Source organism: Netta rufina (assembly GCF_964035555.1).
Source record: "Netta rufina genome assembly, chromosome: 12".
NCBI lineage: Eukaryota > Metazoa > Chordata > Aves > Anseriformes > Anatidae > Netta > Netta rufina.
The window spans coordinates 13,220,199-13,292,287 of NC_140135.1; the positions used below are offsets into that span (position 1 = coordinate 13,220,199).

General features: G+C 36.3%; 1 protein-coding gene across 1 annotated transcript; it reads right to left on the bottom strand.

Annotated features, from left to right (window-relative positions):
* Positions 1-2,878: 2,878 nt before the first annotated feature.
* On the bottom strand, positions 2,879-38,899 carry KLHL13 (kelch like family member 13; the record flags this gene model as incomplete). Its single annotated transcript, XM_084293941.1, is given in 9 exon segments — positions 2,879-5,685; positions 6,988-7,101; positions 14,248-15,043; positions 19,917-20,113; positions 20,336-20,468; positions 23,253-23,394; positions 38,236-38,338; positions 38,341-38,348; positions 38,820-38,899. Coding segments are annotated over 9 exon segments (2,061 nt in total). The 3' UTR covers positions 2,879-5,197.
* Between the last annotated feature and the right edge of the window lie 33,190 nt (positions 38,900-72,089).

Here is a 72,089-nt window from a genome sequence, read left to right on the forward strand (position 1 = left end):
AGCAATGAAATGAAAATAGAAAGCTTTTTACTTTTTTTTTTTTTTTTTAAGAGATGTTTAACAAGGGAAGAAAGACAAAGCTATTAATGTAACAAAGGCCAAGTATTTTGGAACAATAACTGGGAACACATTAACGTGGACTGGTTTTAAGTTTTTCCTTAACTCATTGACACTGTTCTGAGAGTTAGCATTTAAAGTCTGAAGTGTTCCTACAGTTTTTTGTTACCGTGTTGTGCAGACAGCTGAGTGTAAATAAGCTTGCTCTCCACTGAGGTCTGGAAAGAATGATGAAGTTCTGAACCTCCTGCCTAAAATTTTTATATGGGCATCAAAGAGAGAAAGGGCAGAAGCAATGGCCAAGAAAGTTCTTTGTTTTTACCTGAAATCAACCAACAGTATGGAAGGTGGGATAGGTTCTTTTACGCTTACCAAGAAATCACAGATCCCAGCTAGTGCAGAATGCTGCAGTTAAGGGAGAACACCCACTGCTCACATAACGATATAGCCCAGTCAAGAGTGCAAGCAGGTATGAACAAGTGAGGTCTGGTTCATCTAAGCCAACTTAAAATTGGCTTAAATTAAATTTTAATTTAAATTTAAATTTTAATTCCAGACAGCCTGAGAGAGTTCATTGTCCAAAATAAACACCTGAACTATGCCAACTCAAAAAAAAAAAATAGCTTTTCTCTGCCTACAATTAGAGTTTTACTCCTCAAACTAGCTTTGTGTGTTTTTAGTCCCCAACATTTTAATCCGAGATTTTTTCACATTGCAAACTGAATACTTCAAAATGGAGAAGAAACAGAGCCCTGAATAGAAAACTTTTTAACGAGTATGTGGATAGTCTGATGGCATGTAGCTTGTAAGGAATGGAACCTCTCACTCCTGCTCCAAGTTCACAGAACCGTTACTCATTTAATGAATAAAGTGAAAAACACAAACAGCAGCAATTGAATACTCCCAAAAGATGAAGAAAAAACATTTAGGATCATAAATAATACACACAGGAAGAGGAAATCCCCATTCCATATTATCCCTTCTGGAATGTCAACCATTCAGGGGTCCTGCTTAGCACTACTCCCAGGTTATCTGGGCTTTCATCTACAAACTGCTTGGTCACTAAGCAACTCTGGAAAACTCCTGCCTATCCTACCATTATTTGAATTCCTGACAAAAACTTGCCATGTTGTTTTAATAGGTAAGACGTATTGTGGAACAAATCCCATTGTGTTTTACCCTGAATAGGCAAATAGCAAGCCCACCAGAGTTGGACAGCAAATGATAGAGCCTACAGGCTGAGAAAAGTTCGGAGTTTAACACCAGAACCTAGGAACCAACGCCAGTCAGTGAAGTCATTCCAGTCCCCTCGTTTGTTTTCAGAACTGTGATCACCTTTTCTCAGCTGTCAAAGATCCTGCAACAGTAATGGGACCAAAGACCTTCATTATTAAGCAAAGTATACATAACTCTGCTTTTTAAGACTTCTCTGACCTTATCTGCGTGCAAAGGAATAAACATTCACATTTTGGCTTACCTAAAATGCACACATAAAAATCTGAAAACTTACATATACCATGCAAGTAACACCTACACAGAGCATGGAAATCATAAAGTGCTATGTAAGAAAGCCTTACTCTTCAGATCTCTGGGTATCTATTACTACACACAGGCTAAAATGCCACAAGGTGCATGCAATTAGAAAATGGGAGAGGCATTCTCCTTCAACAAGTATGCACCTTTTTACTAGGTTAAACCTGCTTATATAACTGATTCCCAAGTACATACAAGCTAAATTATGATTACATTTATTGAAAAATACTACATGCCAGCAGACTATTTCTTGTGATGTGGTCCTTACACCAAGGGAGAAAAGCTACAGCTTTATCAATTCTGGTTAGGAGCAAGAGATGCCAGCTACAAAACAAAAATTAAAGAAAAATGGCAGTCAGCAGTCAGACACCAATGCAAAGATGCAGTAATTATCAGCTGGAAATTAAGTAGTAGTAACAGTTAGAATAGAGTGAACTTTGCAAAGAAACTGCTCTGTAAGATTTCCTTGGGTTTTCCATTTTCTCTTGCTATCACTTGTCTTATTTCAATACATTACACGTGGGAAATGTTGTCTTGAATGTCTTGAGTTGTTCAAAGTACTGTGTTTTATTGCAAGAATATCAACCAGATCTTTTGATGAGCTGTGGATGGAAGAGAGCACTTCTGGCATTTGCTGCTAATTGGGAACCAAAAAAAAGTCCAAATGAATTCCAAGATTGTAATGAGATTGTAATGTGGATCTGACATAATGAAGACAGGGTAGACAGCTCCAGTGGTTCTCCCCGCCAGCACATTGAGGTAGTTTTATTCACATTCACATCAAATAGCTACTAATTGCTTTTTACCCAGATGCTTTTTTAATTTAGATACTGTAACTACAAAATAGGAGTATTCAAGATCCATGAGAAAAGAAGGGGCTGTTTATTATCTGGGCACTGCTGGCACTAGATGCTACAGTGGGCTTACTCTTCATAAAAGCAGCTTTACTGAATTTGGAGACAACATATGCTACAGCTATATGCACACCTGCAGTTCCGGACTCAGAAACAAAGGGTTTGTTATGGTATGGTTAAGAAAGATGTAAGAGGCAAAGTAATTTCATACTGCATTACAGAAGAAAACAGTTTGCAGTCTCTGGCAAATCTTTGATGTTTGCTTTTCACACCTGGTGAGTATGTTAACTAATGTCATTTTGAACCCTTTAATCCAGAGGGAGATATAAAAACATTCAAAGATTAAAGATTTTATTGAAGCACTACATTTAATCTATGCTGTGTCCAACACTGATGACAAAATGATGTGCAAAAAAAAAAATCCTCCGCTTTAAGTAGAATAGATAATGCATCACTAAAAAAAAATAAAAATAAACCTCTACTTTGCGGCAATGTACCAGCTCCTGGGTTATTCTCAAGGTTCAGACAAAACTTTGATGTCCTGACCTCTAGCCACCTCTTAATGGAGAGAAACCACCCAAAGCCTCTTCATAATGGAGAATATCAGTGAAGATACACAATTCTAAGGAGTGCATCTCCTCATCCCCAGCATACAGACAGCATGCTGTACGTTATCCAAGAGGAATCGCAACTACTTAAATTACTTTACTGTTTAATAAAATAGAATAAGTTGGAATAAGTATTTTAGAGGATTTAAAGTCAAGCAGTCTCTAAAATCCTGTATCTGACTTGGAAAAAATTCAGTAGCATGTAACACATACTTATATGACTTGCATACCTAAGTGACAGAGCAACATTTTCCTATCTAGCACTTTGCACATCTGAAGCATTCTTAAGGTGACAAGTCTGTTCATCTTGACTGGCTATTCTCCAGGAACATCCGTCCACTGATGTAACACTTCCACCTGCAACGGTTTTGCACAGCTACACAGAATTAAGATTTTTTTTTTTTCTGAAGAGAAGGAATTGCTTTCAATTTTAACCAAAGTAATTATTAAACCTAGAGCTTATGCATACATTTTGGTAGTGATCATAACTGGTAAACTAGATAAAGAATAAATATCAGGATTTTCAAAACTGACACCGTAACAATACTGCTGCTTGATTCATCAAGCAGGGACAAAATACAAACAGCATGCTCCCAATAAGTCTATTAAGCTTTATGTGGTTATTGGTAATAGGTAGCACAATAAAATAAGCTGATTTAAACAATTTTCCTCTATAACCATGTTTGTTAGGAAAAACACTTGTAACATGATGGGAAGTTTAGGACAGTCACGATGGTATTAGCCTTACATAAGCACACAGAGCTACAGTTTGTCAGCAGTGCACTATATTTTGTAGCAGATAAAAGATTTCTGTAAAATTTGCACTGCTGCATACAAAGACAGTAGCTCTCCATGAAAAGAATTAAGACAGTTTTTTGTGTTTTGTTTTTCTCTAGTCCTTAACAATAAAATGGACACATCAGACCAAAATAGTTTCTTAAAAGTAGGTCAACATACCCATTCACGATCGTTTCTGCAGTGGTTTCCTAGCAAATTAATCTACCCACACAGATATACGTAATGCGTATCCTGGATACAGTGAGGCAGAGAAAGAAAACCAAATACATTAATGAGGTAGCTTAGACTGAATAACTGCAGTTAAAAGTTTTATTGAACAAAAGAACGTAAAATGTGGTAGTCCAAGTTCACTGAGCAAAAGCAGCTCTCCTGCTGAAGCTGCACTTTGTGCTAAATAACCTTATTAACTGAGACTATACAGAGGACACATTATGCAAGTTATCTCAACAGCAAAGGAGAAAAAGATTAAATTTAAACTGATGGAAAATTTAGGTCAAATTCAGTGGCTTAAGTTAATGTTTCTAGCCCTTATCTAACTATATTCAGTACAGGTGTACAACAGAATATACAACTGCACTGAATTCCCATTTGATATAGTGTGTGCTCCCATGTTGGTGGAAGCCAATTCCTGAAAAGACATGAATTAAAAATACCCAAATATTTTAAATTTTGTGTTTGAAGCATCACTCAACTGACTCAGGAAAAACACTCATGTTATTAAAAAACTCTCAGCCTCTACAAGGTCCAATTCCTGTATAGTACTAATATTTTAAAATTAATTATTTCTCCCCTCTGCCTAAGAAACTTCGTATGCTCTGAACAAACCCACGTCAGGTTGGTAAACAGATATGTCAAAAATACTCTGTGAAAAGAGGGAGGTAGCTCAGGCCCCTTGGCAACCTTCTGTTATAACTAACATTGATGTAGTCTACCTCCCTTTGTAATCTGCAGTTAAAAAATGAAAGAAAATGGATTTTAATTATGAAATTTAGTGAAAGAATGAGTTCAATACAAAGTCTTCAAATGTGACTCACTGGACTTCCAAATTAAGTTGTAAGGTACCTCACACCCAATACACAACATTAATAACGTACCTAATTCATACATTTTACAGACAATATCTTCCCATTTGTTAAACATTTGGCTCGTGTGAGTACATGTTTTTTGTTAACCACTTGACAAACATTCTAGGCCAGACAAACAGCACAAATAATGTCAAAGTCTTTTTTTCCAGTAATTGTACCAAATGCTGTAGGCTAAGCCTAACAGAAACTACTGAAGAAAAATAATAGACTCCGTGATGCAGTGCAAAGGTGTTACTACAACATCGTAAGTCAAGGGATGTTTCTAAGGTGCTGAAAGAGGAGATTCTCTAGACGGTGACCCTGTATTGTCCTCTGGTGGGAAAACAGTAAGAGTGCAGGCTCGAATGCCACCAAGTGATTCTGGAAGGTCAAATACTTTATGCCACTCATCTTTTTCTGGATCATATTTCTGAACTATTTCCACCATACACCGGTTATTCCAAGAATATCCTCCAACAACATAGATTTTATTTTCAAAGACAGCAACCCCAACATCACTTTGCCCACGTAACATGGCAGCAATTGGTGTCCACTGGTCTAGAGTTGGTGAATAATATTCACAGCTTAGAACATCATCATAATCACTTGTTCCTCTAAAGTGATTTCCACCAATAACATAAAGCTTGTCTCCTACAGTACACATGCAATGCAGACCTCTGACGGTTGTCATCGGAGCTTTCTGAGTCCATTTGTCTGTGTCAGGGTCAAAACACATAAGTTCCTTTTGGAAAGTGTCATGTGTAATTCCACCTAAAGAAAAAAGACACATTAGAATAGTCCTTACACTAGTAGCCAATAAACAGCAAAAGCATACACTCCAGTGAATGAACTGTCTTCCCTAGAAGTTCTTCACGTTGCCTTAGATTAGTATCTGATACTTACTCCATTTCAAATTACATTTTTAATATACCTTGTTCTTTTAAATATGAAAAGAGAAAGGAGACGTGCTTCATTATACAACATATGTAACAGTGCTTAATTATATAAAATGCTACTGGCAGATTAAAAGAACAAAAAATTGTTACCCATGCTTCATTTTGCAAAACGTTGTTGTTTGCTTTTTTTTTTTTTTTTTTTTTTAAAAAAAACAAAACACATTTGTTTGGTTTGCTGGTTATTTCATCACGAAAACAGGAATCCATTTCTTTCAATTTTTGATTCAATGTTACTACATTTTAAGTGGTCCTTACCACAGAGCTTTCTGAAGAAAAACTTAATGATAAAGAAACTAATGACAAAGAAACAACAAAGGATTGATCTTTACATTTACTTTCCTTAAAACTGCAGTAGAACATACACAGGGTTATATTCTCCTTTCACCTTCTCCACAATCACTGAAAGGACAACACCTGTGGATGACAGCAGATGCTAACCTAAAAGTAAGTATTTAGAACAATGAGCTGAAATCATAGGTGTGGGGTCTCATCTTTTCCATCACTGATAGAAAAATAAAGTTTGAATAGAGCTAGTAGAGATCACTGAGAGACTGAATCTTTAGAAAATGAGCAGATACCAGTCTTTCAGAAAACCTACTTCCCCAGCTTAGGTAAAAAACAGAATGAAGCTATAACCTGAGTGATGCTTAAGACTATGAATACTATAGTGAAAGGCTAATGAAAATAGTCATCATTTGTAAACTGTGGTTAACATTACAACTCATCCCTTTGTCCTATCTGCCTTCGCAAAGGCAGATGCCTTTCTTCAAAGGATTAAAATATCCAGTGCTTTCAAAAATGCATCAACAAGGATGTGTTTAATGGCTACTGCCACATTAGTGTATGTGCTGTTGCTACCAAAAATGTATTCTGACAGCTAAAGTGAATAACCGCTTTGCAATTAAAAGCTGTTATTCATTATATAATGCATAACCTAATAAATATATATTTTTCAGACTCCTCAGTATATATGGTATTTGACTGGCTCCATGTGAAGTTGTGTCACTACTTAAATCACAGCAAACATATCGTGACCAGAGACTAATTCTTATCGTCTCCCATGAAATAGAAAAAGTTAGGCAATTATTTGATAGAAATGGCATGATTAATTATTTACCTGAAATATACATTAAACCTCCATACACAGTTCCAGCATGACCATAGTGGGGTTCATTCATTTTTGCAACATAGCTCCATTCGTTCATTCTGGGATTATAGCATTCCACAGTGGCTGTTTAAAACAAATGAGAATATAGAAAAGTTGAATCTAGCACAAGAATTTGGCTTTCAGTGTAGTAGTAGTGGCATTAATATATTCGTAAACAGAGAAAGTATCAATGGGAAACATTGTTTAGCTGAGAAAGTGTCAAAGGAATTACTGAATATTATGTATAGAAGCAATACAGAAAAAGCCTCAAGCTTTGTCCCAGAGGAACAAAAAGGAATAAAAAAAAATCTTGCTTTCTTGCCTTCCACTCATCTAATTCCCATTCTTACTTGACACGTAATCTGGCCAACTCCTGAACCCTACCAGAGGTACAGCCATGGGACACCAGAGAAAATGGTGATTAAGATGGATGCATTCAGCTTTTCTACCCCTTCTTTTTGTACAACTGACTCTGATGCCTGCTGTAGAGAGACACAGGATAAACTTGAAACCTGTCTCAAAGAGACTCAATAGATCTGGCAGACAGAACTTTCCAGACCCATTTATTCAGTAACATTCCACTCACACAGAAAATCAGGATTGATGTTCTTAACATTTCCACGTTGAAATGGTATTATGCCCTCAAAAGAGGGAAGCAACTCTTGACTAAAAATCTGTTGTCTTAGCAATGTTTTGTTAAGTATGTGTACAGCAACATACAGCACAACATATGCAGACCACTAATTCAAAGTTTACAACAGCCAGGCTTTAAAAAATACAAGATGAAACACCTGAAACACAACTGAAGCTGTGACAGGGGACAGTCAGGCTGGATATTTTCCTGGTCAGGAAAAGGTTCTTCACCAAGAGGGTGGTTGGATACTGAAATAGGCACCCCAGGGCAGTGGTCACGGCACCAAGCCTGCTGGAGTTCAGGATGCATTTGGAAAATGCTCTGCTCTCAGACATGGGGTTTGTTTCTTGGGTGATCCTATTTGGAGCCAGGAGTTGTATTCCACGATGCTTGTGGGTCCTCACAGACTTGGGATTATTTTATGATTCTATGAATTCAGAAAGAAGAGGCACCTGTGTTGACACACAACTCTATTTGTGCAATATTCTTTGTGAATTGGAACATTAGAATGATCAAGAGATTTATCAAATCAGAAATTGTGAAGGGTAAAAATAATTGTGAAGTTAAAAAGAAACCCAGAACCCAGGCATCCTTGCAGAAGACATAGTTTCAAAGGAGGAATCTTCTCCTGGAAGTGGGATGGAAAAGATGCAGAGTTCCAGCAAAATGTCTACACAATAAGCACAGAAAAATACTGAATAATGGATCTGAGCAAGCTATAGAGACTGACGGCTTGAATAGTAGAATATGACCAGAGGGATAAGAGATCCTGAAAAAATATAGTGACCTTATGATGCACAAAGCAATTACCAATAATTGCGTTATCTTAGACATTAAATCTCATTTTAAATAATTAAGAATCAGATTCTAATGCATGTTATATAATGCTTAATCTCTGAAGAGAGATATTTATGGACTATGCATGCAAAATGTAATCTGTCTTTGAAACTGGCATTTTACTTGCTCTAGAACAAGCTTTTATTCAATCAAGTGTAGAAAATTTGAGCCAGCTTTAAGGAATGGTGATTTACAGCCTAGGATTTCACATCAACAGATAAAAAAAAAAAACAGAATCTTGACATTTTAAAGGCAGAAATGAGTTACAATGGGTTCAGCATAATATAAGGTTTAAAAAAAGACGTTGCACAAGAAAACTGCTAAATTGTTACAGCACACTGGATTTTTTCACCTTGCCCCCCCCCCAAAAACAGGAGCCGAAATATAAATTTATACGATGGGGGAAAAAAAAAAAAAAAAAAAAGATTTAAAGCAACTGGAGTAAAATGTCTCTATACACTACTGCTGACATGATAAAATTGATTTAAAAGACCTCCCCAGAATGGGGAAGTTTCCATGTTTCCTCTAAGAGATCACTCCATCACTGAGCACTTTTCCTAAAATCTAGCCCTTTTATTATTGCAATGTCCTAACTCAGACATTTGAAATGAGTCTCAGGCTGCATTTTGCATTACACATACAGATAAAAGTCTGCACAAGGAAAGGTAAGAAAAAGCATTCAAGCTTTCTTCTACAAACAGAAGTTAAAACATAAAAATCAAGCCTGACTTTAAAATCCCAAATCTCTCCTAAAATGCTTGGAATTTTTCCCATTTGACATCCTTCAGAATTTTTATATCCATCCCGGATATACATGTATACTGTCATAATGCCAGTGAATGCAGAAGACAGAACCTTGACCAATTAAGACACGTATACACTGAAATATGATTCCGCAAATTACACATGCATTTCGATCTGAGTTGTGTTTCTGAGATCTGGGATCCTGGCACCACATGCAGTATTTGTGCAATCCTCAGATGTATCTATGTTCTTTCTTGTGTAAATGTATTCACCCATTCCAGTATTATTTCCTAAAATTGAGAGGTCCTTTCTACTCTGCTCTATTTAGCAATCAGAAAAACAAAGATGTGCAGAAATTTCAAGAACAGAGAAAAACAGATCTGACGTGCAAGTAATTATAGCTGTCCCAGTTCTACCCTGACAGCAGACCCTTCCAACCTGCTGTTAGCTGCCATGGCACACCAAAATCGTTCTGTTTGCTTTCACAAAAACAAAAGCACCCTCTTTCCCACGCTACTTACATTCTGTACTGAGGTGAGGAACTTCGATTTCAAATACAGTATAAAGACAGGAAGAGCAGAGTATGTACAAAAATCACAAAGCCATCAATAACCACAAAACTGCAATGTAACATGACATTCAACACTAGACGACTGCTGATCTTGCTCTGCACTATGGACTCCGTTTGAGAGAATCCTTAGCCAAAATATCACTTTAGCAAGAGAAGGTAATACATGAAGAATTTGGTATATACTACTTTACTGACATCACTGTATCATCATGTTGTAAAGACATCAGTTGTTTGAGAAAAGATGCAACTGTGTCCCAAGATCCCTCATTTCTGCTGACGCTTCAAAAATTCTCTTGAACATCACCAATACAGATAAAGAACTGCTTGACAGTATTTCAGATAAACCATACAAACTCAAATCTTGTGTCTAGTGTGCTCTAAAATAAAGCTAATTACTTCTGAGCTGAAAAAACCCTACTGTTCTTTTTGGGTTATGTACATAGTTGTTTCCCTGCTAGGTCATTCCATTTCTCTCCTTTAACAAGATCTCCCAGTACACTGGAAGAAGAAAACATTTAAAATTCCAGTTATTACTTAAAGGTGCCCATTATTTTAACAGACATCAGAACGTTTTGTATATCATGCTTAGACTGAGTACAGTTGACAAAGCACTCAAAAGAACTATTTTATCGAACCCAACTGTATATTTCATATAGGATGAGAGATTAATCCATTTCTCAAAAGCATGAATTATTCCAATCAATCAGTTTTTACCTATGTTTTAACAGGGGAACTTCTGTTTGTTACCAATAATAAAGGAAAGACAGGCCACATTTTAATAGAATTAAGCCATCTCAAAAGGACACAAAGCTTTGGCAGTCCCAAGGGATGCTCAGCCTGCACTCACTTTATAGTGCCATCTGTGATGTTATTTGAGGAATATATAGATATTTCCCATTTCTCTGTCAGTAGCTTGTATTGTGTCTTGAGGTTTATTACAGCAGTACTTAGCAACTGTGTGTGATGTCCAGAAACTTAGGATCTTCATTTTATTATATTTTCTACAACACAACATGCTTCTAAAGAACTCAAAGCTTACTTGGTTAAATTAAGCAAAGCCCCAAGTAATTTTGCCCCTAGCATAGTGAGGAGTCACTTCAGCTTATATAAAGGGGTCCTTTAGCTCACACTTCGATATTCACAGTACTACACAGGCAATAGAGAGCCCAACAGGGTAGTAATGTAAATTTTTCTTCTTACCCAACATCTAAAATATGAATGAGAAGTAGTTGCTTTTTTTTTTTTCTTTTAAACATAATCAAAGAATTGCTTGATTTGAGAGTTAAACATCATCAGCATAGAGGCCTTGGGCCGTGATCTACTGGGTGGCATCCCTGCCCATAACAGGGGATTTGGAACCAGATGATCTTTAAAGTTTTCTAACTCAAGCCATTTTTATGATTCTATGACAGAGGCCACCTGATAACTAAATGCCTCTCCAGTTGTTGGACCAGGAGTCAAGAGAGCACATAGCTGTTCTTCCCTAAGCTATGAGTCATCTGCTTTTACTGCGGCTGTGAAGGTGGTACCAATGACAGCCCAACATACTCTGAAGTGCTTAGGAAAATCCCACATAGAAAATCTCAAGTAAGGAGTAAAATGAAGTATAACAAGTAAAAACAACAGCAGAGCCTGAAACATCAGTACCTAACTGCATAAGTTTCCTAATAAATAATGAAAGGCATGGCTTCTGCCAGCATCAGGCACCATAACTAAGCTCCTTGAGAAATAATAAAAATTTACTTTTTTAAGATGGGAAAACAGTATCCTGTGCTCTGCGCAACTAGAAATTGTCTATGACACTGCTTCTTGAATATCTCTGTGAACCACATGTGTTTTTGCCTTTGTCTCCTTTTCCAATAAGTCTTTTTATGAACACCTGGTTTCTCCAAGCTAGTCTTGGAGTGATGTTCTCTCTGCCTTCTAGTAATACCTTTGGCAGGTGCCTGCTGTGACATTTTAAAAAAAAAGAACAAACCAGAATTACGCTAAAACATCCTAGGACTGGTGCATACTTTGAAGTCTGAATTATAATTCCAGAATTCAGTATATTTCAGATACATTTCCCATACTTTGTTGCAGGTACCACATACTGTCAGTTTACTCGTCCTTACCAATGAACCGAATTTTTCTTGAAGTGTCATGCATTGTTAAACAGTAGCAGTTTATTACTGTGAAAGCACATACTGAGTTTAAAAAGCGATATTTATAGAGTTCTCAGAAGATTAAACATTTTAAAACTGTTTTGGAAATACTTGATAAAGAACCTCAAAAAATATTTTTTATTCCAGTACTTCTCCAGGAGGAAAAAAATAAAAGTCATTTTACTAACTTTAATCCTTTGACCCTTTTCCGTAAGAGCTGATCTTATGTGAAGCTGAATTCAGGTTTTTGTAATTTTTCCCTCTCTTACAACAGATTGAAATTAGTTTGAACTCAAGGGCAAGTTCTTTAATACCTGTCCAACACACCTGACCTTCTCTGGTATGAAAAGCTTGGAGTTTTCCTCATCTAAAGAAAGTGGGAAGTTAAAGCTGGATTTCATCTTTCAGCTGTCAAGGTTTATGAAAGAAACATGAAAATGAAAAGTGACTTGCCTCACAATTAAGAAGAAAAGAAACAAGACCCAAATCAAAGCATGAGACAGCTATAACAGTTAACATTCATCGAGTGCTTTTCCCATAGAGTGATCCAATGAGGTTTTCCAGGCCTGTGTGGAAATCGCTGCAGCATTTTAATGATATCTTTACAGAAGAATCTTAGGTGATAAATTTTGTATTTTAATTAAAGTTGCAGAATGATATTGCTTGATCTAATAAAAACACTGCACTTAAAGCCTGTTTTATATGCAGGTTGCACTGGCTTGGTAACAACTTACCAACTTTTTCACTGGCATTCTTACAACCGTATTCTACTTAATTGGTACAATATTGGTACAATACAGAAGGTTAATCTGATCATCTGCTATTAATTCACATCAGCAGAAAATAGCTCAACAAAGGTCAGGTTTTCTGACACTCAAGATAACAATAAATACATATTAGTTTCAACTTTTTAGAATTATTTTCAGGTATACAAAGTCACATGCAAGAAAACCTATGAAAATCTCTGTATACACATCAGAAATTGGCTAAAGAAAACGAATTTTTGCAAAACTGTTTCCAATGTTTTCTGAAACCAGAAACATTTTTAAGGTCTAATTTCATCAGAGAGATCAGATTTTAAACTGTAAACAAAACTAGCCCAGCTCTGTCTAGTACTAGCAGAATACAGCATATTTCTTAAGAAATTTTGCAATACGATCATTAAAGTGTTTATCTGAAAAGCAGAGATGCATTAATTAAAAAATTAAGCTGTTGCCGCACAAATTAGGTTTATTATTGTTTCAAGTAAACGTTTCTCAGTATTCTGTATCACTGTACTTGTAAAAAGCAAATCGTTGCAACAAGAGAAACCACCACAAAGAAGTGATGAGACACAGCTGAGTATTGGGATGAAAGCAGCAAAGAAAATAACGAAATGTTACATCTGTACTAGATATTTTAGCATGCTAAAATGCTACACACAATCACATTTCAATTTCAAAGCACTTAGACAAATTTACAGTTGATTTGGGTGCAAACACTATCAACTTTGGAAAACATGGACCAACATGGACCATCCTCTTTCTTAAATTAAAAGATACCATGTCTATCTTCTTTGTTTCCAACCACCTTTATTTTTCTGATTGTGTGGGGGTAGCGGTGGAGGCAGAGGTAAATAAAATGAATAATTATTTGGCAAGGAGAGGAGGGGGGAAAAAAAAAAGAGGCATCAAGTCGTTTATATTAATGGTACATTACCTCGTAAGATCATAGGCAAAATACAGTATTTTTAGTAGTTAAAAATCACAGAATGTCAAACATCTAAATCTCATTAGCTCACCTTTAAAAAAAAAAGGTAACTAAAATTTAAAACTGACTGTTCCAGAAAGTTTGGATCTTACAAAATGCAAACTTCCTGTAATAGTCTTTCATTTAAAAGGCTCTCTCTCTCCTACGAGAGGAAAGAGTAGTTTTGGTTTCCCAGCTTAATTACGTATTTGTTACATCATGACTGTATATATATATATACACACACACATACATGTACACAGTTACACATGCAGACACACTGATGACAAAGTTGAAGAGACTGGATATTTTGCATTGGTATGTATTTTGCATAAGATATGTATTATTTGCATAAGATATGTATTTTAATTTATTTTTTTTTTGTGGAAGCCCTTCTAAAATGAGTTGCTAATGGTATCCAGACAAATTTCTCTAAGCAGTTTTGGGATTTCCAGAAAGAAGCTGAATGGCAACAAATTCAATTTGTTTTCTCTCCACCCATTCAAAGGGCAGCACAGCATTTCAAGGTCTAAAAAGAAAGGCAAGAAGTCATACTTAAGACAAATGCTTACCTAGCTCGCCCGCTGCGTTTCGACCACCAACTGCATACAAATGTCCTTTGAGGGCACTTAGGTGGAAGAAGGTACGCTTCTCATTTAAAGATGCGACTTGCATCCACTTGTTATAGCGAGGATCAAATCTGAAGACCGTGTCAACTGCTGTCTTTCCTTTTGTGTCATAATTGCTCTGTCCACCAACTACATAAAGAAAGTTCCCAATCACAGCAATGCCATGCTGGTACCTTGGTGCATCCATGGGAGCTAGTGATTTCCATTCATGGGCCTTTTCATCATACATCCGTAATTCTTTGCTCACAACCAGTTGCTGCCTCAGCACTCCCCCCAACGTTACCAAGTGAGTACTGTCTGATCGAATGGCAGTTCTTTCTGACTGCATAACTGGTTGCATGTATGGCATCATTTGGTAATTGCTGGCTTCCAAAAGCAAGTTTACACAGGTGTTGTCAGTTCTCATGAAGTCCACTGTTTGAACATAGTTAATAAGATCCTGGGGTGTCATCAAGGGAAATCTGATGTTCTTCATTAGCTTTGCAGCATACTCCATCCGAGGCTCCTCATACCGCAGCCAGCGACAAGCCGCCTTGAAGAGTTCAAGTTCAGTGCAGTGCTTAAGGCTATTACTTGAAAGCACAAAGGCAAGACGTTCAAAGGGGAGTTTCACAAATTCACCAGTACTTAATAATGCAGGAAAGTTCTTCAGGATGAAATTATTAACATATTTATCCACTTCTGTGAGATTGTATGTGTTGGCAATTCGCCCAACCTCAACACAGTTCTCCAATGAAACCTGTTAAGTAAATGGAAAGAGGGATCAAAACACTTTCTTAATTTGGTTTCTAAATGATAATGTAGAATTTAATGAATACTATAGAATCAGCAACATTTTCAACACTTGACATGCTCAAGGTGGTTTATATATGAGCAAATAAATATTCAATGTGATGTATATATTCATGACCACAAGGGGAGAGCCAAGGTATTCCTTATTTTGAACAAAGAAATGAGACAAGTAACAAGCAGATGGCATATATTATGTCAGATACATTATACAATGATGATACATAGCCAATATAAAGCACTCTGACTTTGAAATATTCTGCAAATGTCTTCGTAAGAAAGAAACATTGAAAATACAGTTAAAGGAAAGGCGATTAGCTCAAAGTTACATAAAATGATGAAAAAGTAGGGCTTTCCATTAGACATTTCCAACATTATTAAAGCTTTTATTATTATAACCTGTTTTCCAAAGGAAGGTAGGACCTGGTTATCTTTGTAGGTCCCTTCCAACCTGGGCTGTTCTATGATTCTATAATGCTGTCAAAGAGAATGACACAGCTACCTCTCCAATTCTACCTATTTTGGACAACTTATTCCTTAGAAATGAATAAAATTGCATTTATGCATCTTTGGTAAATTAAGATGGTACTCTTACAGAATATGTTCAAAATTACATACCTAGCATAGTCAAAAATAACAAAGCTAGCAATTTAAGATAATGAACATATTAGGATTTCCCTTAAAAATACACAGCACGAGATAATCTTTATTAGCATGGATCATACCAATTCAATACTTGAATGACCGTATGTTGGTAACCATACCTTTTACAGTGCTGCTGCATCTACCCTTATAACATTTTAGACTCCTTACATTTCTAGGGCCATTCAGCATCCAAGGCCAGGGGAGAAAGACAGATGGGAGGGACGGGACATAACTTAAGTGGGACTTCAGTGAACCCAGTCACTTCACTTCTGCAGGCTCTATGGTACATATGCACAGCAAGTCAATTTTCAGACTCATGTTGAGAATTGCAGCTTTTTTGCATTCAATATTCTGGCTCAAGCTTCATTTGCACATGCTTTAAAGTCTCCTTACAGATCGAGCCAACAGCATGTCAGTCCTACTCAATGCTAGCAATTTCCACAACTTTTTTTTGTGATTCTCCTATTTTTAATGCCAAAAAAAAAAAATTTAAGCTGCCACATCTTTGAATTATTTTCATGTGTGCATGTATATGTATATATAAATACACACATGTAAGAGTGAGAACTATGACCTGACTGCAGCCTAAGAATACAGAAACATTCAGTTTTCTGGCCATGACAGAGTACTGTATAACTTCAGTGTGATCACATTGCCCTTTAATAATGGGCAATTCCAAAAGTTAGTAAGTATAGGAATAGCAGATTTTTTTTATTCACTAGAAACTGATCTCATTATTCCTAGAATTAAGATCTGCAGTCAACAAAACCTTCATTCACAAGTCTTGAATCACCTTCTTAAAAATCAAAGGATCTGGATCTGATTCTTTATCTTGTCTATAAGAAATGCAGACTGACAGGATCTTTATTATAAAATATCTACACCACACATACACAGAAATTATTTTTATATTAGAAAACAGACCACATTGTTTACACTAAAATATACTCATATCATCTAGCAATGCTTATAAAACATTCTCTGATGCTCAAGAAACATTTTGATCCCTCTTCCACCTGTTTTTAAGAGACGGTATCAAACTTATTTCTGTGTATTTCCTTTTAGGCTTTGTAACTTATATTAAGTGAATATTAGAAGTAACAGTACTGTAAATTAAGGAAGTGAAACTGTACATTCCTCTGAAATTTCTATCAAGCTGAATAATAAAGGAATGAAAAGATAAAGGAATGAAAAATCACCTGTTAGCAAACAGATGACATATTATAATGCAACTTTTAACAGGGGCAAAAGAAGTTATGGTATTTAAAAACTTACTTTTGAATACATCTACTGGTATCCAATTATAGAGATGCAGCATTTTCTCCATGTCAAGATAAGTAGAAATGTATTATTGCATATAGAAAAGGCATGCTTGAAATCAAAAGATCAAGCAAAAAAGGTACAGATTACATACCATTGGTACTTGGATTCGGGTTGCAATGAACTATTTACATATATTGTGGAATGCATGCCAATTGTCAGGTGCCCAGCACAAAAGGCTATTCTAAGCTTCTCCCAGTGCTTGCATCCAGTTGATGTATTAGCATAATTAAGTTATACTGTACAGCTATCCAATTGAATATATTCCTAGAATGTCTGCACTTGAGTAATGTGTCAAATTTCTCAGCGTTAGTGACAGATGAACATCACATTGACAGTTTCCAGTGCCCTCCAACTTCTCACAGAATTTCCCTATAACGCTTTAATTAACCTAATGGAATTGCATTGTACTCTGATTATTTTATTATTATTACTATCATTACAATCACATGTACTACCCATTAGGCTCACAAAATCATGCCCTTTTTGGCTTACTAACAAGTCTACCACTCGCTTCAAAACAGGATACCATATTAAATATTTTCTTAAAGTTTACTTCCCTCACCAGAAGTGCTGTTATCAATATCACTGTGGTCTAAGACAATGCATCATGCTGAATTATGTTGCCAAAAAATGTTGTCAGAAATATACACTAGAGATTCTGAAGTCCTGAACCAAAAAAAACCCACCCTTCAACAGAAGGGAATGCTATAGTCCCTTCCACTTAAATATTCAAAATTAGACAGGGTTAAGTTACTAGAATGGTATTTAAACTATTTTTGTTACAGCAAATTAACAAATTATTCTCCAATACATTTGAGTTATGTTATGGTACTTATGAGAGGTGTAGAAACTGTTCTGTAAGGAAGTCAGTCAATCAGGAGCTCATCAACAAACAGAAGGAACTGCTACTTCTGGAAATCCTACTGAAGTGAATGGGAGGAATGGAAATATCAGACAAATATATAACTTTATACAACAAATCCAGTAGCTAGTCATATTGCATATTTGCATATTCATGCAAAACAGCTAAAAGCCATCGGGACAAACACCTAAGCAACATCCTAAGAAGTTACAAATTTTAGATAAGACTTATTTAACTTGAGCATTGACTACTGTGCAGAGCTGCTGCTCATTCACATTACTCATTGCGATTACTTATTACAAAGCAGAAGTAAAAATTCCAGAAAATAAGAAGCTTTTCAAAGTGCTGAACACAACTATATTACTACAGCCAGAAAAAAAAATGCAAGAGTACTTCCCCCTTAAAAAGCAGTTGAATTAATTCTTTGAAATTTTGAAACAATCACTTCAAGCTCTGTTAAAAACTTAGTTGACTATAGAATACTACAAAACTGGATGCAGAGCAAAATCACAGTAAGTACAAACACCCTGGAGAATAACTCGTGATCTTGCACAGAACATCAATATTCAGGCATCTAACTTTTTGTTTCAATGACTGTCAGGCTATGGAGCATTTAACGTGGCATTTCAAAGAGTTTAAGATTAAACAAACTTACATTCCCCTGAAATAACTATTTGTTTTGTGAGCTTCCATATACAGAAGTCCAGAAATAAGCATAGGCATTTGACCAGTTCAGAAAACTGAGTTGATCAAACTCCTACTTTAGAAAATGTGGATTTCTATAGCAACTGGGAGCACCAGCCCCAGAGTTAGATCCCACTCTACCACAAAACTGAAACCATCTTGCTCCCATTCTCAATTAACCAAGACAGACTTCCAAATACTGAGACCTCAACATTTGAGGATTCTCTAGTTTAATACTCTATTAATACTCTATTTTAATACAGAGAAAACTGCAGAAGTGTTCTAACATTCAACTTGAATGGAGCTTCTCTAAACCACAGACTCACAACAAAAGAAGACATGAGTACTCAAAGAGAAAGGGAAGGAAGAGGAAAAAAAAAAAAAAAAAAGGTTATCAAAGCATTTCCCACAGACAGGGCTCACGACCTGAGATTTTAATCTCAATAATAAAAATTAGCAGTGCAACACTAAACTGTAAATAGACTGCATAGCAAGTACAGTATACTAGTTTGCAGGGCAAACTTTTTATTTGTTCTAACTGCGTACAATCATACGTGCTACAAGCTCCATAAATATTCTTCTTTTAAACAAAGAGTAATAGTGACTGAGGAAAGCTACTCTGGGGGCTGTTCTCCACATATAAAAATGCTTCATTTAGCCACTGTGAAAAGACATTTCCCAGTAAGCATTCAAAGCCATACTTTGTTCTAGCAAAATATGGAAATCAACAACATTCTCATAGCTACCGTTCCAATATAACAATGTTTCTGTATCTTTTTTTTTTTTTTTTTTTTTTTAAGTATACTATGTCCTCTAAAGAAATTACTAAAAGGGCTGACACCAAGTTCACTGGTTTACAACGATGATGATGTAAAGATCTCTGTGATAGTCACAATTATGAGCACTCTACAAAACACAGAGGTTGACTGTTAATACATTTCTTGGAAACAGCAGACAGATCTACTTTTTTTTTCCACTTAAACTCTGCAAGTCCCATTCTTACGGCAGGATATAGAATGTGAGGGCATGAGCTAAGATACTGAGTAATGAATCAGATCTATAATCACTATGCCATCACTGCAACACACTTGAGGATTAGAAGAATTTTAATGTGGTATAATATTGATATCAAACTTATACTAAACATAATGGTCAGAAGAAAAAACTTCAAAATTAAAATTCTGTGAATCCAAAATACAAACAATGTCAAGACAGACTTAATTTTGACTTCTGTATTGTTTATGTTTTTGTGATTAGAACAATGACAAGTCTTTATTATTGTAAATGTGGAACAAGAATTAAGTCTTACCCCAGAGATAAGAAACACTTTACAGAAGTCCAAAACAGGTAAAATCTGCAAAAAGCTAGCAGCTTCCAGAGTGTCTTGAAGATTGTCCATGTTAAGGGAAAGTTTTGCAGTATAAATGAAATCAATGATCTTCTTTAGGCCTATTTTGTTCACACCATGAAGCTTAATGCACATTAAGTCCTGTTCTTTCATTCCTCCTGAGAAAGACGCATAGGTAAGTTTATATAATCATTTTGATTGGATTGAAATAATTTCATAAATTTGTACAAAACTAAAAAACAATTTTAAAGTTTAATTCACACGTAAGACTCTTATAGCTCACAATCTTGGACTTATTCTCCCACAACTCTGAACATGTGTTTGCGTGGCCACATGACAATTTAGAGATAGCTATATGCATTACTAACAAAAAACACCACCTGTGAACATAGCCTTGAAGTAATCACTTGCAGAAGCCATCATTGCTCTGTGAACAGGAAACACTTCATCACCATCTCCTGGAACAAGCGTCACATCACAAAGCAAACCTTCCACTCGCAGTTGGTCAAAACCCTGCAGGGAAAGCATAATGCAAAGCATCCATTTGATTTGAGAGCAGTGTAGAAATCTGTTTCATCTTCCTCATCTACATACTTATTTACTTACATAAGTACTGTAGCTCGAAGAAGTCAAAAGGCATTAGTTGTCTCTTACAATCATAACTAATATATTCAATGATAGTTATCCATTGGAAAACTTAAGCAGAACAATTATTTTCTATAAATGAAAAAGGAATACGAAGTACCCTGTGCCTTAGAAAGTAGCTTTACTCAACAAATAAATGTATTATCAGGAAGGAGTTTGTTTTGAAAGCCTGAACTCCAGCAACTGTTTAAAGATAGGCACTGCTGGTTTTTTTTTGTCCTACCCGTTCTGGACACAAATGCATTCTAGATACATTTCTGTTCTATGCTAGTCAATGATACCCAAATCAAGAATTTGCAAAATACTGGGGCATGAAAGGAAAAATGCCACCTGGTTCAATGGCTATCAAATTTATTACCAAAGCCTATGCGGCAATATTATAAAATAAGCTGATTTTCTCTGAATTATTCATGATGTCTAACTTTAATTTAAAAAAAAGGAAGCAATCTGAAGCTACAACTCAAATAAGATTTACCTCAAAATGTATTGACTGGGTACACTGGAAAATGCGTAGAATACTTGCTTTCTTTGTGCGCTACAGAACAGAAGCTCAAACAAAATTTCCTTCAACCATGCATGTCATCTGACATTTTTTCAGTACGAACAGAAACATAAATATTGCCTTTATAGATTTAACATGTGCAAAAGTCATGGCATCAGCTCCCGTAATTTAAAATTTAACATATATAGCCTTTAAGATGTTTTAAGATTACAAAGGTATGTAACAACATTAATATTTGTATGACAAAAAAGAACAGTGCAAATGAGGAAATGAGTGATTAGCTCCAATAGATACCAGAAGCTAAACACAGCATGTGATATTTATCGCCAACCTTTCATACCAGTGAAAGAGCGTAACTCATGACAGAATTCCGCTGAACTGCCACAAATCTTAAGTAAATAGGCTGTAATTATTATACCAAACTTGCATGACAAAGAACTTCTACAAAACCTAAAGGGACATGGAGAACATTTACAATTTAACTTGTTCCAAAATTTACAGACATGGGGGACGTATGCACAGATGTCCAAGCTTCAGAAACTAAACCAGAACAATCACTAGCTTCTCTGAATAAAACAAAACCAAAACAAACAAAAACTCACAACTCATTACTGTCCCAAAAGTTAGGCAATCTGTTTAAATTGGCAGCAAATTGAAAATTAAAAGAGTGTTCTCCAAGGAATTATGCCATACAGAAAAATCTGCACTCCTGAGAAGACTGCACTGGAAAGTAGCAAGAATTATGTAAGCTGTAGGCTCAACTCTGTATGCTGTGTAAAAGTACCAGCAAAAATGAATAGATAAGGAGACTTTACATTTAAACTCTTAAAGCTTCCAAGTGGGCAACGTTTTTATTCATTAGAAAGATATTCTACCATTGAGATGGTCTCCTCCGTTCCTAGACAGATTGTGACAACACAGACTCAAAAGTAGACTATGTCTAGGGAACCACATTTTTTAAAATTGCAGCTTAAGATAATCATACACACACACACAATCTTCCAACCAGAATGTTCCTTCATATAGAAGTTAGCCTGGTTTCAATAACATGCACACATTTCAGACAAGCAGAACCATAAATCAACAGAACATCCAATGTTAGGAAAAAAGTTTCATAGAATTTGGTTAATACCATTTTGTATATATGAATATATTTTTGTTCGATTTCAGAGCAAAACCAATTACATGAAGCTGGTTTTCTTCCCTTTTGTAAGATCAATAGCACCTTCACCACGTTTGATTTTTAACTTTTTTTTTTTTGTTAATATAGAACTTCTGAAGATTTTCTGAAGATTTAACTTGATTGAATAGACCAGTAAAACTGTTAGATTTATTGGCAGAAAGTATTTTGTCCCTTGAGAGAAAAAGATATTCATTTGTGACTAATACAAATTAATAAATTCACAGGCTATCTGCCACATAACACCAAATCTCCAATATATACGAACTGCAAGAACATGAAATGCATTGATTTAATAGCAGTTAATATCTCGTTTGCCTAGCTCAATGTCAGTCTGCTTAACAAGCCTGTTTGTGGCATATACCTATAAAGACTAAGAAAACAGAGTAGAATGCAATTCAGCAGAGAAAAGAAGTTTCCCAGCAGTAACTTGTGTGCAGGCTCCTTTTCTGCTATGCAGAAGTTGCAGGTGCCAGCCTTCCCAAGTGCATTCCCAGGACACTGTTAGACACAGCACAAGGCATCACACCAAACCTGGCAGGGCTTTGTCATCTTAAGGTCATGAAAAAGGAAGAACTCTCCTCGTTACACCTTTAAGGCTGTTTTCACACAGAAGATAGCACAAGTGTTTGTCTTACCATTATATGATTATATTCATATACTGATTATATTCAGCTGAGTTTCTTTGATACCACTGTTACCTGGTAGTTTAAGCCGTATTACCTCTTAGAAGCAAAAAGACTCCCCTTCTTACCCCCCAAAAGCTATTGCTAAAATGTGAACCTTTAACTGTTAGGAAAAGGAGTTACAGGCCATGCTTGCTTGTGGGCATTGCCAGCACAGCACACAAACATTTTTGAGACTCAGGAATGACAAGTATGGTAATTTTTTTCTTTTTAAGTACAGGCATTCTTTACTGTATCCAAAATTCTCAGTACATATCAATATTGACACAAAAGTATTCAATTACCTGTAATACTACAGAACTGTGAGTATTGCTGGTGAAAAATCTTGTGGTCCCTGTCTTCGAAGACTGTAGATGGGCAGACACGCCCATATCGCTGCTACCAAGAGACACTTTCATATGAGGATCCTCCTCTTCCACCAGAGATCTAAGAAGATGAGAACAAAGAAACTTTACGACCAAGCCCATTTCCATTAAGTGCTCTTGTATAATAAAACCACAGTCTTCTGGGGATGAAGAGTGACAGCATAGAGGCTATAGGTCAAGAAAACTAGTAGGCAACAGAATCAACCCTTCTTGGTCCCATTCAACTAAGCTAAGAAGGTAAAGTGTTACACTGTCTAAACCGTGAAAATTCACAAACTTAATTTGCAGCTAATAAATCCAGGCCCCTCCCCCCAGATTAAGATACTTTCACATTATTTTATCGCTAAGTATGCTTCTAGTATTTCAGGATACTTGGAGGGGTCTCATCAAGTTCTCAAAATCAACTATTGCATTAGATCACCAAGGAACGCTAAAAGATTGAAACATTAAATGCAATTTTAAAGTTCAGTGATTTCATTGTTATGGCTTGCATTATCTTGCTCACACAGGATATAATAGCAAATATAACTAGTAGAGTCTCAAACAGTAACTATAAGCTACTTTTAGAAATAAAATTAGAATAATTCTTTTAGGACATGATATCCAGAATTTTGCTACTGCCAGCAACCACTTCATAATTTTAAGATTTGTTAGTGTGAAGTCAGTACATGTGTTTTTGATTCCAAGCAATTACTGTCTAAATCCAGGTAGAAAGGGCTAATTTTAGGAATAACTGTTAAAGAATTATAGCACTATTATTATCCTACCACTTTAATCTTGAGATGTAAATTAGATTTACATGAAGAGATATGCATATGAGATTCTAACTACCCTAGCCTGCAATTATTATAAAATGTAAATAAATTTCATCTCCAGAAATATTACTAGTTCCTGTAATTTCTGTGATCTAATGTACTACCTATTAGCATGAATACTGGTATAATGCATATATCCACAAAATTAATTAGCAAACATAAGCCATTAATCCATAGATAATGATATTAGTTATTAATCTCAAAATATAACCATGGCAATTTGAAATAAATGCTGCAAATATCAGATACAGACTTTTCCAAATTTTAAACATGCAGGTAAAAACATCAGCCTCCAAGCCAGTTTCAGAAATTAATTTAAGTAACAAGAACACAAATTATTTTTTCTTTTTCACTATTTTGACTGAGATCACTATAAGGATAACATGGGAATGCACAGTTGAAAAATAGTTTTTTCTTCAAAAACTGCTTGATTTCTTTTTCAGAAAAGATTTTTTTCCCCCTCCTTTTAGTGCATTACCTATATAGAGCAGTTTCTGAAACTTCTGAATTATTCTGATTGCACTGATGTGCTTTGTTCAAACCCATGGTTACATAAGGTCAGCTATGAAAACATTCAAAACAAATTCACCATTCAACAGTGCACATTGGTTTCAAACAGTGAGATTTTATGCACACAGACATAACAAATTGTAGGAACAAGGGTACATCTAAATAGCTTTGACTTCTAATGTAGCAATCCAACACTCAGACATCTGAGAAAATTAATCAATGTGGATATACTGCAGCATGCAAGAATTTAGTCATTTTTGAAACTGAACTCTCTCATAAAACAAATCATGATTTTTATACTACAAGGTAGATTTCAACCCTGTGTGCTTTTCAAATTCTTTGCTGTACAGTAAATGCATACAACAATGTAACGCCGCAGCAAAGCAGTTGCTATCTGATGACCTACAATATTTTTGTTCACTTTGTTCTACGCTTTTTTTCCTTTCTTTTTTTTAGTTTGAATACAATCACATCAAGGAAAGAGTCTAACAATTTCCAAGGACATCTTGTCTTTAAATTTTACATATCTTTCAAAGAGAAGAAATATACGATAATGTTGGGAGACTTATGAGTGTGGGTGGAAAGGAACTGCAGATTCAACTTCCAGAAAGACCTTCCAGAAGTGTCAGATTAGATAGCTACTACATGAAGGGGCTTTTTAAAGATTTCTTCTAAACTCAGAAGAAAACAGAAGATGTACACATCAGTTAAGATCATTACGGAAAAAACACATGTAAAATATTTGCTTGCCTGTTTCGAACAGGCTTTTCTTCTGACACAGGCTTCTTCCAACAACTAAGAATACTTGATAAGGTTTGCAAACAAGGCAAAGACCTTGGCCATGATTCATTTATCCAACAAGGCAGTAACAATGGAAGCATTTTGCTGGATAGGCCACTACAGAGCATCAACATTTCTGTTGATGTTACATGGCTCCCTTCCAGCAGCTTCAACAACCTAGAAGTAACACAGCACCGCTATCTGTGCATGTACCTCTTCACCCAGAATGTGCCAACACTAGGCTGCTAATACAAGATGCAGCGAAGTACTGGAAAAAAAAATGAAAAAATCAGCATGCACCTGAAGTTCTAGGAGGAAGACGCTAGTAAATCCTAGAAAGAGCATGCAGTGTGCACTTCTACACACTGCCGAATAAAACGTGGCCTATTTGATAGTTCTGTAGTAGTGGATCTGGCACTAACATCTTGAAGTGTTTGCTAATTTTTAGTACAAGATTTATTTTACATGTGTCAGTGAAGGTAAATTACATTGAATTTTCGCACCTTTATCCTAAGAGGACCTCCGTAGCATGTGAAGCCTTGTTCCTAGTACACACCCAATAGAGAGGATACAATATATTTTAAAATAATTGCAATACTTAAAACTATATATTTCACATGACAGAGGTGTGGCTGTAAGCAGTTATTTCCCCTGCCTAATTTTCAGAACTTAACGGGTCTAATATCTATATCCTTCAATAAGCGCAGCAGCTCACAACTCAATGCTATTCTGCATAAGAGATTTTCACAATTTCCCTTCTATAATTGCTATTCTATAGGTACAAGAATTTGCGCACGCTAATTGGACATTAAAAAACCGAACTCCTACACTATAAAAATCAAACAATATAAACATTACAGTTCTATTCTCAAATATTAGTGTGGCTGCAATCGACTCTATGTGAATACATATAATACATATAAAGACAACCAGATTGTATTATTCTTACAATGGCTTTTGCTCTATGCTAAATAATGATAAGGCCTACATCATGTTTGATCACCTACTCCTTGCATCACCTGACAAAGTGTACAACTGAATAGAAGAACATGCTGTCATAAAGATTTACTGTTGTATAAAGATTTACTGTTTTACTGAAATTAACTATCTACTCTAGCTGTATGCTGCTCAACATTTTTTTGATTTTGGCTTTTTTCCTCTGTGCAAGGTTACTAAAACTACAGAATAAATCTATGAATAATTTTTATTTTTTTTTTAAAAAACTTTCTCTCAATCCTATCCAAATAAAAACAAGGGGTGTTGTTGTTTTGTTTTTGCTGTGTTGTTTTTTTGTGCTTGTTGTAGTTGTTGTTTGGTTGTTCTCTCCCCCCCCTTTTTTTTTTTTTTTTTTTTATGTTTAAGTACACACCATTTTTATCTACAGTTTCTCTAACAGTTTAGGAATGCCCAGCGCTCCCCAGAAAGTGACATTTGGAAGCTTGCTTTGGTAAAAGTTACAATTTAAGTCAGCAATTATTCTGGCAACAATGCACTTATCCCCTGAATCCTAGTCTTGTGACATTCACTGAGAAAAAGAGCACTCCTAGAGTGACCAGAAATTATGTGTTTGTTATTGGCATTGTACCAGTTTTAACATTTATCTTGACATAAGAACAGAAATCCATTTTTGTAAGACCAAGTAAAAATGCAACAGCTCTTGAATACAATTTTGATACCAATGCACAAAGAAACAAAGACAAGTACCATATCATATCGGATTTATTTAAAGTTGCCTTGCAACAAAATTTCAAATTATTCAGAACACAACTTCTATTTTGTGGCCTGTAAAGTGGACCTTCAGAAATAACTCCACCATTCATACCCAGAACAAATGGATAACATGTTTTATATCTAACTGAATTCCCAAAAAAGCCTGGTAAGTACATCTGCCACATTTGGATGCTGTTACCAAAGGTATTCTTTATATTCGTTAACATAGGTTTCCCATGCGCTATAATTAATTAGATAATAATGAATGTAAATGTATTGATTGGTACTTTATTGTAAGTACAGTATATCATGATAAAGCATACTACCAAATGATAAAGCTAATTCACTTTCTAATTAATTCTATTGTTCTGATCAATAGAAGTCATTAAAGAAGTGCGGCAGTAGTGTTTTTAATCAGGGTTAAAAAAAAAAAAAGTTGGAGGACACAGCTATGACTGCAATATATATTGATAATTCACAAGTGGCTCTAAATGTGGATATTAACACCACTTTCAAAGTATACAATTGCTCTGGATGGGCTTTTCCATTTTAAGTAATAAGACCAAGGCAACACTGCAATTTAAAATAGAATGAATATTAACATTGCAGTAGCAAAGCAGAGGAGCTTCCTGACTTTCTGCAACCTCTCAAAAGTACTCTGCAGTTCAGGGAAAGCCACAGGAGGTTAATTAGTTGCTATCACAGAATAAGCTGTCATTCAGAAGTTTCTTTCTAACCTCATGCTTATTCTTTGAGGTACAGAATATTTTTTTCCTAGCTAGTGTAACCAAGTGTGCTTTCTCATGACTCAAAGTTAATCCCCCAAGTAATTCCAATGATACTTTTGTAGCAGTGATACTTTTGTAGCAATGAAACTTTTGTAGCAATGAAATATGCATAATAGTATGCATTATATGGATATTGATTATATATCCTAATTTCATAGCTCCTGTCAGTACGAAGGAAGATAGTTTTGCTTTTTATCATAAAAAAAAAAGTAACAAGTTTTGTTTGTCTAGATAGTTGTCCACTAGATTATGTTTCATTTATTCTCTCTGATGGTGTTATTTTTAAGTTTGTTTATCTACTAAAACACATCTCAACACCCTCCTTGACAGTTTGTGCAATTAGCAATTATTTTAGAACTAGAAAGAGGACTAAGACAAATGCTGGGCTATGAGAAGAGTACAGCAACAGTTCAAGAGTCTTACCAAACAAGAATCTGCACTGCCTTTTTTATAGTGCAGAGGAAAAGCATACTGCAGTATCACAGCTAATCACCATATCAGTGGGGAAAGTTCAAAACGGAAAAACCCAGTAGTGCTCTTTCAAGTTTATCTCATTTGAAAGATACACATTCGGTGGCTTTTAAATACTAGTGAGACAGGTATATAATTCATAAAATCTTGTTACAGCATATGACAAAACAGCGGGGCAACAACAAAAAGTTAACTTATATTAACAAAAATAAGCCTGTAAGGTGAAAATCGTATTAATGGCTCTTTATGAGTTTTTGTTTGTTTGTTTCACTGATAGCACCTGCACATTGAGAAGTGGCCTGAATACGGTGCATAGACCGAAGAGGTTAGTATTTCAGGAGAATACTAAATACGCAATTCAAAAATAGACTAATCAAAATATTTACATAGATCTGTTACAGCTCCCAATTCTCTATATAATCTCTCATGATTGTTTGCAGTGAATCACTGCGAACTGCGTGAACTGACCTCTAAAGAAGAAACAGAAGTATGTATACAGCAGAAGAGCCAGCAACCTAGTGACCAGGACAGGACATGAGAGCCTGTAGCCAGACCCAGAATTTGAACTTCACTCACTCACCCCTTAACTGAAGGCTTGCTGACAGACGCAGCTTTCTGCATCTCCAGCGTAATCACAATTTGTACCTTCCTTCAAAATATGCTTCAAGTACTGGAAATTTCCAGCAAATACTGACAAATATTTCTGAACAGGCTTGAGTTACAGGATGATTCAGAGGCTACAGGCAAATTGCTTTCTAAAGCACTTCACAAATATTAACCTGTTAAAACAGTTCATAATCATCCAAGTGACTTACAAGAAGCAGAAATCTGTGGAAGTTATGACAAGTTTTACTTTTGACTTCAATATTCCCATAGAGTTGCCACTTGTTATAGTGCTTAGAAACAGGAATAAAATAAAACTATTGTTTTGTGAAATTTTCTTAAGAAGAAATCAAACTCATTCTGATGTGACAGAAACAAGGCAGGCAACTATGAACGTTATTGGGATTTTTTTCACTTACATCTGCAAATCACCAATTTGTTTGGAACAGGCCAAGTATAGCGCACAGTCTTTGAGAACAAAATATGAAGATAAGCCTACAGCTACAGGTATCTTATAGTGCAAATTCACAGTCTTGACATAACTTAGTAAAAGTTTACCAAACCAGTATTGGCCAGGGTGCTTTCTTAATACGGTGAAACTCAGTAGCTTGTTTTTGAAAGGATTATAACCTCATTTTCTCTGACAAATTACAATCCAATGAACCATGACTTCAAGCATTGCGGTCACTGGTAAATGGCATCTTCAAAAATCACACTTGGCATGTGCCAGTACTCTGGTATTTATCAGCAAACAGAATTCCATTTCAATTTTATATTAAGACATTCCTATCACAATATAGATCTTTACTATCCAATTGTCTACCACAAATATCGCATATTACGGGCTATCCTATCCTGCCTGCATCTGTGCATGTATTTTGCTAATGAACCTATGAGAATCTCAACGAAATACAATGAAACTTTCATTTATTATTAGACTTATAGTAATTACTTACTTTGTGTGCATAGTCTGCCAAAAAACAGTTTAAGTATTGCCTATCTTACTATCTTTCCATCATGAACAGATGTTCCAGCTTCCTAAGTAATGAATTTAGGAATTCCCCAGCAAATTACTTGGCCACCTAGTAACTCAATAAGCATAACTGATATGGCAGCATTAAAAAAAAAGTTCATCATGTTTCTATTAAGAAATTCAAATAACATAACATAGGTGAACAAATTACACAATCACAGTATTTCACATTTCTTCTGTTCTATATCTTCTACTAACACAATTTCAGGAAATCCTTTATATCAGCAAATACATTACGTTTTTGCACTTGTCCCCTCCTAAAATAACACCACATTTTTACTGTTTTTTTTTGTTTTTGTTTTTTTTTTTTTTTTGTTTTGTTTTGTTTTTTTAAAAAACAGGAGTTCCTAACTTCATCCCTTCATGGTATCAGTAACCAGTTTTATCATTTGTTAATGGTTTCTTATTACAAAAACAATCACAACATTTTGTATTAGAAACACAAGCTTACATTTAGCAATACATGCACAACTTCAGCCAGAACAGAAAACAAAGACAAATGGTATTTTTGGTTTGGTTGTTCTTTTTCCTGACTGGTTGACAGACCAAAAAGTGTTCACCTCTGTTGCTGTTTTGGGGGCACATAAGGATTGACATAGGGCAATTGGTGTCATATTCTGTATCTTTTGCTGCTGCTAAACATCTGAAACTTGGACGAACACAGGAACAGCACTGGAAGGGGCACTATCTAAATGATCTGTCATACATAAAAGCATTATGAGCAGGAATCATTTTTTTATTATTATTATTTTATTTTTAACTGACTGTAAGTCCCATGCTATCAGCTTCCAATGTCATTGTTTAAAAGCCATATTTTTAATAGATGAACTAGAGGCTGGTAATACAACACTTTGGCCTTACCAGGTTACTGCAATTTCTTAGAATTCCATTTTAATGCTGTTCATCTGAAAGGGACCACCAAAATCAGAAGTTTGCAAGCCTTTACCTCAAATGAATTAACACTGCATCGTCACTACTGCAGTTGCCATTTTCAAAATAGTTAAGTCAGCTAGTTCAGAGTAGTACTCACCTGGGGTGTTTATATTTGAATATCTCAGTTTTTACACTTGACCTGGTTTATAGATTAGAAGGGCAGTAACAGCAGAAGATGAAAACATTTGTTTGGTACCACAACATTGAACTCTAGACCTCCACTCCAGAAGAAAAGTTATTGAAATAAAGCTTACTGTTAAATTAAAAAAACTGATGTTCCAGTTTGTCATTTGTCCACATTTCCTTTAAACTAAGGCTGTTCTTTAAGCATTACAAAATGAGGACAGAAAGCCAGTCTTTATGTAGCAAGTTGTACATTACTTTCACATTGCTCTAGCCATGAGCAGCAGCAGCAGAAAAGGTATAAGGTTTTCCACAGGGCAGTAAGCAAAGGTAGGTGAGTTGCCAAGTTCAATTTCTGTTTGGACACAGTTACGGCATAAGATATTCATTGCAGTGATCAGCCTCTGATCTTGACCCCGCTTCATATCAAGAAAAAATGGATTAAACCTGCAATGATCATTGCTCCTTGTTGCTGCAGCCCTCTTCTACACATTAACACTGCACAAAGAACAAAAGCTGTGGGGGTAACTGCCTGAGAAAACAAGCTGCAACAGGAACTGTAGGAAATGCATATGCAGAAGAAGTCAAGCCTACGACAAGGGGAACAGTTAATCAGTCCTACAGAAAGAGAAAGACAAGTAAAGCGTTACATTTTTAGAAAAAGGAAATTCTGACTAGGAGATGTGCACTATCTACTATTTATAGTACCATTTCAGCATTTTCACCACAGCTTTAAACCGTGTCTAAGGCAGAAATTAAGTACTGAAGCAAAGCAGTCTGCACAGCTTTGCAAGTGCAATCACCATAGGTATCTAAGCTAATAGGGGAACTATAACACATGCAAACCAACTGGAATGGATCAGACAACCTCATTGTCATCAGTCAGGCTCAAGGGAACCTATTTGAGCTATTCCAGAAATAAAGTTTTGGAGAGTAGTACATAAAGTAAAGCCATTCCCAACTTTTTTTTCTTTTCTTTTTTTTCTTAAGAAAAAAAAGCCAGTACCATTTGAACTTCAACACTTGATTATCACCTTTGGCAAAAGAGTTTCTGCCCAAGCATACAAGCCAATAACAAAAACAGAAATAAATGAAATTCTGGAAACACTCAGGTGATTAAAGCAGCAATTACTGTTCCCAAATGCCAATGAACCTTGGTGGAAAGCGGGACACAGAACTAAGGATATTCCTAACACCACTTGAATGTTTTTATATTACTTGATATAAGCACACTTTGTGACCAAAGCCAGCAGAAAAGGACTGAGCAACATCAACTGTTTAGGTATGACTTCCCAAGACACGTACATGGAAAATATTCTCCTTAAAATTCTTTCTTAAACAACTAAACTATCAGAAGTCTCAAGCTGTTTGCTGCATAATTACAGCCCACTAGTTAAATCAAATATGTTTTCCACAGAAACAAAGCAATATTTGGCTCAGTCATTGCTATAAAGCTTTTGTTCCTAACTGTATTTAGTCTCTCTGGGAGCCTCAGTATCACATCCACATTTATCTGTTTGACAAAGGGTTTACATTCATTTAGCCATTTATAGCTTAAATTTGCAGACTCAGATTGTTTAATGATGCTAAATTAGAAATGGTTCTCTAATGACATTTTGCCAAAGTGGGTGTTAGTGTATTGCTTCCTACCATTAAAAACAAAAAGAAAAGCATATGCACATGCTTTATAGCTTTTCTGAAGAAGCAGAACTAATTTATTTCCTTGAAGTCTGAAACTGTAGAATACAAGTCACTCAGAGGCTTCACATTTTAGGCTTTACTGACTCTGCACATCCTATCCTCTGACCTTCATGTTGGTCTTAGATGTTCAAAAAGCAGGTCCTAATTTTATTTAGACAGCCTAACACTTCCTGTGCACTACAGAACACAAAAACATTTTGCATGCACTAGGAGCTTACAGTTCTACCTAATGGCTTTAAGTTTAGTTTTCATATATACACAAAAATCATTAAATTAGCAGAACAGTTCCTCAGAATGAAAACAAAATTAATGGGCTAAAATCCATATATGCTTATGGTGGTACCCATACTTTCAAGACTTGGTGATAGAGTATATATTCCACTGTATCCCTGCAACAACTCCTCTCCCTGCTTGATCTTTCTGTCCCAAAACAGTAACGTGTAACACTGTAAAAGCCAGCAAATATAAAGTGATTGCACAACAAGGGTTTTCTACAATAAATTATGGCAAAAAAATGGCCAACTGGCAGATGTGGCATTCTGGTAGAATAGGCTGAGCAATACACTCAACATATTTCAATAAAAGTACTTTAGTATGTCACAGCATAAAGTCAATATTGCAACACTATGCTGTGTGAGGACAAGGTGATTCTGAGAACCTATAAGCCATAGGTAGAATCACCTATGAAGGTCTGTCTAGAAAAATCAGTAGCACTGGGAAAGTTCATGACAAGTTTCTTTTGTTTTGGCAGTTTATTACCACAATGAAATTTCACATTTCAAACTTAGAATAACCTATTGAAATACCTATTATTAAAAAAGGAAAAAAAAATAAGACAAGCAGGCATAAATGAGATGTTTGTGTACAAAATGTCTTCAATTTACAAAACAAGCCATTTCAATTTCCTACCTGTCCTATTCAGCTGCTGGCATGCATTGACAAATTATTTAAAAAAAAAAAAACAAAAAACTGTGGTGACTATACATTGACTTTCAACATGTTGAAATTTGAAATATCCAGGAAGTAACTGTTTAGAACAGAAAACTTGCCAAAGACAGGTAAGTTTTTGTTTTGGTGTGAATGGTCTGTCTAATGCTCAAGAGCCCAACAAATGCATTTACTAAAAATGAGCAATGAAGACAGTAGACACACGGGGTGGTCGTATAAAAGAAAACTGCCCAATACAGATGGTCTATGATGAATTATGTATACACACCTTTCCCTGCTTATAATCGTATAGCATAAATTCAAAGAGCTCATTGTAGAGCAAATTAAAGACTTGAAAAAACACAGAAGCATTAACCTACATAAGCAACTAAAACCAACACTGATTACTCCAGAGTATTACAAATTTATTCTACTTTTCTGCACAGTAACTGATTTCTATTACTGCACAGCATCTCCGATTGGACATATTACAAAACAGATCACTCAAGATAGATATATTGTGTTGCAAACCCTTTGATAGCTATGTATTTGGAACAATGCATTTATTTGTCCCACAATTAGTCACTTATGAAAATAAATTCAAAAGATAATTTCCATTTTAAAATATCAAAACATTATTAAATGTAAAAGGATAGCAGTCATTAAGTTTACAGACATGATACTACGCTTGTATTTTTTCATTGTACTTATTTTTAAACACTTTTTTTACTGAAAACATGTTCACACGAAATAGGATTAGAGGCTCTCCTCATCATTGTTTCTACTACTGATTTTTTTTTTTACTGTTTTGTACTGTTGAAATATTACTATTGATTTATTTGTAGATGTGTGCCACAATAGTTTAATCTCCAGACTTTCCACAAACATTTCTTCCATTCATGTCAATGCAAGATATGCGCAGCTTTGAAAAACAATAATAAACGATATTGCTACTGTGAATAAAAAAGAATTCTCCATTAAATTCCTTATATATAAGTTGATATTAGTTGATGGCATTGTGAACAATCAATAATTAGTGTTTTCTATTACACCTTGAAACTGCTCTGCTGTACATAACCAAATTGAGCTACTGCTCACACTCGAAGTAGAGCTTCGATTATTAACTTGTACTTACATCAATCTGTGCGGGCTGTTTGTTTTTAAAATGAGGTTATCAATGAATACCTGCAATTCTAAGAAATCACACATTTCCAATTTGTAATTATTCACTTCATCCTCCACTCCAATTCACTTGCTGAAACTGCTCACCTGCACCCACTAACAAAGTCACCTAGGTCTGTCCCCATGTAGTCAACACAACCTCATCTATGAATATAATGACACCAGTGGAGCTTGCATTTGCTGTACGAGCTTTTGCACTAATTTCAACAAAAGGAATTTATGTCCTAAAAACTCCATGAAAGACAATGTAAAATGGCTTGATGAAAGCACACATCTGCACATTCGTAACTTGTGCACTAAGTCAGACTGCATTATACCTATACATATTGGTCACATGCCAGTACTCCAATTATAATATCTCTTTTTATCTATGAAATGTCATCAGATCTCTTGATTGACTTGAGGGAAAGCTCAAGCTATTTTGGACCAGCAACACCAGAAGTCAGAGGAAGTCTGCATTTCTCTGCAGAGGGACACTTCATGCTCCATATAATGTGAGGGCTTTCTGGAAGTGTCCCTGAAACTGCAGCTGTACCTGTAACTGTGGGAAACGGTATCACCAGTCTAGAGGCAGTGATTCATTGCTTCTCCTTTCCATTGCCAAGAAAGCAGTACCAGACCCAGCGAAAATGACAGACTTCCCAGTAACAGCCATGTACTTGCCTACAAATCCATTAGCTCAACTTCATCGTGTCCCTTATTTTATATACTACCTGGATACAAGTTTCCTGCAGCAGAGGACTCTCTCACGTAAGCTCTTTATACTCATTCTGCACCTTTGGAACCACCGCAAACTTTTAAAGCAGAAACAGCAGTTAAACTGATTCAACTGCACAGCTCACCGGCCAATTAACCATTTTACAGTGGTACTTTGTACATAGATGCCTGCTTCATCCCAGCAGCCAACCATGCTCATAACCACGAGTCTTGGCATTCCAGTAAAGGGAAACTAAGGCAGAGTTCAGGTATCAGGTACACAAACCAAATAAAACGCTAATAAAATCTGTGTGACCTTACCTTCAGTTTAAGATAAGTTACTTATAAATCATAAGTAGGATGAATCTTTTAACATTACGGTCACCTTATGGAAAAATTGGAATTTCATTGCAAGTCCAAAAAAACATACCTTTAAGATCTTCCTACTCTATGTTACAAATTGGACGACAACCCTAAGAGATTAAGGCATCAAGTATTACAGGGATTAAGACTTTAATTATACATTTGTATACTCTATATCCAAATTATCAAGTATAAAAGTGCTCATTTGTAAATTCAGTAGTTCTATTTGTTTTACATCAATAGGTGTTCCATTTTACGTGTCACTCTTAAGTCTTTTGCTTGATACATAAGCCTTTTGCCAGCAAGCAGAATATTAATTGTGAAAGACAACTTACAAATGCAAATGTGAAAAATGTATCAGGTAAAGCATTTAGCAAATTTAGCATAATCTCCACAAAAAAGATTAAATATTCTATCACGTATTTTACTGGTCAACCTAAATTACAAGGCTGTTTTTATCAGTTGATATATAGTCATTATGAAATAGATGCCATTTTATAATGTTTCTCATTTTTTGTTAAAGAGTGTGAGAATAATTTTGTTAGATTTAAGAGTCCTGCTAACATCAGGACTGTGTGCCACTGAATACATGTCTCCATAAACATTGGGACACACTGAATCATTATAAGATGATGATTAAGGCTGCTAATCACATATTTCTCATGCTCCAGATAAGCTCAGCATCATATAGTTAAGCATGATCACTAAACCTGCTCACATACTTTCAACACATTGAGATAATCGGCTATATGATCCCTATCATAAAAGCTGAAGCATACGGAGCTAGATTAAATATTTAAAGGTGACAAACAAAAGAAATTTTCAGCAGCACATTAGGCTATTTCTGATTTTGCTTGCATTTAGCAAATACTGTAGTTTAAAAAACAAAAACATAGACAACACTAAAGATATTATTTCCACAAAATACGTTCAAAAGCCTCACCACTCTTGTAATATGACTAAATACAAAGTATTAAAAAAAACTCATAGTAAGTAACAATTTACTGGAAATAGCTTATTTTCTGATAGCCTTAAGCATATTTGATGATGCATCCAATGAGAGAAAAAGCTTAAGCTCTTCCTTGAAAATTAATCTTAAAACAGGAGCATACACGGCACAGGTTCTATACAATCAGGTTTGCTCCTTAAACCTTAGACTTTCTGAGAACAATAGTGACCAGGCATAGATTGTGCTTCTTGTATTGCTTTGTCTCCACTGTTTATCAATACAATTCTCAGCATCAACCAAAAAAAGACATTTAAAGGACCTGAAAATACCTATTTTTATTGCTTGTTTTATATAGCATGTTCAACAACAGTTGAAGCAAAAGCCTACCTGCAAAAAAAATAATAATAAACTTTAAAAGGACTAATACTGTAGCTATTAAGCTGGAATACTATTGGAAAGTAACAGCAATAATTTTTCAGATACAGAAGTCATCTACACAATCACTTGTGCATTTAAAAGCAACTCTCTCTCATTTTGAAAGAGCTGCTTCTTTAAAGGCAGAAGCAATTTAGTACCCTATGTTTAGTTTTATTTCACAGAAGGAAAAAAGCCACCTGTATATGCTAACACAGAACTCCAGCAACAGAAGGTGAACAAAAGCTCCACCACTATTTGGCAAGACAAAGGCATACTGTTTTCATGTGTATTAAAATACTCACTTATGTAAAACTACATTACATGGACAAACTGAGTAACTACGTAAGTATTCAGATAGGAATGATTTATATGCATCTGTTAAGCTTTCAATTTAACTCTTAAAAAATCACAAAGACATTCGATTTATATTAATGCTAAGACTTTCAAGGATAAATCAAGACAAAAGCAAGATGATTTCTTTTATATAAGAACCAACACAAACAAAAGTGCACTACAATAGAGCAGGTGATTCCACATTCAATTTCCAAGTGTAATAATCAAGAGGAGGAAATGTTAGCATATATACTACAAATAAAGCCTGCCTCAAACTTCCCAATTCAAGATCAGCTCTACAAATTAACATCAACATGAACTTTTCAAATGAATATTTACAATATTATGAATATGGCTTAATCTGCACAATTTCTCTACATTTCAACAAAGAGGGAAAGACTCGACACAACATCCATCATGAAACATCCAGGATAAAATCTAAGGGTCTACATATAAAACGAGGTAAGATTCTGGGTGCCAATGTCATTTAATATATAACAGGGTATTTTGCCACAGGGTAGTCTCACGAAAGAAATCCCACCTTATTATCCTCATTTCTCTCACTTACATGTATGCTGGAGAAAGTGGCGATGACCTGGATGTTTTAAGCACAGGAACTGGGAATTTCCAGATAGCAGGAGAGCTCGTTTTCCATTTCAATGGCATGTTGTCACCACGGTACTACAATAACAGTAAACAGCGTTTCCATAACAGACTACCAACTAGGACTTCCATTCCACACACTACTGACACAGCAGTGGCTGCTGCTAAGAACAAGGAAATGATTCTGCCAATGCCCTTAAACCGATGCTTCCAATCTGTAAAACAGGGCTGCAAGGCATCTCCTTTTAAATCCTGCTGTCCCCTAAAGCAATATGATGATTCTATCGTTCTAACTCAACAATAGTGCCACCTCGTTAGGGAAGCGCTGACTGCAGTATATGTTTAAAAAAAAAAAGACTGCACTGTGCACACCAGCACAATGCAGCTTTATTTAATAAAAGCAGCTAATTTTTAAAGAACTATTTCTGATGCTATTGTTCTACCTTAACAGGGACACTGCAGCACTGTACTATATTCTCTTCCTATTAGCCTCGTTTCTGACCAATGAAAGCAGAAAAATGGGTTTCATATAAAAATGAAACAACATACCTACTCAGAATACACTTGTCATCCTCTGAACATTCTTCTTTTGAGCTGCAACAATACAAATGGGATATAAATCTCAGCATAGCCTTAGGCCACGGCTAATAGAGATCAGTGACTAAATTCAGCAGCCTGTTTTCCTCCTGTGCAAGCTCTGACCAAACAATACAAGAATGCCATTATGGAAAAAGCCCATTGCAAAAATCAGTCCTTCTAATCCATAGCTAGGAAGACAAAATAAAGCATAAATCGCTGCAGGTTTCTGCATGCTCTTCTAATAGCTTCTTGTTCAGGATGCTCTCATTTTCCTATTCTCATTTCCAAGGAGGATGAGCAAAATCTCATGCATTTTACAACATGCTATGGGAACACAAACATCACTCTGTCTTCTGCAGTAGAGAAGCAGAGAGTAGCATGCTGTTAATAGCAGTCCTTGTAGGGACGCTATCAACAATCTAATCCCCCACAGCCCCCCCACCCCAGCAGCTCACAAATTGCCTGAAGAACTGACGAAGCAGACGGTCACGCAGGTGTCCATCAGGGACCACTCTGCAACTCTGCGCTCAGTTTGGTGACCTCTCAAGGCTAATGACAGAGGGGAGTTTTAGAAGGCAAGAGATTAAAAATGGAATGGAGGATTTAATAGCACATTGTACATAAACGGATCAGGTTTCTAGGAAAAATATGAAAGCTTCAACTATATTAACTCCCTCGTATTAAAAAAAAAATCACATTGCCACTGTAGACAGAATCAATACCGTTCAAGATATTTATTCTGAAATCTGTAGAATAAGTCTTTGTATATCATGACATTTTTTCTGTTCATCAGGACAGCTTAATCCTATCACAAAAAAGCCAACACCCTGTTACACTACTTGGCAATAAAGAATGGAACAAAGAGCAGGGTTTTTATATTTATTTTAAAGCATTTTAAGAATATTTAGTAACACAGTGATAGATTTTTCATACGTAAACCCTACATTAAGTTTATTTTGGGGATGAAATCACTGTGCAATAATTGCTGCTTCTGATCATTATTATTGAAGATGTTTCCCCAAAATAGTTTTGTGCATTTAAAGCTGTTACCATAACCACAGGCAACGAACTAAAATAATCCAGGAAGATCATAACCCAGGACTAATTCAAAACTAGGTCTCCCAGGTCTTTACAGAAGTTCTTAATTACATATTAACAGCATTAATACTAGCAAAAATTTCAGTGAAACCGTTACTCAAAGAATGACGAACAGGCATTTGCTGTATAGGACAAGTATGTATATGCTATAAATATTAAGTAACACTAGCCCTGCAAAGAGCAAGTATGCATTTTTATCATTCAGGAATCTACTTTTGGTAGAATTTATGTATTTACATGCCAACAGCCATGCTTGTCTGCATGCATTATAAATAATGTGTGCAGTCTCATACACATACGTAATACCAGACTACTAGATCATGCTTTCTTTGCATTGAAGGTCTAAAAATTAACTGGAAAGACGTTAAATAGCAGGTCTTACAACCACACGAAAAAATCTCAATTTTGAATTCATAAAATTTTGCTTTTGCATTTACCACCACACATAAACTATCTTATACCTAATCATTATAACAATTAAAATATTATAATTATAAATAATTATAACTGTCTTATAACGAAGGAAATGCTGTTACTCCCCTTCTTCATACTGAGTGGACAGCCAGTACCACCAACTACTAAACATTTTTAAAAGTCTGCATCTGCCTGCTCTACCAAGTCCAAGGATTTGACTGCATATTTTAATTATATATTAGTAATGCTGCTGTTATAAGAAAATGCCAAGGACAATCAATACATCACCTTTGCAAAAGTAACTCTTCAAATAACATCTGTACCTGTCATTTATTGGGTAAACCGCCAGCTTAAGCGATATAGTCATTCCCACACATTGACTGGCATTTAAATCAACCAATGGACATCCAGAAAGCCACTACTTCTCCATTCTGACACCAACAAGATTATTTGGGATACAAGGCAATGTTAGTGCTCAAATACCTACTCTCTTTTGTGTACTTCTGGTCCTGTTAAGTTTTCCATTTAGTTTACAAGCAATTTAATTAAAACCTCTAAATGAAAACCAGTAACAGTAAACTGAACATTTCTAAAACTGTATGAACCCAAGTACCACCCAACTTAATCATCTCCTACCATTCAGCATGCTACTTATCAAACAGTCAATGTAAAAAAAAAAATTCAGATTTAAAAGTACCTATCAGTGCTAGGTACTCTAAAAATAGGCAAATGCTTTTCACTTACAAAGGAACCACAGGAGAAACGAGTCACCTATCCGCAAATAAGTAGAAAATACAAACAAACCACCTTCTTCCTGATGGTCACAAAACAGGTAGACATTCCCTGGGAAAAGATTACCTGAATAGGAAGTAACTGACAAGGTATCAAGTACTTCTGCAGAAAAATCCTCCATAAAGTAACTAAACAGGTGGCATAAAAAGAACAAAAACCAAAGGCAAGATCCCAAGCTGACAGTTCACAGACCTGAGCTGTTAAGAAGGCCAGAAACTATTGACTGAGGCTGTATAGCAATGCAGCTCTGAACCCACAAAAAGAACGTACATACACAGTGCTCAACAGAGCAAGACATTCCTTATCCCTTATCCTACACCCTCTGCCCTAAATCCTTCATTATTGAACAAGAAGCACGATTTGTCCCCAGATGAGAGGAGCAGACTGGGAGCACCATATCCATAACCGTATGAACAAGCCACACACAGAAGCACTCGCAAGTATGCTAATCACAGGTTAACAGCATCTTCTGCAAAGCTTTCCCAGACCTTCAAGGTAGGAATGTAGTTAAAAATGTTTCCCTGGTGATTCTCTTCCTTTTTCTTGCAATATCCTCCTCTTTCCTTTGTGCAACTTTAACACGAGGCTCCTATCACATTGTTTCACGCATACACCTTTGCTGCCTTTTACAAAAAAGCACTTCATTACAAAATACAATTTCTCCTCTTACAGCACAGCAATGCTTACGTTTCTGGGGCATGTGCATTTCTAATAAAACTTTGAATCACCTCTAAATTTCCCATAAGACTTCCCTTTGTGTTTTTTCAGAGAAGAAAATGTCACAGACAGAAAGATACATCTGAACACAGCAGCAACGTAAGAATACACTAGTCAGAAAATATTTATTCTTAGCCTTGGAACGCCACCTGAATATGAGAACTAAGCAGGGTCAGTTAGCTTCTAGACATGCCACTGGATTTTCATCACTTTCAAGATTAACTTATTTTTCAGTCTTTAAACTGTAAAAAGAAGAGCCAAAAATCAGTCAAGTGATTTGCTGTGGTTAAGAGATTTGCTGTTCTGCTCTAACAAGCTGCTGACATCCCTGCTTTTATTCATCTACTGAGCATCTGATGAACTTAAAGCACTAGGTGAAAATAGGGTTATCCTATATGGAAACTTTTTCAGTCTGGGAAACCCTTTCTAGTGGGACCTGAAAAATCTTCAACCCTTTCAGAACCCTGGACTCATTTTAGCCTTACATGAAGTAAGGCGTTCAAAATTACAGTGACTGGGTGATTTAGAGCTCCCATTTTCATTTAGAAATGTAGACAAAGGTCTAAATACTGAATTTTACCATAAATATGTTTTCTAACTTCAGACTTTCTACTAATAGTGTAGAAGAAAAGATGCCAGACTCAATGGCAGGCAAAAATAGTTCCTCTTCTCTTCAGGATCTCAAAAAAAAAAAAAAATTATACCAACACTTGAATCATCTTCCCTATTCAGCTCTTCCCCTTCACATCTATACTTGACATGCCTTTACCTTTGCCTTTATTTCAACCTATTAAGCTGCAACTGTTCCAATTACTCGAAGAGAACAACTAAAAGATGGAGTTGACAGTACTGCCCAGTATATGTGAGTCAGTTAATTATTACTGTCACCATACATCATAGAAAACATGGGTAATAAAACTTATATGAAGGTAAAGGAAATCTCTACTTAAAAAGCTGAGCGAAACCAGCACAGTTGTGCCTGCAGTCTCCTCACAGCCATACTATGTCATTCTCCAAATACTAAAGTACAAGAAAAAAAAGGCAGCATGCATCTGAAAATACTTTTCTTGAAACTACAGCTTTTCTAGAATCCTCAGAGATCTATCCTAATTAAAAACTATTTCACTGTAATTTTTTTAAGACAGTAAGAAATAACCTCTAAAATAGCTGAAGATAGCCCTGAGAGCTACACATGTACTTCAACTCACTATCCACTATGTTATATCAAAGACATTTGGATTTGTTTTGTGGTTTTTTGTTTTGTTTTGTTTTGTTTGGTAGTGGTTTTTTGTTTTTGTTTTGTTTTGTTTTGTTTTTTTTTCCCCTACAGGTAAGGGGGAAAAATCTCAGATAACAGCTATAAATTACAGTATCATTCAGAAGCAAATGCACTGTAGAAATCAAGATGTGCACAGCTTCATAAATGGAACAGTTATTTTGATAGTATTTTGTAAGCATTTAATTTCGTTTTCTAATATTTTATTCTTGAGCTGAATGCTCAAGAATAATCATAAATTCTAAAGCACTTAATAAAGAGAGTGTGAAACTATCTTTGTAGCCAACCCCTCCTTCTGTCAAAATGCTACAAGCAATACAGCCTCCTGTCTGCTATAGCAATGTATGATGAGCTATTTCTAACACAGAATAAAAACCTAAATCTTAAACATTAAGTTAAGCAGTTACAATTTTACTTAGGGCACATATCACATGTTTAACAAAAAATACTTCAGTTTGCCATCTATCCACTCAGTATTTTTTCCTACATGAGGAAAATACTGCAGTAACATTATGACAAATTTCAGATAAAATTATATGCATAAATACACATATACATACTGTGTGTGCATGTGTGTGTGTGTATATATATATGGCGTGTATATATTCTTTCAGTTTCAAGTATACTCTATGTATGCAGTCACAGAAATATATGAATACATTCCAAAGTGTGCATTTCTGGCCATGAAACTAATTTGTATTTTACTCCACTTAAGGACATCCTGCGTTTTCTTGTGTATATTCTCAAAAAGTGTTTTGCTCTAAAACTGAGACAAAATTTCTATCAGGAAGTCACTTCCAAGAGTCTAGATGCAATGTTAACTTGATGTCAAGCTACAGCTAATACTGCAAAAACAATCTCAGCTTTGTTTCCGCAACCTACCTCTTACATAAAAAGCATTACGAAAAATACATTCTTAAAACACTTAGTAGTAAGTAAAACCAAACTGAGTTAATGAAGGTTTGTAACTTTTGATTTAAGCCCATGTACTCTGTTGACAACATAATGCTAAGAAGAAAGAGTTCTGAATTAACACCAATTTATCCAGAGAATTGTGCTCATCTTCCCCAGGTGATTATATTTAATCACCACAGAAATGTGAAGGCAAAGTCACAGCCAGGCTGACCCTACTGAAAACAATTAGTCCAAAGTAACAGATACTTTTATTAGGTCAACCTATTAAATACAAAGCATTTACTTCTAAACAAATTCTGCACAGCTGTTATGGTTTGTTGACAGCAAAAATTATTTTTAAGTATGCCTAAACACATTTACACATTGTACTGTACAATGCAAATATATTAAACAGTTGTGCAATTAAAAGGAAGATAGGATAGAGGACCTGTCAGTAATAACTTAAGTACGTCCTGCAACACAGACAGCAAGCTAAAAATAACATTAGTAATGTGTCTATTAAGAATATTTTAAAAATACTTCTAAGCGTGTATGCTTTATTCTTTCTTTACATGGAAAACAGTCTTTTAGCATTCCCTAAGCCTTACTGTCTTTAACCAGAGAAGTGTTTTTCTGGTCCTGCACACATATGCAAAATCAAAAGGGCAGGCATGGGGAGGCAAGAATAAAGCACATTGAGTCATCATAGAAACACATAATAGGAACAATTTCTTTAAAAGACAAAAAGATTAACTTTTGCTGAGCGCAGGAAATCTCACTGTGTTGTCACTACTGGTGGATCCAGTCTGCTAACCCACAATCCCCCCCCAACTTCCAACGTGGGCATCTGAATTCCTTTTTTGAAGGCCAAAGTCCCTCAGGGAAGAGTGAGGCAGCAAAAGAATTAAAAGGTATAGAGAAACAAGCTGATGCTTCCAGTCCAGGTCATTAGAAATCACTGCGTGCAACCTGGGGGCCAACAAACAGTGGGAACATTTGTTCTAGGACAAGACTTAAAGCTACTATACCATATCAGTTATTTTAATGCTACTTGCTATCCTACTTTAAATATTATTTCTTTTGTGACTCCCTGAAGAGATTCAGTCAATTTAATTATATGCTTAAGAGTAGGTGATGGCAAAAGTTTGATACAAATTTTAATGAAATAGCAACCTGAATTTAAAAGTTCATGCACTTTTGTACAAAGACAAGCTGAAAGGCTTACAAATCAAAGAGTTCAGTTTCAAATTTCACATTAACATTAGTATTTCCCCGCTCAGTATGAAAAGAAAATTGTACTGTTTCTCCAAGCTAGAAAAGGAACTTCAATTCTATCTAAATGCACTGAGGAACAAGTGGAACTAGTACAGAAGCTGGAACAGCTGAATATGCTCGATGAGTCAAAGCAGTATTACACTAAAACCCCATGACTGAAAATCTCTCCTCTCCAACTCCCCCGCCCCTGCTTTTTTTTTTTTCCTGTAAAATGTAGGTGATCAGGAATCAACCCCTCCCATTTGTCAAAGGTAGGTGTAGTTCAAAGACTCCTTCCCAACAGACAAGGTGGGGGTTCCTCCCTAGTTTATTTGTTCAGGATCCTCCCTTCCTCAGCAAGTTATGTTACTGATAATCGCTACACTATCTTTTTCTGAAAAGGAAAATAAAACTGAGAAACCTTGTTTCTACTTGTTTTAATGCTCTTCTATTCAGGAGTAGCACAATCTCAGTGGTTATAAAAACACACAAGACTTAAAATGTATAACTTGGCATACAAAGATTTTTCCAAGATAAAAGAATGATCACAAAAATCACTGTGTCATGCATGTCTGAAATACTCTGATATTATAAATTTATCATCAAATGTCAAAATTCCTGCTTCATAATTATAGAAAAAGTACAAATTGCTATTTTCCTTAGCATCTAAGAGAATATAAATGTAAAGAGATACTTTTCCTAGGCAAAGTTTCAAAAGATTCAAGTTATTTCATTCAAGTTTGTTATAGTAGGAAAACGTACAAACTATGATGGCATTTCCAGAAGCAGATTTAAAATGACAGTTTTAGGATATTCACTTAGCAGACCAGAACAACTTTGCAGTTATAATATCAATGTTTTATGAGAACATAACTATCTAGATAATTTAGGATCAAGATAGGGCATACTGCATAAAAAAGTGTACACAGCAAAACCTATCTAAGCACCAGCTGTTTTTACAGAGATTCATGGAATGCTAACCTTATTTGGATTTTTAAAGACTATGAAGTAATCAAACCAGTAGTTTAAAGTCTCCTGATTATAAATCTTTGTTTCATAACATATTCAGGAGTGTTTTGTATCACAGAAGACTTCCACAATGAACTTCAGATGTGCAACAACATCTAATCCCTAATGAAAATTAAAGCTCAGTGCTTCCAGAAACTGCATGGAGGAGAGTGTAAGGATGCAGCCCAGATGACAGCTAGTAACAGCAACCCTGTGCACCTCTTCCCTTCTGCCTGCTGTTATGGAAGCTGTCAGGGGAAAAAAAGCTAACAATTCTGTAAACACTAGACTTCTATGCCAAAACCACATCTCTTATTTGTGCTGCTCTAGAGAATCACAGCATGCTCAGGATAGATCACGTTAGAGAAAAAAATCAATACATAAGCACAGTATATACAGGTCCTTGAGGTGAAATGGCATTGCACAGCCATGATGCACAAAAAGATAGTACAAAAGTCAGCTGTTGCTAAATGACAAATATTTGCATTTCAGCACCTTCTGCAGCTGCAGTCATCTGCATTCTCACAGCTGAAATTCTTTTGATGTATACATACACAACACCAAACAACTGCAATAACTTTGAGCTAAGAGTAGCCTTTCTCTGAAATACACTCGAAGCAGTTGTAATTCAGGTGTTTGTCTGCCAGAGGGAGCTGGAGCAAAGAAAAAACACCTCGAATGTCAATACTTCAAAAGTTTTGTGTTAGGTTGGTACTACACCAGTTCATTTAACTATTCAGATGAACCAGGTTCTGCTGCGAACACACCGCCACTTGTGTTTGGCACAGAGCAGTCACTGCCTCATCCCAGACAGGGCACCCATGTACCTGCACCACCAAAACTTTGCCAATTATATCCAATACACTCATTCCGTCAACAGGTTCGCCTAGATCTTTGAATGGAAACAATACCTTACTTTAAGATATATTTAAGATATATCACTAGTTTTGATCTACACCACAGCTGCTCCAGAGATGGGCTTCTCTTACGAGGAGTGAGAGCATCATCTATCTAATGCCTTCATTTAGTAATGCACAGTAACGCCGTGCAAAGATGAAGTTTCAAGTTTGAAAGAACAAAATACGTACTAAGCTGAAAACAGACGTCCATTCAAATATTTACTGGTCTTTTTTAAACATACACTTTCCATTTACCGCTTCTAAAACCTAACATTGGTATACATATAAATCTGCACATAGTTAAGAGTTGATATTGCATAAAGCTGTAAGTTACCTCATTGCTGATTTATTCTTGCATAACATTAGTTAACCTGAAAAGCTTGAAACAGGCAGGAATCGATCTTTTCTTGCAAATTGGTGGAGATGCTTAAATAATTTGTTCGTAAGAAAGCAGGATTCTACAGAACAGCTTAGGAAAAAAATCACTATATATAATGGACAACTCCTTTCCATCCTATACTTTAGTTTAACTATTTTAACTACTTTAACTTCAAAAACATTAGCTATAAAAGCCAGCACAAATCCCACCACAGTTTTCACGTTTTAAGAAAGAACAAAATGCGTATAGTTTTAAAGTTCCCCTAAACTTTAAGGGCTAAAGTGATCCAACCCTCCTCAGCTCAAAATTTAACAAACAGCTTTAAAATGAGCTTAGTAGCATCCTATATATTGTGTATTTCTCACAATTAAAACAGCTTTAGGAAAATCAGTTATGCCACCTTCTGGCATTCTTAAGAACTGCTCTATAAGACAAATACTCATTTTTTAATCATCTTTTTTTTTTTTTTTTTTTTTTTTTAAATAAATTCCCATCTCTTGAATAGGAAAAAAAAAAAGAATACTCAGAAAATTCACTTCAGGTAAGATGTGGAATGTGACTTTTTTAAAGCTTTGATTTATTCATACATCACCATTAGCTTGGACCAGCTTGTGCCCTGCCTCAGAATCCCTCACCTGTACCACCTTCCTTTCTAGTCATTCACCCACAATACCTCGTTTGAGGTACAAGCTATTCTGCTCTTTGTCCCCATCTCAATAGATACAGCAAAGGTACTGGACAAGGCAGAATGAAAAGGACAAGCAAACACGTGAAGAGGTTTCTGTGCAAGATACACCATGTAGACTGGACTTAACAGCATGGAAGACAGATGAGAAGATACAGTAACAGTATGAAGTGTCAAAAACATGACAAAGGTGAACACAGTAATTATTCACCAACTCTGTAGCACAAAATAGGAAGCTCATATGAAACTAGCAGATGTCTGGTGAAAAAAAAAAAAAAAAAAAAAAAACAAGAGGAAACGCTTCTTCACACAACACATGCTTCAGCTACCAAGCTCTCAGCTTTTCAGTAACCATTTCTTCTCACTATGCAAAAATTCAAAGAGAAGCAACTGTGAAAAGTAATAGAAAAAAACAGAACTATAGAACATTTACTTCTGATCTGGAAGGTCCCTGAGCATAAATTATGTAATTATAATTTTGACCATACAAAGCAAGATATACACAGCATGAGAAGTAGGAAACATTACTTTAATCACAAACACCACTGGAAGTCAGGCTGCAACAACAGTTTACCCGAAGGATCTTGCAAGAACCACAGAAATAATACACTAAGACTGCAGAATAAATCCTCAAAAGAATCAACATGGATAACTGTGGCCAGGCATAATGTGACTGCAGCCCCCTGAACAAAGTATTGCTGCATATATGCTGAAGTATTATCTACAAAATGCAGTGCTATGATCCCACATGAAGTGCTAAAATATTTTTCAAAAAGCAAGCACTGATAGCAGTCATGCCTGAATTATTCCTCCCTGCCCATGTGTTTACAGACATTTATAACTAATACTAACTAGATGCATTTTTCTAGTTTAGCAAAGCACTTTTTCACTCACTCGGAATTCTAAATTTCAAACCTCACATTGAAAGCAGTGCTGGTGCCTAATAATTCAAAGGCAATTTCAAATGAACTCAGTACTTTTATGACTTAAAATCCCTGAAAGACGAAGCTTTTAAGGCCTTTGAATAGCATATACTAGAAGCATGAAAAGAAGGCAAGATTAATTCTGGAGACACCTGGGAAATCTCTGCTGAGCCAGCCATGCACTACTACAAATCCAAAAGCACAGGATATAGCAGTCCAATTAGGAAGGAAGGAAGGAAGACAGGGCAATAAGTCAGATTTTATTCAATAGGGTTAGTACTGAGCTTGAAGTAAAACGCATCTAGTAGCTCAAGATAAGATGAACATTTGCTATAAAAGTCTTTGTAAACAGCAAATTAGAAACTGCCCATTAAATAATAAGCCTATATGGGGAAACCAAGAGTTACAGCAATTACTGGACACCACACATTTTACACAAACACCATTACTGAACAGTATCTTTTCTTCAGTGCTTCACATCAAATTTCTGCAAATGTGTGTTCTGGCTCATACCCTGAATCAAGCAACAACATGCATAAACATACCTTTTTCTGTTTGATTCCTTAACTGAAGCAGAAACATAAGCAGACTACCAACATTTTGCTGCAGAAAAATCATCTTCTGGGAAAAAAGATACACCATCCAAAGGGCACGTATTCCATTTGGAAAAAGTAAAATTAGGTACAATTATTGAGCCCTGCCTTTCAGCTGTCAAACATATAATAAATTCTTTGTAATAGCAAATTCCAATAATATGATTCAGTTCATTCACCCTCCTTCTCCCTCCCTTTGCCCCCAGGTTCTGCACTGTAAGTTGTCTTATAACCCAATACTTTTAACTGTCCAGAGAACAAGGCCATTCCTGTTTTCAAACAGCACTCCTCATTAATCCAAAACCATGTATAGCATAGAGGTGGCTAGACTAACTTCAGATAAAACTTGTATGCATCACACAAGTACTCCATGTTGGCCAGTATCTTTGCCACACCCCACTAAAGAGCAGCAATGAAAATGTTATTCACTTCTACAATGACAGACCAGTGATGTCCTGGCAAAGCCCGTGAGCAAAATCCAAGTAAGACTTCTATATATTTTACTACACGGGCCCAGCTTTAATTATCTAAAATCAGAAGTGAACATAATTGTATTGTCTGTCTAATCACCGGGGAAACTGAGCAAGAAGGAAGAAAACATCACTGAGAAAGCTAAGAGGAACCCAGACAACAGCCAACAATGCTGTGGAGAAAACAGCTTTACAAACTCCTCTGCTTTTAGTTCTTATGTTCTGCTTTACTCCCACATTGCTTTGACTCACTCAAATCATGTCAATTTACATTTAAGCAACTGCAAACACAGCTTCGCTATCCTTGTCCAGATGGGGTATTGAGGAACTTGCTGACTTGTTGATACACGACCTCCGTACTCTGAGACAACATGAGTAGACTGAGAGCATCTGAAGATTTAACACAACTATTTCATATGAAGTTTCTTTACAGATCCTTGGCTGATACACTTCCACCTACCTGGTTGTCAGGTATGACTCAATTAGTCTGAGCAAGTAAAGCAAAACACAGAAATGAAATTAAATCTGGAATTTGGAAAAGGACAGCTACATGCTGAAAACATTTGGAATGCAAAACGATGGAAAACTTGGGAAGACAAAGAGACTTGCAAGATACTAGAAGTATCATGAAGTGTCATTTCAGTAGTGTCATGTAAGTCAGGTATAAAAATATGTACAATATTGTAATGAGGCAGAACTGTAGTGGCTATAGCTGAAAGTTTTCTGTGACAGATGTACTTCTGCACTTCAACAGTGCAACAGTTTCAGCTGTTAAGACTTGTTACCTGCTGAAATTATACTGATATCTGGACTTCAGATTTCAGTGTGTCTATTTATGGAACTGGTAGTCACCAAGCTATAGAAGAATACTGTCTGAGAAACTGAGTTGTTTCCCTCAACAGCCTTCATTAATCCTGCAGTATGCTTTTCAAATGTAGTTGTTCCTTTATTATGAACTGTATTTCAAAATGGAAGACATTAAAGGAAGCTTGCTGGAATTTCTTCCAGGAAAAGATAAGCATCTCAAATCCTTACCTTAAAACTTTCTTTCTAAATAAGAACAAGCATGAAAAGAATAAATTGCAAGTGTAATGAAAAAAGACAGAATGGCTCAAGTCAGTATATTTTAAGACAGAAATCTCTTTTCAGTCATATCAGAAATGTTTTTAGCATACTCTGACAGTTTTCACAAATAAGTTTTTCCCTACTTATTGTAAAACTGGCCTTTAAAAATCTAAAAGGTGATGCAAAGGCAGCTGGATCAACTAAATCAGAAAAATCCATGGAAGTCGTGAATTAGAGAAATGTTGAAAGCAAGACTTTTTTTTCCCTATGTTGTTTAAAAATCATGTAGTCCATTATTAGACGAACAAATTAAGTCCTAAGTCCTTTTGCTTCTAAAGTCACTTGATACCTAGTTCTTCCAGACTTCCTCAATTTTTCAGGTAAGGAAAAAGTTCTCAGGCTGCCACTCTGAGAAAAACAATGTTGACGTCTCTCCAGGAACTTAGCCACTTGCCACATACCTGTCATGAAGCACTGCTGACACCTCGCCTCTGAGCACAGAATGATCCATACCGCTGAGGTTAGTAACTGCCCTGTTGACCAAACGAGATAAAATGCTACATGTAATCTTAGATGAGAGCAGACATCCTAAAGTGTGCCTCATATGGTAGAAGAAACAAAGTTTGCAGCCAATACTGCCCAAGTTCTGTGGAGTCCATCTATTTTTTTGATGAGAAAATGAGCCTTTTTCTTTGAAGAAAAATAAATTACAGAAAACCACAAAGCAGACAAGACGTTCTGAAATTTATTGAGGCACAACAGCATCTGTGTGCAGTCCCCCACAATACTCTTTCAAAAGAGTATTTTTGAAGAAATGTAAAGACCATCAAAACCAACAACAGAAAAAAAACACAACTTAGTTGCTTCAGATTCTTCAGTTAAAGTTTAAAGGACAAAAGCCGTAACATAAAAAGGTCCATAGACCTATCACATACAGATTATTTCTGTGTGAATATACTGCTCAACTATGATGCCTGCATTTCTACTACTCCCTTAACTACCACAAACTTCAGTTAGTCCTCTTCTGCTTGCAAAGACAGGATGTGACCCAGGCTGCTAATTTCTGATTGAAGTGTCTTCTATTCACTGGTACCTTATGAACACAAGGAGAACATTTAGCAGCTAATATAGCATTCAGTTTTAATGCAAGGACCAAAGCTTCACTGCACCAAAATTTTGCTGCTCCTTAACTTTTAAAGTATGAACAGAAACATTATCGACTTGGGCCTAATTTTGAGTCTCAAGAATGGAAGGCTCGGGGGATCTAATCCCAGACATCCTTAAAGATATTTAAGGGAGAAAGAGGAACTTAGAACAACTTAGGATGCGCAGTGACAGCACAACAGGCAATGTGCACAAGATAAAAAAAAAATTCTTCACACTAAGAGCAAATAAACTTTGAAATAGGTTTACTAGAGAAACTGCATACTCCCTCACTGAAAATATTTGAGACTTGGCTCCATGGGGCCCTGGATAACTATCTGAGTCCCTACTTTCTGGAGAAAGTTGGACCAGATGATCTCCTGAGGTTCTTTCCAAGGTAGACTTCTCAGTAATCCTATAATCTCTAATTTGAAGCACAGAGTAAATGAAATGACAGAATGGAACTGTTCACTTATTTGCTGATCTTTGTCCAACTGGGGGGGGGGGTGGTCTCGATGTGACCTAATCACAGGCTTCCAGTATCTAAAATGCAGTCATAAAAAAGATGGATGTACTCCCTTCACAAGCATGCTTTTATTTTTCCTCCTTTATTTCAATACAATATTTCTTGAAAAGATGTTAAGGACTGAATAAATTACTTCCCAATGAAAATCAACATTGCCACTTTTGCCACCACAAAGCATTCCAGAAAAGGAAAATATTCTGTATAAAAATCACTGAATTTTATTAGTAGTTCTCTTTGCCAAAAAAAGCATCAAGAATGAAAATGAAATTCAAAGTTGAACTCAATCCTCAGACACTAATATTATAAATCCATGAGTGAATGTGACAATACTTATTAAAATAATCTTTCTTCTCTACTTATATATCACTTTGAGTCTTTGGATAGTCTACATTAATCCTTTTCATCTTGCCTGAAGTACTAGGCAAGGAACCGAAGGTATAAGAAACATGAAGGGTCCTGTTTCTCTAAAGAACTTATGCATACTACCAAAAGCCTCAAATGCAGTTACTGCTGTAAATGACATTAATTTACACTACCAAATCAGAATAAACTGAACAAGCCATCTTCTATTAGTGCATGCTGTCTGTATAAAGAATTGCTGTCAAATATATACTATTTTTTTCAGAAGTATTTGTACAATACTTTCAACATTCTCCCTCATTACTTACACAGGTAAAATTCATCTTTCACAAAGATATTTCTCGTTTCAGGCAAACTCCAGTTTTCTTAAGCCTTTGAAACTACTGAAATGTCTTCCTGCCTTGTCCCTTCAGCCATGTTACTGTAGTGCATCCATCCAATACACCTACCTCTCTCACCACATTAAGCATGAAAAGCTGCTTTTTAATGCCCTTAAGGGCTAAGCCTTGCTGTATTCGCAACATTTGTTCCCCTTAATTCAATCAACCTTTGGCAAACTGTGCAACGAGCACCTCTGTTTTCTTTCACGTGACTCCTTATACACAAAGGTGCCTTAAAATAAAGCAGCGATAATTCCTCCAAAATAGGCACAACAGTAATGCATAACAGCACTGAACATTGGTCAGAGTGATGATATATTGCAACTATTTGACTCACTTGATTTTCGACAGATCTCCACCTGCATGTGATCTTATTTTGTACTCGAGTTATACGAACTTTCCATGAAAGATGTTCTGATTTACATTCGCATACTAGTGACGCTGGTCAGATGAATAAGCAAACAATTATTACCTGAAGACTGTTTCTGCAAATTAATTATTGAACTGTACTTTCCATAGCATCTTCAAAAAATTAAATAAAAGCACAGAATCATTAAATTCAAATGAGTAAAAGCTCTGTATTTGTCACAGAGGGAGTCATTCACCTGGCTAAGTTTTAAAAATGAGAAATATGCTTCAAGAAAAGTTTGTTTCTTCAGTCTTTTTAAATATGACAGTAGGTAAACTGACTGCCAAGCACTCTGGTGGCACAGTGACAGCACTGACCCAAGCTTTTCTGAGGCTGTTCTGATCCAGCTACGTATTCCCAGCTGCAACACCTGTTGATTCACAGATGCTGATGAGCAAGCACTAAGAGGGTACAAGATACACCTTCAGAAAACCTTCCCCATGGATTTCCCTTTAATTGCAATGATGCTACAACAGTGTTTGTCACTACATTATACTTTTTTTTTTTTAAAAGATCAATGTATTCTTTCCAAAGCTATTAAATTTTGTCTCCTTGAGGCAAAAGCAAAAGATCATTATTAAAAAAAAATAAAAATGTGTGAAACTGTCTAAGGCCTACAACATAAGGAAGTTTCTGTTATTGAAAAAATAACCCATTTCACGTCACACCTGGTAGTTCATTAGAATTCAGACATTATCATATTCTGGATCAATTCAGACTTCCTGAAATACCATTTACAAACAGCAGTTTCAGGTAAGCTACATATAATAAGAAGGAAGTGAGACTGTTTAATAGGACAGGATCCACTACACTGAACTCCATATTACAAAGTCATATTTAAAATCAGTGTGAGTAATTCTTGTTTTTATGTAAACCATTCTACTGTAAAACCTGCTTGTATAACAGACAAGCATTATTAAAGCCATGTAAACATTTAGCTTGTAAAAAAAAAAAACAACACACTCCAACATGCAGGATGCAAGCAAAATGGAAACATTACCAGCATGCATATTATAAAGTTTGAAAATCTTAAAATGTGTCCCAAAATTGTCCAGAAGGATGTCTGCACACAAGCAATTTCACTGCATAGCTACAGCAACCTTTAACATGACACTGTAAAGACAGCGAAATAAGCCTCTAGAGCTGTTACATGGGAAAAGAACAACCTTTATACAGTCTTAATGCTATCAAACCTATAATCACAAAACCATTCAGCAACTTCAATCCCTGCATAACATTTGCAGGAGCACAATCATGCTTCTGTACTCCTGAGCTAAAACAGGATTATTTCATTGCCTAAGCAGACCGGCATCTGTGCCCTAACGGATCTTGGCTCTGAAGTCAATTCATGTCTGGCAGTTACAGGCTTCATAATTTGAAGTCCAAGAGCAACAAGTCTGACAACAGCAAAGTCATCATTAAATTTCAAGACAAACACAGAGTGGCATTTTACAGAAAGATCTATGCAACTAATATTTAAAAACAGACCTGTCAGCTTATACATTCAAGTGACTTGTAGGACAATAGCTGGACTTCCAAAAAATAAAAAGGCTCGGAGCACACACTTACCCAAACTCCAGTTCACTAGAATCATAGAACCAATTGTGTCAGCCACATATCATCAGACATCCCCCTTCTCTTCATACATTCATTTCAGGTAAACTCTAGAAATAATCAGCTACTCTTTCCACACTCATGACTTTGAAGACACTTCCACAGACTTAAACCCCTGCATTTAAACTAACGCCTCAGGCCTGTCTCCTACAGCAGTGCTGCTGATGGCCTCATCAAGAGAAAAGACCAAGAGCTCTTCCCCAATATTTCACATCCAGTAGCCACCACAGGAATGTCTCTCCAGACTGTAGTGGAAGTCTAGAGATACTGTGTCTTTCAACATCTACCATTTCAGGCTGTATTTCAGGTTTTGGAAAGGAAGCTGTGAAGAACCAAGCTGGTGACTGCCTAGTCCATATTCACCTAACAAGCCCCAAAGCAGGCAGAAGGGCTTCTTCATGCCCTCTTCCCTCCCATTCTTCAATGTCCTTATTTTACTGCCAAAATCAGCTTTTACCTGAAGATTACCAAGGGTGAAAAAAGCCACCTAGTAACACAGCATCACGTCTTTCATGTAAATGGGAGCAGGAGCCTGAAACTCTCCTGTTTCTAGAAGTGGCTACGTGTAACACCAGATCAGGGCACTGTGCAAGGACAGTCTCAACTCACTGCACTGAAACTGAAGTAGCAGAAAGCAGTATTTTTGCAAGTGAGTTGTATGTCAAAGTATTGCTTTAAATAAGGTATTATTTTGAATTGTAAGTTAGCTAACTATTGCTTCATGCCTGAATGTACATAATGAACCAAATTCTATCTCACATTTATAGCAACATGACTCAAAATATTAACAAGCTGTCCCCAAAATACTAAATTGATTTAAAAGCATTATTAAAATGTTTTAGCCCCTACAGAGTTACCATATTTTAAGTGTTCTGTAGAGGACTTGTATCTCACCTTTCTCCAGTACAAGTCACCTATGATCATGACTTCAGCATATTAAAGCTCATTCATCAACATCTACACTTAATAAATCCATGTTGGTGAAGATTCCCACAACAAAAGTTTGATTAGATGAGTGCTGCATTTAAAAAAAAAAAAAAAAAAAAAAGCACAGAGAAGTAACCCAGCAAATATTATACAAGTAGAAGAAAAACCTGTATTATGACCAGTAAGACAACAGAACTAACAACTCTCTCTCGCTAGCAGTGAAAAAAATAATCACGGTAACAAACCATCTGCTGACTGTCAGTTATTTTGAGAGCATAAAGGTTTGCGTGGTTACTAAGATCAGGGAAGGCCAATGGAACATACTAGTCCATTCAGTAGGAAACTGAATAGCTTAGATACAGCATGTCCCTTCAGCACCCAGCTTGTCACATACACCCCTAATCTACTGATTACCAAGGGCACAGCTCAAGTACCTATTACTATTGTACAAATTAGACTTACTCTGACATGGACAGATGTCAAATAGAACAAGGCACCCTCATTCAGCCTGTCAGGCTCAAGGAGTAAAATCAGCGTAGGAAAGGAGTAGACATCTCTGTATTTTGCTCAAAGACACTTTCTACAGTTTCAGTATTATCCAATATACTTATGAGTTAGTATTTTTGAAGTTCATGAATGTAGAAGTCAATACCACTAAATGAAAAATCTTATTGTACATTCTCGATTGTCAAAGACATTTTAACTCAAGTTGCAGTATGCATTTTATGCCCTTTAAAGCTTGCTGCTTGAGCATTCAAAGGTAAAACATTTTTTCACTGTTAACCAAAAATCCTGCACACTGAAAACTGCAGAGTAATATTCACAACAACAATAAAAAGTAAATAACAATTTGCATTATACATCCCACAAACTTTGTACAAGTAAGTATCAATCACAGAAAGAGATACTGCTGCACAGAGGTTAAAGCCAAGGTTATGATCATGCAGAACTGGAAAAAGAACCCAGTTCCTGCACCTCCACCCTGCAACAAGGATTAAACTCTATTCAATTCACAAGCTATCCCATTACATCTTACCAAATTCACCCTTGCAACAATCCCATAAGAATTAAAGAAACTAGCCAGTTATTTATTACCTGTTATTGAAGCTACTAATGCTGACACAGAGGAGTCTTAATGTAGGCAAATCCAGAAACACTATTCACGGTGGGTGTCATTGGCTGTAAGCCTTATCCGCTCTCTTAAATATCAGAGCACAACCTGACCCAACCATATGCTGAAGACAGTGAAAAGCTGACTGCTATGCAGCTAAAAGGTCCTTAACTGCAACCATCTGTACAAATTAAATGCTAGCCCCACAAGATAACTGCCGTGTATTTTTCCACAGATCCTTTTCTGAAAAATACGACACTGAAATAGTCAATATCTGTTCAAAAAATAAATTTGGTATTCCATCAGTAACTACGGCATCGCTAAGAAAACATTAATTTAAGGTATGAAGACTGATATTTGGAACACTTACACCGCAGCTATATTTCTTGTTAGAAGTGTGAGCAATTCAGTTCTAATTTTACTAACATGATAATAATTAAAATAACTCATAATGAATTACTATTATTAAAAACATAATAAATTTCTCAACTGCAGATTTTCAAAGCTCTATACAGTGATACCCAGTTGGAGAACAAATAAAACTGTACCTGTGTGAAACACTTCAATTAAACTTATTCAGGCCTGTACAGACCTGACAGGCACACGACTTCTACCTCCCTCATTCACCTTTAAACATGCTAGAAAGGTGAACTTATTTTTTAAAAGGGTAAAGACTTATAGTTATGGAAAATCTCTTTTGTCCTAAGGAAGAAACCTAGAAAGTTGAATGTAGAGAGCATGTACCAAATGGAGTCTTTAGTTGCATCCCTTCGTTCTCATTATCAACAGCAGGAGTATCTGTTGTTAGGTTTGGAAAATTTAAACATAGGCAATCTTAAGAACAGTATCATCCACTGAATGATCACACAAGCCTAATGAAGCAACAGACTGCTGAGCAATCGCTACCTGATTTACCAGATCAGAGGTTGGACTGCCAAATCATCACCGAGGCAGATTTGAAGAGTTCAAAGAGCAACAGTAAGAAGCTCTGCCCATGATATCTGCCCAAGGGACTCTGCTTGAGCCCTGACCAGAATGCAAAAATAATGAGAACATGCGCCATGGCTGATGAATCAGGTAATCCACTACACTGACTACCTGCAAAAGGCATCACAGTAACAGTTTTATTAAAGTATTTATGACTATTAAAAATAATTTTATCAAATAATATTCCATATTATCACTACTCATAGCCAACAGTGGCAACATCTTTATGGACTTTGGCCAAAAGAGTGGTCTAAAGGTCACAAAAATTCGATCAGCACTGTCTCTCTTTTATAAGCCAGGTGGATCAGCAGAAGGATTTCTCCTGCTGCTTCATGAAGAATGCAGCACCTTGCCAGGACATTGTTAAGCAAGAAATACTCCAGCATCCTTCCTGAACTGGCAAGTGCAGAAGTGCTGGAAGAAGCCAAGTTGAAGATGACTAGAAGCCATGGTTATCCTGAAGCAAAATTCCCTCTTGACTCAAAAAATGACAGAATACTACCCACTATTTGCATAAGATGAATCTCACATCCCAAAATGAGGAAATAAAGCACCAATTCCCCCACACACACTTATTTTTTTGTTAGTTACTAAACTACAAAATCACGAAACTGTATCTATGAAAATCCAAATTAGACAAAGACAATAGTATTAATAGCCCCTCTGTAAGCATTATAGAACTTGAGTAAGTACCTAGTTAACCCTACTTGAAGGTTACCCACAGACCAAACATCACAAGTTCTTACTGGTGTCTAGAATGCGTTCAGTGGTCAACAGTAAAGGTCTCTGGTAGACTTTCTGTAGAAAAGTTGGGCATTGTGGTTAATCATTTATGAAACTATTCATATTCTACTGCTCAGTCCTCCAGCTCTTTGTTTCAACATTCAACTTTGTCAATGCTTTCCATGAAGGGATCTGTATTCACAGTTTTTCAGAAACAAAAGAAAAATTTAATCAAATGTCAGTTATTCTATATAAGGGGGGACAGGGGTGAAATTATTCCTACATTATTATTTTGGACTTCTTAGGAAACACACAGTTACTCACAAAGAGTCTCTCCACATCATCTCTGATAAGCGGAAATATCTTCTCTGTTCTTCATGCACCTGTAGTCAAACAGAAAAGAATTGACGCAGAGTCACAGACAGGCATCCACAAATAGCATTGTGTCACTCAGATCCTACAGATTTTCACAAAACAAATCAATATTTGTTCTTAACATTCAAAATATGACTTTTTTTCCCATTTTACTAACTTTCTACAGTAGAATTACAGAGAGAAAGGAACATAAAAGAAAGAAAATTGCTTCTTGTTTGCACGTATAACACTGCTTTTCACATTAGAAACAAGGATGAATTATGAAAACTAATCAAGTGAACTGAGAGAGCACATGACCTAGATTTTTCAAATAATCTCTTGGTTTAACCCAGTTGTTCCTGAGCCTGCCTATCCTATGAACAATTTACTAAGATGGAAGCTGTGACTCATTAAAGCCACCTTTTATTTTAAGAGAGAGAGAAACAGCTCAAATTATTTATGTGCAAAACAATCACATTAATTTGCACAGAGCAGGCCAAAATTTTAATGAGTTCCATTTTTAAGATCTAATATAGCTGATCAAAAAGTGACAGTCTTGTTAGATTATTTTTTTTAATGTCTCAAGGGTATGGTATCTTACATCTATTAATCAGAATGAAAGACTACAGCCTATCTTCCAGTTTGAAACCACGCTTCTACTTGAAGATAGAGTGGCAAAGCTCTAACATTTACATTTTCTGGCTTTGTTTAGCAGCAAGCACTGGAAAACATAACTATGCAACACTCCTGAGAAAAGCCACATTTTTATTTTTGTTTTTCTGAATATTTTGCATTGTTAGGCATAAGTGAACATGAAGAAAAGTAGTAGCAGAGGGAATTATGGATTTCTTTAGATTTACTATTCCTTCACGGTCCCAAGCAGAATTTCCTGTGCTGGAATTAATATTTTTAATACAGATGTCAATGAGTATTGTTATATACAGTCCCAAAATTGTAAACCTGATTTGAAACAGATCAGTTTACTTATCATGAAAAACAAACTTCTGCAAATCATCCTCTCCCACACAAGTGTTCTGTACCATTATAAATAACATTTTGACTTCAGGGAGAAAAATCACATGCAATGCTAACTTCGGATTTAGTCAAAAAATTGATTTTCTTAAAGCAGACTAGATATTTAGTGGAAGGAATCCACATATAGCATTTGTAGGCATAAACCTACATTGTGTGCAAACCTACAGTGTGTGCTTTGCAACACTTTAAATGTACTATAACAGCATCAAAGTGAATTATTTAATGGTATCTAACTCACTGCTCCCTCCCACTGATCCTATAGCAGCTGGTAGAATAATGTGGTTCTTAACCTCTGCTGTTACTGCACTTTAGGACATCCACTTCTTTCAAATAAACCCCAGGCTTTTCTCCTAGTTAAATAAAAAGCCATCGGTGTGACTTCAAAAATGAAATTCCCTTATATATATGCACATTAACTCCCCACACCTAGAAATTTCATTGGAGCAAGATTTTAAACAGCTTGTATGTTATCCACTCAAAGAATGCTGAGCCAGTTACATCATAGGGTGAAAGCTGATTTTTTATTTTTGAATTTGCGGCCTTTTTTAAAACCACTGCTGAAATGAAAAAAGCACTATATTCCTTCATCTGTGTCTGTCTTGCAATAGAAAAGGTTACATGTATTGTCTTCCTGTACACAGGAAGAAACTAAAGATTTTAAAAGAGAATAATACAGGATGGGTAAGTTGACACACACGAGTTCTCAAACTGAGAACTGAAATTTTACTCTATTCAAGTAAAAACTCAGAAAGTGTAGAAACAATATTTGCCATATCTCGTTACCACAGAAACTCAAGTAGTTCAAAATACGTTAATTTTTTTTTTTTTAAAGATTTTATTTAGCTTTCAACTTTAATGACAGAGCTATCACCATTCACATCCTCACCTTTGATTTTCCATGCCCAACACGAGAGAAATTCACATCTCTGCTTACAACCTTACAGCTACTCACTATGTCCACAGAAAGGAAAAATGTGATCACCAGCTCCCCTCCTCCCCCTCCCAACAGAAGCTGGGCACTGAATTTCTCCTTGCCATGCAAGTTCATCAGTTCTCTTTGGTTTGTGTTGTTTGCCATTGCCGCTGCTCATTTTGATGCTGCTTTATAATTTTTAAATAAGTGTTCCTTCCGGAGCCAAGCAAGAACTATGAATTTTGCCGTAATTCTTCCAGATATGCAACAGCAAGTGCATATATTTATGAATAACGATTTATTTCCTACATAACCCACTACATTTCTTTTAATGACCTTCAGTATGAATTTAGGAATACAATTTAAAATTAGTGTGGTTAAGACCCATGTAAAATTGATTAGCATTTCACAGACAAGTTAAACTACTTCTAATACTGATTGCATAATATAAATAAAAAGACTCCATATGCTGGTCATATGCCAGTGCACAGAACTCATATGGCACCCTGTGAAGTTTATTTTTTTATGTATATATCTCATTATCTGTTAGAAGGCTTTAAAATTTTCAAGTTCCATAGATGACAGGGCTTCTGTAGGTTACTAATCAAAAGAACTGATTAGTGATTCAACAGCAAATTAGTGAGACAAGACACATCAAAGAATGCAAAACAAAGGGCACAGTCTAAGAAGCCATTGAACGAACAAACCCATGCATTCCTAGTGGATAAATGCATGAGGATGTACAGCATGGAGTGTCAATACAGTCCTCAGGTCAGAGGACAGACTTTATCAAACTTGTCATTTTTATAGAAGGTAAGGTGTTTGCAAACGATGCTCAGAAATTATAAATCAAGAAGATGCTGTGATTTAGCCTGAGATAGCGTAATTGCAGGCCATACAAGCTTCCTCTAGCACAGTATAGAATGAAGATTAAACCCATAGCGAAACAGAACTGCTGAAAAACACAAGACAAATGTGGAGCAAGTGGCTAAACTCTAGCCTGGGAACATTAATTAAGAGTGCAGTTCCATGTTACACTTAGTCTGACCTAACTAGTAGTCACCTAACTTGTGCCCAATTTAACAAGCCAACTAGCTGCACAATTCAACAGAAAACCACTCTCCATTACAAATAACGGTTTCCTATGAGATAAACAAGATAATCCCACTCACCTGGTGCCAGTTGCACCTTCTCAGGCATGCTGAGCAGTTGTATAAGGAGCAGATGAAGAAAGCAGTATTGTCCCTTTTGGCAGCAGCTGACTCAATTTGACATTGAACTATACTCTTACACATAGAATGGTTTTAATCTCTGTATAAGAGATGATATGTAAGAGACTCTCATTCTAAATATAGAGAGATCTATGTCTATAAAGGTATTTTTATCTTACGGTAAGACGTAGAATAGTTTCATGGAGGTAGTTTTCATGATAAAATGGTTTTTTGGTTTGTTTGTTTGTTTTTTTTTTTTTTAAACAACAGGTACCATAGCTCCATTACCTGGAAGTGGCATTATCATTATAAAACACCCCCTGATAATCAATAATTAACAAGGACAATCATCACTATTTTCCGTCTACAAACTGGAATTATACACAAATATTTTCAAAGAAAAAAATAAGTCCATACACAAAAGAAACCGCTGTTGTTACCCTACAGAACATACAACAGAAGTTACCAATTTATTGCAGTCAATCAAGGTACTGCATTTTGAAAAACCATGTGTCAGAAAGGAAGCAATTAGTTGTCAACTGATGAAATACACTAGGTAACAGAACAGGTATTATACTAACAGAAATTTACTAATTGCACTCAGTGAAAAAGTTTTACCCACCAAAAGTGATGCTATCATGCTCGTTAACTTCAATTACATAATGTCCTTCGTCAGCATACTTTAAAAATGTTTTACAAAATTATTATTCAACATATTTCAACACCATATAACAAAAATCAAGCTTCAGCATGCTTACACAAGCTTAGAAGTCTTCAGTGCTATTTATATAAAAAAAGCAAGCTTTATTAGTATAGCTGTTCATGCATGTAACAAGAAAAAATAGTTCTCTGAAGAATACAGAATCATTAATACACTGCTTATAAATTGCATTCAAGTAAAACATCTGCAGTTTAAAACAGCACCAAAGAGGCAGCAGGCTGCCTATAAGTACTATGGCATATTAGAAGCTATATCAGGAGCACATCAGGAGCTTCAGCAATTAGAGTAATCCAACACCAGGGAATCAACTTCTCTCCTGTTAGGTTGAGCTGTAAGAAGGCAGCTCTGCACGCAGCAATCCCCAACCAGGACCAAAGGAAAAGGGGACAGGGAAGAGGCTGCAGGTGACTCACAGCAGTGACAAGGAATTGTGTCAGCACAAGGAGGGGGCAAGGAGACAGCTGGCACCAGTGTCCAAAAACACACGAAAGCACTGGTGAAAACATGCCAGCTCCATGCCAGAGCTGACAGGTTAATAACCCCTGGGCTCACGTGGACTTTGTCAATTCAGCAGCAGCACCGCTCTCTCTCTCTCCTGCCTGTGGCCCAAACACCTTCACTCCAAGCATCATTTGGCATTACACACAGTGCCTGGATGCTGAGGCAATGACACCTGCCTAAAAGGCTGTTCTCCTCCTACTGCTGTCACTACAGGCACAACTGGGAGCAGGTCCCTACTGCTGACAATGTCCACATCCATGTTTGTGGATGTCCAGACTACACAAAAAGCATCTTCCATGTCACCCCTTTAGTAGAGGGGGTGTGGGCTACTGCCCCCATGATTACAATCATTGTTAAAAACCTACCTCTAGTTCTCTCTCAAAAGGCCTGAAAGCGTGGAGTTAGTGCCTCTTAGCCTACCAGGACTGCTTCCATTTGTCAGGAGCTCTATTCTGGAGAGCGTATGCCACAGACTCACAGTTACCAATTAAAGACTGTTCTGGAAGGGTAAATCAAAAGGCTAGTTTTACAATAGACTGAAACCAAGCGATTATAACAGGAGTTCAAATTCTGGGAAGCTTCCTAGTAAAATAACGCACACTTCAGTGGTCTGCAGTCTTCCAGTCCTCAAAAAAAAAAAAATGGTTTTCAAGTAGCCAGTATAAATTAGCTGACAGTAAAAACAAAAAAGCTCAGAACATTAAAACTTGCTTTCCCCTTTTCTGCTGGAAAACATTTCAGTACTCTTCTGTTACACTTTACATGAGAGTATCAGAGCCACCTGCTTCACTGAGAAATTAAGTCCTTGGTATTTCCTTAAGCTAGCACTCAAGTACCCATGTGATGAGCCACCTTGGAATCACTCTCCACTAAACTGAGCCTTCCCACCTGTTGTTACTTTATTCAGCCACATCCTTTACCTGCAGGCTTCATCTAAACCACATCCTTGAAAAAATTATCTACATATGCAAATAAAGGCCTGGGAAAAACACTTTTGGCCATGTTAGTCAGCATGATTTCAAACACCAATCACCATCAGGAAGCTTATTAATTCTGGAGTGCTGTTAATGGGTAAAGCTGGAAGCTAAGAGAACACCAGGCTGCAGATCAACTTAAAGACATTGCTTTTCCTTTGCTTTTAACAGCTGTCTTAAGCGTACCTCAAAAAGACAACACAGCCATTGAACTGATACAATTCAGGAAACACTAGGTCATAAGGCTATCTAGAACACAATATAGCACACCCATCACTCACTGGCTTATCATAAACCAAACAAATGACATGAGAATTGAATAAGATGCACTTCACATAACAGTAATTTAGCTTAGCAGCAGAGTTATTTCTCCAACATTACAGAATTAATGTCAGAAATGAGGTTTGGTTTTCAAAGGTACTTGTCTTTGAAACAGACTTTAAGAATCTCCCAAACACAAGGACCTTGAACACTAGTACAACAGTCAAGATTTTGACACCAATAAACACCTCAAAAGAAGAGCCAGAGAACACAGCCAAGACTATTTGAGATATCCTAGCTAAGAGAATCATTTCCATCCTTAAAATTCCTCTTAACTATAAGCAGGGTTATTCTGATATAACATAAATTTGTTCATAACTCCACAGGTAACAATGAGGTTCTGATCACAGAAAATGTCAGTGAACGTCGTGCACATATTTACCTTTTAAATAGTGAGGCTTGCTAAATAGAAGAGGTAAAAGTAAGTGAATGTTTTATCTCAGAGCAGCATAACTTTAACTCAGTCTGTGACTACAAAAACTAAAGCTTTCGTCACATTCTAGTAAGCTTTCAAACCTATCTTCTATTTCATAAATCTAAAAATGCATACATATATCCTTTTCAGCTAAGCTGAACAAACTTATGAAAAAAGCTGACGGCCATCAGTTTTAACAATACCTCCTTGTTTTGCACACACAACTTCGCACATACACTAAACAGCTTCCTCCATCATTATCAATTGTTCTGATAAATGACCTAATGCTACATAATTTGATCCATGATTATAATTTAACAATTACAGCATTCTTATTGAGGGAGATTTCCGAGATTTAAGGTATTAACATTGCATAACGCTGCAAATATATTCACCAGCTTTTGAAAGCCTTATGTAAAAACTGCTGTCGTGAAAGGATTAAACATGGCATGGTCAGAGAGTTCTACAAATGAAAACATATTTTGCTTTGAACATTTGGATGTTAAGTATTTAAACTGCTGTGAAGAGTTTAGATACAAGAGCTGTTCATTTCCAATTGATTATATCTATCCAACTCATGATATTCAACAATACAAAAGCCTTCTAATTTCTGTCCCAGTAAAGGCTGACACATAGTGTCAACAGCACCAAGCTCAGTTGAAATTTACACTTCACAAGCATGCTACTCACCCACACAGTCTCTCATAAATCATCTATTTTGTGCCAGGGAAAACTCAGCAGAATAATTTTTCAATGCATCAGTTTAAGGATGCCTATTACAACATCTGGAAAAGACTACTTAAAGAATACAGATACATAAATATTTACCTACATAACCTTCAAACTAGAAAGTTTCAGACTACCAACAGTACAAAAATATCTGAATATTTTCATCAACACTCAAGATTATCTCTAAAGGTGCTTACTTTCTTGGACACATAAGCTATTTAATCAACATCTAACAAACGCTTCATATAAGGAAAATGCCACACAGAAATCAGGTATGAAAGGTCAGACCAAAGACCTATTTAAACAAGTTTCCTGTCCAGCAGTGGACAACTCATGAGCAGCAAAAGTAACAACATGACTGCATTCTAACAGCTTTCATCAGCCAGTGGTTTAGGGCCTTTAACACACAAACCACATCCAGAAAATAGTTTTTAAGCACTCCACAATTCACTATTTTCTTCCACTAATTTGTCTAGTCACATTTCAAGCTGCTGTGTGTCCAAGATATCATGCCACAATGGAGTCTCAAGATAATTATATACTAGATTAAAATGGAGTCTCACAACACAGGTAATTATTACAGGAAAGCATCCTTCAGCTACCAACTCTAACTTCATGGCGCTCCTGCTGGCTGCAGAGACTTTCCTAGCACTGTTTCCCAGAGTCCTCCCCTAACAAGCCATACCTCTGATTTACTGTGCTACCTCTTCACTACATGAAAAGCTGGGAGCACACCCACCCTAATGTAACTAGACAACACATTGTATAGTTTAATTGAACAGGAGCAGTTTCACTGGGGGTTAGCCACTTAAATAAGATTAGTTGCATACACAAAGCATCTCAATTTTCTTACTGTTCATGGCAGGATCCCAGGGCTACGTTTCGCCATTCCCAAGTAGTCCAGGTTAATTTTGACATCTAGAACAAGGTTCAGGAAGAGAAAAAAGAACGTCACACACCTTTGCACACTATTATTCATTGTAGATGTTATTTGAAAGAACTGCAGGGTACATCATCTCCCACAGAGTTAACTATTGGTTTATGCAGCTCTTTGAGCTCTATCTCCACTGTGAGTGGAAAATTGGATAACCCCACTTCTTGCCTGCGGGGAAAGTTCATAAAACTCACTACTGTCATGTCCTGCTCTTCTTCCATGTATACAGAGTATTTCATACACAATTCTGCAAGACCACAGCTGCAAATAAAAATCAATTTCAATAGTAGTGTTGAAGAAAAAGGTGTCAGAGACAGTTTTTGCTTCTAAATTGGTCAGTTTTTCTGTGCATCTCAGAAGAACCACCATTTTACATAAATCATTAAATGCACATAAGCCCCAGAAGACCTAGGAGAAGTAATACCTTGCAACACATCACTAAACCAGGCATGCTTTTCATACATTCAACTCATGGTTGCTATTACAGCAGGAAACTATCTGTCTGGGCTTTCAAAAAAAAAAGTATAGGTTACAACAGAGCTGTAACAGTACAAAGTTACAGCAAGAAGTTTCACAGCCATTTGAAAGTCATTTTTCTGCATGGAATGACCAACTGGAGAACAGAATCTGAGAGGAGATGCTGCTTTTTTTTTGTAATGCGGAAGAGATCGTGTACTCAATTGAAAAACAGCCAGTCACCCCAAAATGCAAAGAACAGTTGGCAGTATTGTCATTTGCAATGGCAGCAATTTTATTTTTCTGTTCATTCTAATGCAGAGTGAGGAAACACTGGTAACATTGCTGCCTGCTTTTGCTTTCTCTGATTCTTCTCTTTGAAGACCAAAATAATTAAAGCATTACATTTGGCATCTCATATTCTCATGTTCAGCTAGAATCAATAAGTTGAGTCACACCTACAATGCAATGAAAGCATAAAAACATTTTTTCAATTACAAGTCCTTCTCAACCTGAAGCAAAGCTACTCATCTAGTTAAAACAATACTAAAAACAACATCACATAGGAAGCTACTCATTAAACAGTAGTAACAGAAAAGAAACAAAATAGTTAAGACTGAATGTCCTGTACTAAAACAAAGGAGTTACCTGAAGCTTAGATAAACCACTGCAGTCTTATTTCATGACACTTGCTTCCTTTTGGTATCCCTCCTTAAATGCGTTAGTTTGCTTTTCACAGATACACATTTATGCATGGCAGCCATCAGAAAGACCCATGTTCCAGAACTGAAGGAATATTAATGTGCCAGGGGTGACACACACAATTCATCACAAAGCACTACACAGTTTGTTTTGGTGAAGGAAAGCAGTAAGATAAGAAATTAGAAAGTCGTTTCTGCTGGCAAGAAGCCCCCTAAGAACAGGGCATAAGAACCAGGCTTCCCACCATCCTGTCTGAGCATTTCACATAAACCTGCATCTATGCAAAGTGGTGTCAGGCTACTCCAGTGACACATACACGCATTACAGTGGAGGTCTTTATGAAGGGCCTTCAGTAAAGAAAAACTAGAACAACGTCAGACTTGTTAGACACATCTGGGATGGCACTGAAACAATAAAGTCAATACAAAGACAGCATTTTTCCTCCAGCCCACTCATTTTTTCCTCCTCCTATTTCTTTTTCCACCATTATTTATTCCTGACTCCATGTGCAGGAGCATAGTGTTGCCATGCAACCTCTTCTTTTGCAGTCTCATTTTCTGGGCCAACTCCCTCCTACCATTAATTGTACTAATGAATAAACAACCTAAACTACTAAAGGCAGATGATTATGACCATAGTATGGACTCTTTTGTGTGCACACGAGGAAGACAGGACGTGGCTGCACAGCAACCCTGCACCATGTCCCACAGCACCCACGAGCCTGGCAGCACAGTAAGAGGCATGCTAGCACTATAGCCTGTTTAAGTTTGTACACCACACCAGCAGACCATTATAGCCTAACCAGACGCTCCCTACAAGGACTCTGAAGGGGTTTGTAGGATTATTTGCAGTGGAAAAGCCACATTTCTGCCTGCTGAGCATCCTTTTAGCTTGTGAACCTCTGCCCTGGATTTGGATCTCCTCCTTGATACAGCTGTGCCCTAGAAGAGCTCATCACCCTCAGCTGCTGGTCACTGCTGTCTGCCAGAAGGCTACCAGCTGAGCTTCTCTTAAGTACTTTCTAACCTATTTACTTAGGATCAAGAGATAAAAGACTGATTATTTGGGCTGTTCAAACCACCCCAGCTTATTTTGGCTGTCATTCTGCAGAAGAGCTCACAACTGTCTCAACTACCAGAGGTAAGGTTAATAGCCCCCTAAATGAAACATGTAACTCTTCTAAACCTGGAAATGTCTAAACCCAGAGAAGGTATCTGTACCCACATCCCAAAAGAAACTAGGTCTCTTGGCTCACTTATCATCATCCAAAGAATTCATTTTAAAAGAAGGGCAAGTCTTGCTTATACATTTGCTCAGCCCTTTCCAGGGAAACAATTTCACCTAGCTCCCAGAGAAGCTAACTTGCAGAGCTCCACATGCAGGGACAAACACGTGAGCTGCATATTAACACTGTATGCAAGCCTCTGTCCCTGAAAGAAGATGAGATACTGCTAAGGCCCATCAAGTTGAGTTCAGCCTACAAGTTTTAAAGCACAAAAATGACACCACAATATTCTAAAGTTAGACTGCATGCTTAGCAAGATATTGCCTACGATGCTAACTGCTTTGTTATTCCCCTGTGTCCACCCCACCCACAAACCTCACAAAAATAACAGGTGAAAGAAAGACATAAGTAAGCATAATAAGATTTAGGAACAGAAACTGCCTTTTTGTTCTGCATATGTGAAGCACAGAATTCAAGGTCCTGAACCATCACTGTGGCTCTTAATCAGTAACATTTTTACAATAAAAAAAAATTAGAGGATAGTAATACTCTAAGTTAGATGTACTCATAAAAAAAAAAAAAAAAAGTTTTTCATTACTGATCAAAATATTTGTAGAAAAAGGCAAGTATTAAAGCCTTTAAATTTAGCATCAACCAAAAATAGCAAGCTTCCTAGAAGTCCATACAATCAAACACATAGGTCAACAAGAGAATTTTATTAATAAAAAAGCAAGGAATTATGATGAAAAAAAAAAAAACTTCAGGGCCACTGTCTTCTTGTAAAAAGGAGACACTAGGGAAGTTTTATCACAGTTAGTTTAGAGACTCACTGCAAACTCCTCCATGTGTTCAGCCCTACATTAAGAAAAGTTAATCCATTCCTGACAAAATAAATTAGTGTACTTGCAAAGATTTGAGGCAGAGTTTCTCATAGAAAGTGATATCACCAACATCAGTAAGATCACTGGTTGAATTGATGACACTTTTCCACCACCTCCAAGATAGCAGCTATCACAATTATGTCATTACTGCTCTCCTTTAAACAATAAAACTCCTAGTTTGGACATGAAAGACAAAATTTTCAGACACAAGGGAAAATACAGTACCAAGCACCACCTGAATTACGTAACACCCAATACTAACCCTTCTGTCATTAGAGGTGCCAGTGCTTTACACTGCCCATATCTAATTAAAAAGAGTAAGTGAACACTTCACTTTACCTTTACTTCTCCATGACAAGTGTGACTAGCCACAAGAGATTGGTCTGATTTGCATAGCCACTAAGAAAGCAAATGGAAGACTACTTGAGCAGTCTAGTAAATCGAATTCAATATTGCTTAGTTGTCTAGATTTAGCCTTCAGTTCTTTTGTGGCTGAAGTATTTAATCCAAAATTCATTGTTTGAAGGCATAAACTTGCAAGTCTTAGTTTTTACAAAATCTCTCTCATGGGGCACATGCCTTGATAGAAATATTTCAGTTCCATTTAGTGCCATATAAAACCAAGTTCAGAATACTGGACACAAAAGTCCAGCTTGAAATTCTAGATTTAACATCATTTTAGATTTTTCATGACTGGTTAATTACAAGTTCAACAGCAAAGAGAGCAAAACTGGTTAAATGTTGTTCTTGTTAAAAGCTTTCAATATAAACAGGTAATAGCACTAGTAGAAAGCAACAGCAATAGGACTACGTATCTATTTTGTAACTTCTAGTTGCTACCACATAAAAAGTTATTAACAAGTAACGAGCTGAAAGATGACTGGGGTGGAGACAAGGGGGAAATAAACTATTAATATGTCTTCTACAACTCTGGCACCCACGGTAGATAATCAACTTCTAAAAAAAACACAGAATATGTGCCAAAGCGCGTAGGATTCTAGCACCACTCGTGGCTTTCTTTAAATAACGGATGTGCTACTCACTTCCTCTCTTCTATTCAAAATCTGTGGGCAGCCATAAACTTGCCCAGAACCATGCCTGTTTCGTAATAGTGAAGGTATTTGAAAGCCAGGTGCTGAAAAGTCAGAGTTGACAAGGCATACGAGCAACGCATCTCCTCCTCACGAGCAGGACGCAGGCCAGCGCTCTGATTCCTCACAG